This window comes from Cygnus atratus, chromosome 6 (genome assembly GCF_013377495.2).
Source record: "Cygnus atratus isolate AKBS03 ecotype Queensland, Australia chromosome 6, CAtr_DNAZoo_HiC_assembly, whole genome shotgun sequence".
Classification (NCBI taxonomy): domain Eukaryota; kingdom Metazoa; phylum Chordata; class Aves; order Anseriformes; family Anatidae; genus Cygnus; species Cygnus atratus.
In genome coordinates this window covers 18347698-18419786 of record NC_066367.1, presented here as the reverse complement: position 1 = coordinate 18419786, position 72089 = coordinate 18347698, and positions in this window count along the sequence as shown.

The following is a 72089-nucleotide window of genomic DNA, read 5'->3' as shown; positions in this document are numbered from 1 at the left end:
TATCCCTGCATGGAGTGCAAAGCTGGCCTCACTAAGAGCTCAAAAAGACATTGTCTGATACACACTTTATAGGACACAGGGGCTTAAATCAGCTCTCTGGCACACTGCTTACATGAATTTCCCCCTTAGGAAAAGGCCATATCAATATTTGCTGACATGAGGAACAGAAGCAGAGCTGACCGTGTGCAGAAACGACTCACCTGGGTCTGGGCCTCCCTGGTCATGCCGCCCAGCCACGCTCCCCACACCTCAACCTCCTTACAGCAAAAGAGGAGAAGGGACTGCTCCCCTTCCAGGAGGCCAGCTAGGGGAAGCTGGGAGCTCCCACCTCTGCCTGCTAGGTGTTGACAGGCACCAGCTACCAGCAGCCCTACTGGAGAAGGGACTGGGACAGTGAGGGCAAGAGAGCTGAGGGCACAGTGAGGGCAAGAACTGGCAGGGCAGGCAGCCCTCTCTCCTTATCAGGTGCATAGGGTGTGGACAGGGGAATTTCATCGCCAGGAGCAGTTCCACGGTGGGGCCTCTGCCAGGAAGAAGCTCCCTGACCTCCCAGCAACAGCTGCAGGCTCCCTCACCCAAGCACCTCACAGCCAAGCACAGAGGAGGTGAGGGCAGAGACAAGGGTGGAGCAGGTCAGATGAGGCTACTGGCAAAGGGTTCAACTTTGGGTGATGGGGAAACCAGGGCTTCTAGTTCAGGCTCTGTCGACATGTTCAGAAGTTGCTTATAAGTATGCAGTTATCTCTTGAGCCCAATCCTACCTATATTTAATCACATAAATCAAATAAACTAAAGGGGTGGTCTGAGGAGTTTGTAGGATCAGGTGTTGAAACTGCCGGGTGGGACCATTCTTATTTGGCCAGCTGTACCTGGTTCAACAGTAACCTACCTCCCTTTTGTTTCCTCTGTCAGCTTTTCCATCTCCCCAGTTTAGTATCTCACATTTTTTGCATACATAAAAGTTTGCCAGATACAATTTTTGCAACTGTTTCTATGCTTTCGTTTCAGCCCACAATTATCCTATCTGCATATCAATTCGAGAGTCAAGAAGAACACAACCCTTAAGGAGCTAAAAAGTAATAAATGTAAATTATTTCAAAAACTCACTTTACTACTTTTTGCACAACTTACTGGGGGCACTACATTACTTTTTCAGTACAGTATCATACCATAACAGGTCATACTATTTCAGGCAGAAAAGTTATTGGCACCTCACTTAGCAGAGGTATAGGAAAAAACAGAATTTGTATGAAAAATTTCTAAAATTTCTACAAACCACAGAAAGCAACATTGGTGACTTATACCCAATATGCTAAATGCACTGTGTCCCTGGGTGGCTGTTTTTCACTAGGGAAATGAGTTCTCACTGCTTGGGATTGATGTGGCCATACTCAGAATTGAGTAATTGGATGCGATTTCACCATTTCCCTAGTGCCAACAACAAACATCTCCATAATGCTTTTCATCAGAATAGCTATTGCTTTCTAGCCCAAGGAGAAATACATTTCAGTGCCAATTGAGCTAATGCCCAACAGAATCCTTCTACGTAAAGCCACAGACAAAGTATGTTGGTGGAAGTTCAAGTCAGATTATTTGCAGTGAGATTCACAACTAAATTACACCAAATAAGCACACTGTTCTGTGGATTCCGTATTGTGCTAGTACCATGTACTATGGTTTTACAGTCCTATTCACAGAGCTGCTTCACTTAAACTTCAATGTTATGACTTGGAAGCCTCCCTGAATCATGCAGTACCCATTCAAAACATACTCCTGCTTCTACTACTGTATTAAACAAGTTTGTATCTGGAAAGGAATATTCACTTCCCTTTTAACATCTGGACATTTTCTGCTCAAAGAGTAAACTTGTGTGGGGTCACAAAGTAAATGGGAAGGAAATTGTATTGCTCTTTCTTCTTCATTCCATCACTTATTAAATTCCACGAGGTAATCAATAAGCTAGAAAACAGCAAAAGCTGAACACAAAAGACACAGTACTTTAAATAAATATTTTTATAGCACACAACAACAGAGCTGACTAACCTTGAAGTGGTCATAAGCTCGGCCTGACATCCGGAAGGTGGAGTGCTGTTTTCAGACTTACGTCAAACTCCTTTGACTTGCTTTGGTGTTAAATTTGGTTTTAAAACTACAGGAGAATTGTGTATCTCTGAAGCCCTGGTGCATCCTGTTTTTTGCTGCTGGCAGAAATTTCCATGATAATAGTTTCTCTCATTTAATTTCCTGTTTCAAGCAAAAAGTAAAAAGCACAATCAACCAAAATGCCAAAATCTAACTATTAATAAGCACAATCCTTCAGGAGTGGATAGTGCTTTTGATTGTGAATTCAAACTGAATCCAGGTCACTGATGTTTCCCATGCTAATATAAACCAGGCTAGATCAAAAAGAAACTTACTAAAATTCTGAGAAACCTTTCTCAATTTAAGATTGGGTTTTCTGAAAATAAATAAATAAATAAAGTTTAAAAGGTGGGAAAGACTGTCTACCTGTCTAGCAGTAACACTCTTGGTTGTTCAAAACATCTGCTCAGGAATCTGGAGTATGCCTAAAATTGTATGGCTAGCAGAAATCAAAAACTTTTAACAACGGAAAACTGTGAAGGAGCCACAGTGTGTGTGCAGTACAGTGGAAGCATAACACAAAATGTGTTGTCAATGTGTTTATGTACGTGGGACAACCTGCAGGCCTAGGATATTCTTCTAGCAGAAGGCATGGCAAGTGGGAAGTTCTTAACCATATCAAGGTTCTTAAGGTATAATACAGATACAGTATTTACTAGGTGGGTTGCCCTACTGAACTTAAACATAAACCAACACTCTTCTTGGGGAGAAGTACAGATGCAGAACTTTTCTTCATACAATAACTGTCACATGATACATTTCCTGTTAACAGGTTTAAAGCCCACACACATTTGCATTTGTAAATGAAATATCCTTTACAGAGCTGAGAAGACTGGCAGTGGCAGGCAATTCAGTAATGAACAGAAAACCTTGAAGAGAAAAACAACAGTAACAGAAAGAATTTATTGAAGTACTCACAAACATTTTATTAACAATAATACAGTTCTTACGTTGTCACAACATTAATGATAAGCATCCAGCACTGTAGTTCCCAAAGGGAGAGCAAGGATTTGAGTGTTTGAGGACCATGAAACATGGTCTTTGAACTACTAATTTCTCCCAATGGGACTACATGCCAGCTCACTGTAGCCAGAAGTCGGCCTCCCATCAAACCATGCAGCTAAATCCAGAGCCCAGGTCTACAGATATCTACCATTTCTAGGTCTGGGCATCATATTAGGACAACACTTGTCATGGGGTGAAGGGAGAGAGCACACAAGTGCTTCATCTAGATATAACCTTTAATGTCTGATTCATCTGACAACCTGAAACATGAAATTATGTGAATGGTTGCTTTTGCCTCTCTATTACTTAGAGGGAGAAAGACTGCCAAGCAATGAAAAAGATGGATCTATTTTGCAACAAGAAAAGTTCATGACTCACCTTGCTGGAGAGCAGCTGGTGCTCAGGATACTATAGGGTTTCCAGTAAAGGATGTGGATTAGGCCTTCCAGCAGCTAAAAAAACAACAACAACAACAAAATAATAATAAAAAAAAACATGACTCCATGAAGTTTTCTTTGGTCTTCAAAAGAATTTTGCCTTGCACAAAACTGTTCTCAGAAATATGGTAAGGCCTGTTCTCCCACCTGGCCATATACAGTCCCACCGGCTATCAGTAAGCAACAACAGTAAATACTGTTAGGTATAGAATTATTTTCTAAATATTCTTTACAAGACATATAAAGAAGATGTTTCTAATGCAACCGAAAAATCACCTTTTATTAAGCAACAAACTAATTTTCAAAATTCTTTGGAGAATCTGCAAGTCTTCGTATGACAATATTTTAGTTAAATTTGTGGAGGATCTGTTATAATCTGCAACAGAATCCTGACAAACGAAAACAAATTCTAGGAAACTGATATCAGTATAGATATATTTCATGGAGGTAAAACAATTCTAAAAATAAAAGAGAAAAATGCATTATAATAGAGAGACAAACATAAATCCCCAGTCTGGAAGCTATACCAGATCACGTAACAACCATCCATTGCATTCCTTGCTCCATAAAGGAGTCCATTTTCCCAGATTTGTAGATTTTCCAAGGTAGAAAGTGACTAACATGAAAAATTAGGGAAAAACTTTTTTTCTCTTCCAGAGAAAGTATCTTGATCCCAAATAATTCATGGCCTAAGCACTGACTAGGGATGGCAGCAGAACCTTGAAGACTGAGTGTAAAAAGGAATACGGGGGCAACAGAAGTGAGATGGGATTGATGCTTGTCTATAAAAAGCCTTTATAAGACAACCTTGGGGTTGATGAATTGTTTCTCCATATGTGACATATTAGGGACTGCTGACAGAAGCAACTCTTGGCAGCGTGGCGATGGTGAAGTGATGTTGGGAGCCAGAGACAGCATTGGAAAGCAAGAAATTAATTTCTCTCCCAATACACTGGTGGGATCTGCTCTGCTCTGTACTTTTGGCTAAATGTACCAGTGAGCACATGAGTCACACTCTTCACTTTATAAATTTTTGTCTGGTTGATTGATATGAGAACACCAAGGTACTTCACTGAAAAGAGATCTCAAAGTCATATATTAAAAAGATTCACCATGAATCTTCATCTTTTTTGTTACACAATGTTCACTGTCTTTGTTCTTGATTGCTTTGAATATCCATTTTGTCATTCAGTAAATGTTTCCTTTTGTGCTCAAAACAAACAGCCTTTCTCTATCACCACTGAGAGAAGATGGCATTTAAAGGTATAGGCATTAATTAGGCAATCTTAGACTGAATGTATAATGAAAGAAACATTTTACTTCTCAGCAGAGGTATTTCGGAACACTAGGAAAATTTTGTGAATTTGTAATGGTTGTTTGGACAATACTTATCTGAAAACATTTATTGGTCATTGGGCGTAACTATTGCAATTCTTAACAGCGTTAACATTGCAGAGTTAGCCCTCTGCCTAAATACAGATCTGGTCAGTGTAAAAGAAAAAGCATGGCAAAAGCAGATGGAAAATCTTAGAAGGATGGATGTACAATAAAATTGGAAAACGTGAGGAAGAGTTTGAACTGGACACTCAACAAGAGGTGGAACAGACTTACTGCAATTTCATTCTGTGCATTTGGCATGCGAGATGGAGCGGTGAAAGCTTATACTTTGGCATGAAAATAAATTAATAAATACTATGATCTATTTAAGATACAGTTACTGTTATTTACTACTCCGATTCTCTTCATAGGTAACAACAATTCTCTGATTATCAGTTAAGATAATATTTTACTACTTTTCCCATTTCTCTACATTTGGTTGCTTGCCTAGTCTTTAGCAGATAGAGTGTAGTTAAAGCACCATTAGTCCAGGGTAAAATTGCCAATTAAAAGGAAAAAGGATTTTGTTATTGGGCACATGGGAAGGGCAAGAAAACACACGTATCACCGAAGTATGCCCTCAAGCCAGAACCGTGTTAGTAAGGTATCCACCTCACCCCCCTTACACGCTACCAAGCCCCAGGCCCTGCTTAGATTTAGCCAAGAGGCAGTGACCTTTCCGATGTGCCAGAATTAGACTAGCAGTTACTGCAGAATAACAGTGCTGCTATCCTCCACCATTACTGTTGTGGATTTTAAACTGATTCAGAAATTCTATTGCAGAATATTCAAATCCAAAATATATAAATAAGCTTGAAATCAAGACCTTAGTGTACTCAAATAAGTTTTAGAACCTATGTTTCTCTGTAACGCGCTGCATACATATTACAATCTTTCAAGCCTGCAGAAAGGAAATCACAGAACAGGAATGAAGCAGATGTTTACCATACCATGGCTTTTATGATTTCATACATGAAACGTGCCTGACTGCTGAAGACTGTTTTCCTATTCCAGAGCATGACAGGCAGATACCATGTCTTCCATGTCACTGTACATTTAGTTTCTTGGGAGCAAACTTGCATCACTGTATAATTAGACAGTTATATTTAAGTGCACCTGCTGTGTCAATGACTCTTCTCCGTGCCTCAACATGTCAAACCTGAAATTAGCCTGTGCCTTCTAGAAATGTCTGTAGTAAAGGATGAGGAAATGCTTTTCTCTAGGGTCAAATCCTGCAGGCATTGCACCTGAAGCAGTGAACTTGCATTTAGATGTTCTGACCCAATAATGCATTGACACAGTGCTTTATAGCCTCCAGCAGGGCATATATTGCATTCCTTTCTGCACCAGGCCAAGAAAATGGTGCCATGCTCATATTGGCAAAGCAAACTGCAAATGCTCTGCAGGCAGGCATGCTCTCTTTACCTTTCAGTTCTCTCATCTACAACAAAAACCTTTGAAAAGCAGGTTGGACAGCAAAGAAAACAATGGCAATTCTGTGCTTGCTGTTATATTGTCTTTGTCATTTTGAGGAATGGGGGTAATGGTTTTAAAAGCTGCACTGGCAAAATGTAGTGAATAAACATGTCAAAAAGGATGATAAGGTTTGCTCTTTCCAAGTATCAGTTCAGCTTTGCATAAACCCAGAAAAGTAAACCCATTAAAAATAAACAGTAACAGCCTCTTTGACATACCAGCAAAAGAACAGAAGCAATGACAAACAGTGGGAATTTATATCTATGCTATAACTCTTCTGTTGAATCAGATGGCAGAACTTTACCTAGCATATTTACTTTTGTTTTAACATATTAAACAACATATGGCATTCCTGAATTACAGCATAAAGCTGAAAATGCTGAGTGTCCTTAATTCCCATTGACTTCCCAGTGGAATGTAAGGGCCCAGCACTTTTGCAGGGTGCGAGTGCAGCGTGTTCCTATGCCTGCGTCTGTTCCTAGCTCTCCTGTAGCAGGATCTCCTAATGTGTATTCCAGATGGCTTCTGTTTGAAGTGTCATTCCTCCCAAACCCGACTGCTAATAAACTCCTTATAGATTACAATGTGGAGGTCAGGAATTTCTGCTTCAGTCTACAGCAAGGAAATCTGTAGGGATTTTAATTTGTGTATCGGTAGTTGCAGTATTATTACATAGACCCACTGAATTAACTGTTTCTGTGGGACATCAGTGAGCTGCACTTTACCGAACAGAATCCTTAAGGATTAGAAAAGCCATGCATTCAACTCTGTGTATTTATTGCCAGTGAGATGACTGAAATTCACCAGCAGCAACTAGTTCACTAGCAGCAAAACGAACACACCAGAAAGATACAATACAATTTTCATCTCCTATCTGCTGCAAGAAGTAGTCTCAAATTCAAGTACAAATGAAACCACCTGACTGTGTTGGCTCACTTTCAACACGCCAGTCTCCCTGACTTTGCCAAAGAAATGTTCTGAGTCTCACACTGTGAACGACAGAATATATGACTCCAGTGGCCCATAAAAAGAAGCAGAGAAAATGTAAAGCCAGCAGACAATGTCATCTACCGGCAACAACTGTATGACTTGATAAATCTTTTCTGTTGTTTCTGATCCAAAGGTAGAGCTGTGAGACTAGAAATATTTGTAACTGCATACATGTGGTGCAGTTCAAATATGCTTTCAAATATTCTGTTTTCCTAATGAAAAATTGGAGGGCTAATTTCACACCTGACATACAGGTATGACTCAACAGAAGTCAATGGAACTGCATCATTTGCTGCAGGGATAAATGTGACCGAGAGTTCTTGTTTCATTTTAACTTATCAAGAGACACCCAGTACTAAAATTAGCTTACAGTAGAAGTCACGTGGTCATCTGAATCAATATCTTCCCACTAGTTCTGTGAAGACGCCTCTGGCTGTGAACCATAGCCATCTGTGGGCAATAATCCTGTCTATCTAATAAATATCAGACAAAGTCATAAATTATGTGAGGCTGCACTGTACTTTAGAATAAAGGAAAAATGACAGATGGCAGAAAGCCCACGAAGTCACTGCAGGGGTGAATATAAGTGTGCAAAATGTAGTGATGGAGCTGCTGGGAGACAGGTACATAGTGTCTTCAAAAATATTTTGCAAAGAGCTAACAAATGAATAAACTGTAAAACATGCAGGTAAAGAACCATCCCATCTTTGCTACCATCTCACAGAAAAGGAAATGCATGTCTATCTTCATGCCCATGTCTATCTTCATGCCCTTATAACCATTAAGCCTTTGCCCTGCCTTGTAAAAAGTGGGAAGCCACATAGTTTGAAAGAAGTTTTGGAGAGAAATAGTGTTCAGGAACTATGCAATGGCCCCATATGCTTTCTCTGCCTGGAAAGTGAAAGCAGCCCAAAATAAAGCTGGATGAAAATATGAATGGAAAACAGCTGTTAAGAACAGCAGTAAAACTGGGTTTGGAGGAGGTGCTCTTCTGTGGTTCTTCCCAAGCACCACAGCAATCAAACTGGCATATATAATATCAGATTCTGAAACTATTAGAAAGCTAGATGACAGTTAATTAAACTGGCAAAGAACTTTAGATATTGGAACCTGACCTTCCTACCTTAAATCTGTCTATACTTTAAAAAATGGAAAATACTTTTCAATCTAAAATTAAACCGTCTTCTGCCAGCAAACTAGCCAGATGCTGTTATTAATCTGGTAATTTTATTTATGGGGTCCAGACTAAATCAAAAGTATTCACATAGACAATGTCATCTCTGGATACGTTAGTTAAAGTTGCTGCTCAAAAATGGCTAATTTCAAGCCTTACAAGTCTTCATGAAATACCTTTGTTACTTGGTACTTGACAGAACTTAAACAGAAAAAGCAAATCTCATTGTCATTGCCCCTGTTTGTTTTTAAGTAACTGCAGTGTTTGTATGCACAAGGTTCATAGAGTTCCCAAGAAAAAACAGTTTATAACTTTTTTTTTCCTACAAACCACCACAGTAGGTCTCCAACTGAACAAATAAATCCTTCTGTCCTGCATATCTTCCACAATATGCATTAAAAGAAGAGCAAACATCCTGAAGATTTCCCAGACCTACTGCATATCTTGGGATCAAAGAAATGGGATGGGACCTCTTCCATTTTAATCAGATTTTCATCTGCTTCTAACTCCTCTGCTTACATGTTTTTCTATGCCCCTAAAGATTTTCCTCTAATCTCTAGGCCTAGGTTAGAGCAATTTTTTTCCTCCACTTAAGCACATCCAGATTAGTAGGATTTAAAGTCGTTCTTTCAAATGTGGAATATTAACCACTTTTTAAAATTGTATTTGTTCAATTTTAACTTCCAATCGCTTGGTTAAAGAACACTGGCAAATATGTCAAAAGGAATTTAATCTTGATAGAGCCTTCATTTTTTCCCTATGACTACTGTAGTCACTACTGGTGGATTTTGTATATCACTGTCATCCCACACTTCTCGCTACAGAGCACATTCCCACTTACTCTACTCATGATACTAAACCAAAGCTATTGGAGGCCTCATCGGCAATGAAATGCAAATCCCAACATACTCTAATGCTTACATGTTTATCCCATGAATTCATAAAGCTCTGAGTTATCTTTAGAAATCTGACAGTAATACTTACATGTAACAACATTAAATATGGGATAATCTCTGCAGGACTGGGGTCTCATTTACACTACTGGCCCAAATTACATGTGAAAACGCAGTGTCTGCTTTCCAATAGCACTTACAATCAGTTATTTGGTAACTGAAATTTTTCAAAATCCTCCTGAAAGACTGAAATATCAACGGGTACCAAGACTGAAGAATGAATTATTTTTGTTCCTTAAAAGAAAAATAAAAATAGGGGAGTTTTATCAGCCTTTAAGTAGTAAACAAAATGCATTGGAATATTCACATCAATTTCACTGTCTGGAATAGTAATCACCACCCAGAAAATTAGGACAAAATTTCTGATTGAACCACAAATTAACATCACTGCATTCCAGAGCTGAGCAATTACACTTCAGATCCCACTTAACAAAATCTGAGACATTCGTTAAAGGACAGGTGATGGTTTAAGGCAGTCACAAATCTCCTCCTAGGGCACCAGGATCACATGGTATGTTTAAAGTCATCTGGAGACTGTAAAGGGAAAAGTTGTACCCATCTGCCCCCTATTCACACCAGCCAGCAGGTGGAAGCCAGCCCAAAGTACACACAGGTACATATTGAAAGACGTGGTCATGGCTGCTGCTGCGTCCTCCTACTTGTGAGGGGATAAAGGAGGCAAAAATTTTCCAAGCAAAGCTTTGGAAACTCCCAGAGTTGAGACTTTTACATTGAACAATGCATTAAGAATATCTGGGAGGGAAAATCCTGTGCTGGCAGATGGGAGGACTAGATGATCTACAATGGTTTGTTCCATTTTTAAATTCTATCATCAGACTTGTCCTCAAGCACAAACCCTCTAGGAGTTTCTTGGGGGCGGTGTATCCCTCCACAACCCCTACTGCGGGCTCTGGCTTAAAAGCCACAATAGAGTCCTTAGAATCTAACAACAAGAGCTATTCTAGGCGCTGGTTAGGAAAATGGGATTTAAAGGAAGTTTCTACTATTGTGCAAAATTAGGGCAAAAAATCTCCTTTCAGATAAGCAACAAAGTATATCAATTCCAACAGTTTGCTCTCCTGCTGTTGTATCCATCGTAAAGAAAGACGGTCTTTCTGTGGTGAATAAAGGTGATAGTCTAATCAATTAAGATTCCATAGAGAAAATGGAACAATTCAGCTGTCTGCCCCACCCTCTTCCCAGGTTGAAACAGGACCTTTCCACTTTACTCTGCATGTCACTTTTGTTAAAATGACAGGCTCCTCACAGAAAACACCAAACATACATGTAGAGAGAGAGAAGAATTCCCATTTTGAGATCCACCATACAAGTGAAGGTTTTTGAGCTATGAATTTGATTGCTATATGCACTGGACAATTACTTATATAGCATGATATGTATCATTTCTGTATATGTAGTTATAACTGTATTACATTCTGGTTATGATTATATTTATTTTGATTATATTGATATAAAGAAAAGGCATTTGTGAAATTGATATAAAGCATGCACTGCACAGAAGTACTTGTAATACAAATCACTGACCTATCATCCATGACAGTGTTCAGTTGAATATGGTGAATATCTCCACAAAGCACAATCTGTTTTGGCTGATCCTGAATAGTGGCAGAATGTTCTTTTACAGTAGATGAAAACAGGCCTTTCAGTTGAAGTCAGAAAGTTGATTCCCTTCAGCCATAAACATGCAACACGTTAGCTATTCATTTAGCTAATTTATCATGAAGACATCTTCGAGATTTCCACCTCCTTTACTGAAGGATGAAGAAACCCAAAATTGTTCACATGTGGTGGCAGCCTTAAGTCTAACATCACAACGACATTAACTTCATGTTGGTGTAAATTTCATACAACATCTTTAGTACGTAATGACAAGCACAATGTCAGAGCATAGCTACATTTTCTTTTTATCTGAGTCAGAAATAATGTAACATTTACAAAATATAGAAAAAATATAAAGGCATAAAAATTTAGATTTAGGTTAGCACTGAACTCCTAATACTTAGAAATTATTGTAACACATTTTCTCTTGTACTTGTTTATGGAGGTTTGGCTGAATAAACAAAAGAGGAGATAAAAAAGACAATAAATTAAACAAATGGGTGCCAATATGAGATGCAGAGAAAATGCAGGGACAACAGCAAAGAAAAGATATCCCCTAAAAATAAACTATAAGATATTACAATATAGACAAAATACACGTACTCTATCACAAAAACAGCATTGGCATAATACACCAATTTTATTCAACTTACCTCAAGTGTGAACTACAGTGTGATTCATAGAATCTGTTGTTTTAGTATGAGCTTATGCTGATAATGTTTTCTAAGTAATGAACTTGCAACACATTGTTTTACCAAAATATTTCCTTTAAAAAACAAGCAATTAGCAAGCAAAACAGGTGTTTTGGGAGGGTATTTGAAAATATGATTTACTTTATCTGATCTTTCCCCATTCCAGCATTTACAACCACAAAGGCTGTCTCTGTCAGCAGTACTTACAACTATGAGAACTAGAAGTCACTAGATTTTAAATTTAAAGATTACTGACAACCTGACACAGACAGTTATATTCTACAAATACTCCTGTAGTATTAAAACACAGGAAAATAAAACTTTGTATTAAGAATTTCCTTTCCTTTTCTTACTTTTTTTTTTTTTTTTTTTTAAATCTTCATTTCACGTAATTATCCTGAAGATTTTCTTCAAGGGAAGGGGAATGAATATGTACAAAGAAGGGTTGTCTCCCTCCCAGAGGTTTAAACTAAGCCACCTCAGAAAGACCTGACCAACACGTAGAAGTGGAAATTCTCAAATTATTGCTTTATTTATCTAGACAAGGTTGGGCTAGTGTTGACACAACAGTTTCGGATGTTTCTAACTTTGACGATTATCAGGAAGTGCGTACATAGTCCCCTCAAAGCAGTTCCTGCCCACTTCTGCTCTTTGCAGCAGTGCTCTTTTTTATAGATCACTTGGGATTTATCTAAGAGAAGAGCTAAAAGGAATCCAGACGTGTTCTAAACATATGGGAAGAAAGGCAGACCTTGAGTACCCCGACACTTACATCTTCCTGACATAAGGCAGACATCCCTACTGTAATTTCAATAAAATGCTATGATCTTAAAATATAGTGCAGCCATGCATGTTAATAGGACTCAGTAGTCCTGCATAGTAAACCTATGCAGCAGACAGTCTCTGCATTCATACTGCAGGATATGGCTTACCAGAACTGATGAATACCCTATGGATGTTAGCTTGCCTCTGACCTCAAATGAATCACAGAGATCTCTGATCCTAGGCGACATGAAAACCCACAAAACCAATTGTTAAATTACCATTTCTCTCAGGAAATACCTGCAAAATAAAAAATAGGTTAGAGTTTCCAGAACCAGTAGCACAAATAAGCTAGCAAGGATTGAAGATAAAGGGTGAATTGTATGCCTCATGAGGAATAGGCCCAATGTGCCCTTCAGGTGTTAAGAGTCACGGAGCAGTGGTATGAGAGTAAAGAAACAGATAGGGGAAATAGTCAAGAGAGAAAATAGTATGAAAACCTTAATAAGCGCCGTACCATGCCACAAATTGCTCTTTTATTCTCTCTCCCCATTTGGCAGTCTATTACTGGACTCATGAGATACAAGGACAATTCAAAGCCTCGCACAACCTTGTTTTGGATTTCAGTCCAATTTTTGAGAATTGTGTAACAAATGGATGATCATCTGGTCTAGATGTTCACGAAAGCACTGGCTCCCGCTTTATTCATATTTGTTGCACTGGCCATCCCTTCTCCAGTACTTTTGACACACTTCCTCTCTGGTTACTTTGCATCCCTTCCAGCAGTTCAGGTAGCTAGGTTCAATTTGCCAACTACTCTGGATTCTCTGAGTCTGATAAAACATCATTTCAAGCGCTAAGAACTCTGCTAACCACCTCGGTTTGCTACCACCATGTGAGACAAAACAGTGATGCTTGGGGAAGGTACAGAGGGGTGACTAGCCAGTGCTGTAAATAGACGTGGAGAACAGAAAGATCACTCACCAAGCCACAGATACTGACACAGATACTACACAGATAAAATACTGAGTATTGATTTATGCCTTATGTGACTTGATGATCACCACAACAACTCATAGATCTCAAATGAAAGCCTGCTTAGCAAGCTTAACATGTTGGAATTGGTAGAATATTTTTATTTTACTGATGAATGGTTGTTTGATACAACTAATAGTATTTGCCTACAAAGAAAATTAACGTGTCGAAACCTAACTCTGTAAGTGTTGATATGAATTTTACTGCATCTGTAAGGAAGAAGTGAAAGCTATCAGTCCAATATAAAGCTTGGTTATAAAGAAATTAAATCTATGAGGTACTGTCAATGTGAGTTGCAAACATACACCATGCTAAAAAAGAAAAAGAGAAAAAAAAACAGCAACTAATCAGAATCATAGTGATTATACTGTGGGTTTTGTTCTGGAAAGCATTGCCCTTTGAACTCTAAGCCACTGTCCACACTATTCTATTCCAGCTGATCATATAAATTGCTTGCATTGATCCTTAAACCCTCTTGTAGCTGAGATTTGGTAGCATTAGTTACAAACATGGTACCAATTTGAAAAGATTGAAGAAATAACAGAAAAAGAAGTTTTTAAAATTCTCACAGTTTTCAAATGCTATATTTAGCAATCTTTTCCTGTGCCTGTCACAGCCATTCTCTTCAGATCTATATTATAAATAAAACCTTGTATAAGTACACATTTGTCCTGCCATGAGAAAATTCTGAAATTACAAAGCTACAGGGGAAAAAAAAAAAAAAAAAAAAGCCTTTCTTGTCATGCTACTCCAGAACTCAGATTTGGCATTAGTTAAAAACTAACTGCAAATTCACCATAAACAGCATATGATTCACAAAGTTTTCTTCATGAAAAATTATCAGACTGTTATTAAGGATACTTAATGTCTCAGATTCTGATAGCTTTAATCAGAAACTTAATGCTTTGACCACTCTTTATATCAACAAGTATTTTATAGGCCTAGCCTGAAGAGTTTGCTGTCTAGACCAACATAGCATAAACTGACAAAGCACCACAACTTCAGGAACAAAAATCAACAAGAAGATTAAATACTGACCACCAGACCAGTGTTCTGAGCACCTAAGTAGGTGATTGGGTCCCACTTCAGCAATATATTTTAAGCCTGTGGTTAAGGTTCAATTCAAATCAAAACGTCGTTGTGCCTACAGCTCGGTATGTGTCCCCGTGTGTTTTTTTAATTATTATATATTTTTTAATAAAGCTAGACATTTAAAAACAGTATAATGCTATTAGAGATTTTGGCAATTTGTTTCATGAACAGTTGGCCATAGTAGACTTCTGAATGAGTTCAGAGAATGCTATCCGAATTTCTAAAATAAAGCTTCTTAAATTGTTGTCATTGCATAGATTGAAGTGCAACCAAGCAAAGAGACAACATAATTACATTTGAATATTGAATAGTCAATTAAAATATAAAAATACATATATATATAGACTAAAACATGTGTATTTGAAAATATATATAAAATTGAAAATATTTTTCCAGCGTGATTCCTGCTAATGATACTCCAAGTCAAATAGAGTGCAGTGACAGAACAGACTAATGACTTTGGTGATTTAGTGAATTATCTTCTGCAAAATCAGGTACGACATATGTTGGTGTAATGTAGTCCATCACTTTGCAGAAGGTGGTCTTCACCCTGCCTTACAAAGAAGAGCTGTCAGTCTCACTAGTGCTTCCTTCAGACCCTACATGTGAAACAAAGCAATATTTTTTTATTTTTATTTTTTTTAAACTTACATTGGGTTAATGGATTGGGTCTGTAGCAAGAGTAAATAAAAGGGGACTTTAAATAATTCCAATTGTTAAAGTAGAAATCAAACTCAGGCCACAAAAAAAGAAAGTACAGTGTTGGCATGAACACTGCTATATTTTTATGGAATATTTCATTTCACTGTTGTGCAGATTGGGTATCAATATAGACACTGATCTAGAGATATAAAATATATATTTTTTCATATGCGCACATCAAGCACATATATTTGTGTGTGTGTACACACATATGGTATAGTCTATTTAATGAAAAAGAAGTATGAAACACTATAGTGCCTTTTCTTACTGTTACAGTTAGTAAAGGCATTAGCCAGATGTTGAAACACAGACATCAAACAACAGTGACCATTACAGTCTTCAATCACCCCATTTAGAATTTACAATAAGCTAAGCAGAAAACCATTATTTCCACCTTCGGTATAAAGTTTTCCTCAGGCTGCAAACAGAGTTCTGCAATGGACTGACACACCATCTGTTCTAACTTCAGAACCCTTTTCCGTGAAACTTCCAGCAAGGGGAACAAGCCATTGATTACACCCACAAATATAAGGACATCATTAGTTAGTATCAATAGTAAGATTAAAATCCCAGAGGGCTCTCATCAAAACCAAGACAGAAAAGACAAGACTTACATTATAATAACAAACCATATTATAAGGCATAAAATTAACAAACATTATGAATTAATCATACTCAGACAATTACAATCCATATGGCTAGTTAAATTCAATCTGCTACCTGTAGTGACATAGTCTGGATACCGTACATTCAATGCCAGTGCATTTCTCCCAGGATGTAATTACTTAATTTTGTGAATGAGAAAATGATGTGTAAAAGACAATGTTTCCATTATTCAATGCCCCAAGTCAGATAAAATGCATGAATGCTTATCAAACTTCACAACGCGTTTTAACCCTATTTCATCACATTTATATTACCTTTAGGTGTGTATAAACACATTAATTTCAGTCTCTCAAAGACGGTGGCCTTGAGATTCTGGTTCAGTCCCCTCCTTTGTTAACACATAGCATGTCTTATCATGTGATATTATACATTCTGAAACCCTGGATGTTGATTCCTCCTCAAAAAAAGACCATGTCAGCTTTCTTATAATATTTATATTTAAGGAATTCCAAACTAATACTTGGTCTTTCCCTATCCCAGTCTTGAGGCCCAACCTTTTCTCTTAGAATATCCAGAAGATTCTCCTTAAACACTTTACATTCGACATAAGCAAATCAGCTGTGTAATACAACAATGCAATTCATCGTTTTGCCCTAAAGAAACATGAACAACAACAACAAAAAAACCCCAGGAACATTCAGGTAACATAACATACACATGAAAAAGGAGCTGAAAAAAAAAACATGAAAAAAGATCCAGTAGGATCTTTTTCTGATACCTCAGAACCTTCTGAAGCTGTCTTCCATCTAGTTATTCAGACTGGGTCGCTAAGATGAGGAAAGATGATATTCACAAAGGTAATTTGTCTACCAGAGATTTGGTTCTGAAAGGAGGGTAGGACATCACCTTTCTCTTACCACATAGTGACTTTCCCTGATACCCAAAAAAGACTGATACTATCGCACATTCCTGGTCATTTGCTGCTGCTTTAATGCTGGACAACCATGTGCTTATTTGGGGTTGCTTTTACTGGCCCTCAAGTAAAATGCTAAATGATTATTAAAAATAAGTAAAATTAATTAACCATGGTGAGTAAATGACAACTGAAATGAAACACTTTACGAAACAGCAAGAATTTAGCAGGGAATTAATAGGTTAAAACAATGACACACTCATAGGTCAAGAAATTATCATGTGCTCCTGTATTCACTACCAAAACCCAGCACACCTATATAATCTCCAGGTTTACTTCAATCTTTTCATTTCATGGACAGAATTACAACCAACACATTTAAATACTTTGAGATACTGGTCATAGTAGTCCAACTTACATTGCACCCATCATTGAACATGCAAAAGAAAAAATGCAATGACTGGTTGAAATTAAACAGACATTTGTTATCTCCAGCATTTTCTTATTTCATATCATAAGACTGATGCAATGAGATACAAAATAAGTTACACACAAAGCATTCCTGTCTGTTTTTCCAGTTGACAAGTAAGAAATTGAACATTTTCACTTTCCTGTTCCCTGACTGGTGGGTATTATTTAGAAAATACATATTTTTCCTTGGGTCCATAATCTCATTTATCTTCATTATTTCTGACTTGTGACACCTACTACATTATGCGATTCCAGAGAGGACAGGTGATGTCCCTTATAGACAGTATGATGTGCCCTGAATATATTTACAAGCTTTCCTGTGCTGTCATGAGCGCATTAAACCCTGAGACAGGACAGAAGGTTTTAGAGCACAAATGGAGCCTTCTCAGTGGCCAAGAGCAAAGACTTGGCGCTGATGACTATGACCAGTAAATGACACTTTTATTTGATAATATATACTTCATTAAAGAAACCAAAGGACACTTTAGTCAATCTACAGTGATTATTAATGCACATTTTGCATGGTTAAAATCATCCAGCTTTCAGACACATGCCTTATAATATGTTGTGAGGAGCGCTATACTCACCATGAAATCCTCTGCTTGTCATGTCTTACTGCTTAATTAAAATAATGTAATCAAAAAACTCACAGAACAAATGTTGACTGAAAAAATTATGCTAATCTATATGTATCTACTATTCACATATTACTTTGAGCAGAATAAGTTGACTAATGTGTTAATAAAATGAAACATACCCAGCTATCTTGTCAAATGCTATTTTTATCTCAGCATTTACATACATTTGTCATGAAGGGGGTACATTCTGAGTAAAAGGGATAAACACTGTTATGATTAAACATGTCTGACATGATGTTCTCATCTGAGCATTAGGCAATGCCACATGCATAGGAAACTTGCACTCATACAGTCATAAGGCCAGCGGCCTTATGTCAAAATCAAACTTACAGTGAGCAGGACAGCTTGAATTAGTCAGGAGATGCATCTGATCATACTTGCTCTGAATTTGGCCCCTAGCACTCGGGTGAAAAGATGTGGCACAAAGCTTTACCAAATACAGATTGGTAGGTCCAAACACTGCATCTCACAGAGATCAGAAGAACGCTGCTATAAGAAATGGAGAAACTGAGCAGAATCTTCTTACTCTCCACAGCTGCTCTCAGGAAGCAAGAGGGACCCAGTCCCCTCACACAGGCAGACATGCTTGATACTCTGCACCAGGAAAGAATTTAGAAGTATTACACTTACTAAAATTGATAGTTAAGGAAGAGGGGAAGAACAGAAAAACTAGTAAGGAGAGGGACTGGAGAAGTGGTGCCATTTGTCCCTTTGGAAAAGGCCAGATAAACCTATATAATTATGCACCCCAGCTTTCTTGGAAAGGACATGTCTTTTAGCAGCCTTCTTTCCTCTACTCTCTGAAGGCGCTGGAAAGAGATAATCAAGACCTGAGCTCATGCAGGAGTGTACACTAATGACTTGTCTGCTTTCTTTCTTACTGCTGCTGCCGTTCAAGTACAATACCAAGAGTATTTCTCACATTCTTGCTACTGAATATGCTGGGAATTCTCTATAGTCCATTTCAAATGGATAGTGCCCTGCCCCCAAAATTCTTTAGTGTGCTTGTTTAACAGCAGCATTAGCAGAGAAAGTTAAAAGTTAGTTTCCTCCAGCACCCATTTAGATACAATGTGTAGAGACAGATTAACTTTCTCACAAGTCTCTTTGAATGCGTAACTCCTCTGATGTCAACATTATTTCACACAGAAGTCTGAAATCACCACTGTGTAAGCTCTGCAGGGTGGAAAGAAAACATGAGCATATGAGACAGAGCTGTACTGCCACCATCCTCTGTGTTGTTGATTATGAGAATTTGTGCCTAATTGTCAATCAATCAAAAGTGTCAACAGCTTAATGACAATATCATATCAATTAACAAGATATCTATGAGCAATACGGATGGTTTATAGTAATCTTTGTACTTTGACATTTTCAGACTTAAAAATCTACAGGAAACAAATAATTAATACTAGCAATAAAAAAGAGAAGATTAAGAAAACCTCATTAGTAGTTCACAGATCAATAGGCATTTTCTTGTCTTAGATTAAAAGACCATAAATGTCTTAGAATTTGATAAGCACCAAAGACTGATTTTATACTAAGCCAATTTTTAAAAAAGGGAACTGTGTGTGTTTTTCTAGAAGAATGATACAATGAAAAGAGACGGCACTAAAATCTGAATTTAGCATATACAGATAAGAACATTTGTGGTAAATCTGCCTTGGAATATTCAGACAAAAATCCTCTAATAAAACAGTAATACTTTAATACTATAACCCATCTTTTACCTAGTGGCATTCATATTTATTAGACAATTCAAATATTTGAGATATTCAAGGAGGAAGACATTTTCCAGATTTAAGTTAAAGAAAAATTTTGCCTCTCCCATACATTATCACAAAGCTCAAATTCTTAATACTATAAGATGCCTCACAGCTCTTTGAAATCTGTTTTACAATAGAATATGCCATTAGACTTTAATGTCTTATTTGTTTCAAGAGTTTCTAGCAAGCTGCCCCCAAGAAAGTTTCTTGATCTTCGGGTCTAGCCTTCGTCTATTTCTTGTTAGTGGTCTTAAAGACCTAATGCTATAATTCAGAAAAAAGGGGAAAAAAGATTTTTTTATATACCCACCAAAAAAGGGCTTTCGTTTTTTTCTGAAACATCTCTTTTTTTCTAGATTTGTTACTATGAAAATCTGCCATTTTCAATTCAGTAGTTTCACCTAAAAATCAGAAAAAGGTTATTGTGCCATAGGATAGCACAAAAGTAAGCCTGAAAATCACTATTCCTCATCTACCTTTATTCCTTGGCCAAATACCATCCTGCAGTGTCTTAACATAAACTGCCGCAACAGAAAACATATCCACAGAAATGCAACTGAGTTCATAAAAGCATCCCCATGCTCCAGTTTGGCATAAACCTTTATAGATACTTCAGACTAGTGTTTGTAAAAATGACAAAGACCCCACTGCAGTGATGAGGGCCCAGAATACCACGACAGATTTTTTGTGGCGTGTTCTAAACATGGTTCATTTTGATTCACAGAGATTTGTGAAGACGTTACAGGTACTTCGGTTGCTACATATGTTAGAAGGATAACCCTGTCAGTAGATAAACTCTAATGGCACATTTCATCTTTTCTGACTGGTGGCAAAAGGAATCTTACTTATTCACTGTGAGGTAACAAATAAGCAGTGTACCATTTCCTAGAATAGTCTAGGGTTTATGCATTTTTCTGCAAGAGAGGGCTTTTTTTGTGTCTTTTAAGGCACTTAATTGTTTTGCCTTCTCTTCTCAAAAGTGAACAGTCACAGCTCTCTCAGCCTCTCATCATATGTCAGATGCTCCAAGCCCTTAATCACCTGAAGCCCTTTACTGGGCTTGCTGCAGTATGTCAACATCTGTCATGTACTGAGGAGCCCAGAACAAGACCATGGTGGTCTTTCTGCCTTCATCTCACTTCATTTACTGGTGTCTTATGCCTCTTGCATACTTCTAGTGCTATAAGCTTTACTTCACCATAAAATTATTTGCTTTTATATCTGACCAAAGGTTCTCTGCTAAAACTATACCTGCATTTTTATTTAATGGATGTGAGCCTTCATATATCACAACTTATCACAGCAATTTTTAATCTCATGGGGGCAGAGAAATACAAAATAGTCCAGCAAGAGGGTTGTTTAATTTTGTTTGAGAATTTTAGAAATAAAAACAATTAGCAGAACAAGGTAAATCATCATCTGTCAAAGCAGTTCTAATATTGTAATGACTTATATCAAGCCCAGTAAAACAAGGACATCAATTATTACATTGCCTTAAATTCAGAAGTGATCCAACTCCCTTCTTACAGTAATGCAACATACATAATCTCATCAGCAACAACAGATATATAAATTAAGAGTATACAATTAGTCAATCAGACAATTCCTGAATTAATTATGTAAAGAAAAATCAGCAGACAAGGGCAGGACTGTATATAACACCACTCTTCCCTTTTTGCTAACAATCCACTTTATATAATTCAGTCTGATTTAAAATTCAAAACAAAGAATATGATCACTCTAGGACAGGGCCAGTGATGAATTTAATCAGCATTTTGGTCTCTGAATTATTTGTGTTTATATAAGACATCACTCTTGTGTCCTCTAGTTTCACTTACTGTGTGTATCATGGTTCTTTCCTCTGATCCGTCCCACTTGTCTAGCATATTTCAATACATTATATGTAATAGCCATAGCTTCATTGCCTAGCGCTGTCTACTTAGCTCTGAAGATCCTCAGGAGCCCGTTCTGTGACCGCATGCTACATTTGCAGCAGCTCTAGGTAGGTCATAAACTCATAAGGAATATCAATCCTCATGCTTCACGATATATACTGTATGCCTTTGGGATGCTGCAAAGGGACTCCACAATTTACCATCAATGACCAATGACAACATTTTCCAAAACTGGACAAGTGCTATCTTGTATGTAAATTTTCAAACTTCCTCTAAATATTCATCTCCAGGACACTAAAGACAGAAGAGTGTCCTTTTGGTCTGACCTGTAGTCTATCCTGAATCAGCATTTCCCTTCTTTTCACATCACTACTTTGGTAAGTATTCCATGATTCTTCCATAAGCTGCTGATCCTAGGATAGAATCAGTGGCACACTTATAGTTTGGTAATCTCTACAAAAAAAAAAATCAGTTAAACAGGCCATCTGTATATGACATAAATACTTGTTAATTAAGAAACGTGAAAGTGTTGCAATTGCCATCCATCAATCACACATTTCCTGAATGCTACAGTCATTGGCTTTACATAGATTTTCTTACATTGCATAAATAAAATTAAGAGAAATGAGAAAACTCTAAACATTTCTACCTATACAGCACATGGATTCTGTGCGCTCCTGTCTCACTCTGCTGGTTGCTTAGCTTGAGAAACACAGCAAAAAAGGACAAAAAACTATTGAGATGTCAGTCACTACAACTCCAAACAAATCATTTATCTGCCACAGCCTACTCTTTCCTATGGTTTGTTACTTTAGATGGTAAATTTGGAGTAACAACTATGATTGACAATGTGCCAGCAGTAAGCAGTGAAAGAACTGAAATGCAGCTCATTGTCTTCAGAATTGCTCTAGTAAGAGTGACTTCACACAAGCACAGTCAACATTTCAGAAGTTTCTGCAAAACACTACTTTGATCAGTTGAAAAATACGACTTCAGCCAAAGAAGCCTAGTATACACTCTTAGGGAAGTCTAGCACTTAATTGAACTTAATATGTATGCACCCACAAAAAGAAAAAAATGAAAACTGAAGTAACTACTGAATGACAAAAAATCACTAGGGAAGGGTGAGTGACTGACACCTTTGATATTCTGGCTCATCTGGCCCAGCAGGAAACATGACAACTTCCTGAGGAAGAGCCCTACACACTCTAGCAGTTTGAAGCCGAAGAAAGCAAAGCAGCAGTTCCCAGAGCAGGCATAGTGCCAAAATAGATGGTTTCCTCAGAGAAACAATAATTACTCTGGTTGAATTTGCAAGTTTTTTTTTTTTTTATTTTCTTCCCCCAGGGTTGTTGTTTCCCGGAGTAAGGTGGGTAAGACTGAGCATTTGCTCACGCTTTTTGCTGGGTTAAAGTCCAGAATGATGAACATTTGCAATACACGGCTCTTAGTTATGCCCTGATTAACAAGATGTCCATTTCTGTTTTGATCTGCCATTTTCTTTAATATTGACTTTGAGAAAAAGAAAAGGGCACTAAAATGAGATTTTTTCATGCTGAACTGGTGAGCACTGGCACATATACATACATTCTACATTCTCACTTTAACAAAAATCAGAGTGAATATAAGCTACGTATAGATTCACATGGGGAAAAATGCACTGTAACTATTCTTTAAAGTTATGTTTTCCATGATTTCCATTGACTTTTCAGAAGATCACAGACGAAGAAAAACATAATTCCTTAAAAAGTAAGGATTTGAGTCAAGAACCTAAGCATCCCTAACTCTGCATGGTTCCTATTTACACCAACTTAAGATCTGACTGTATATTGAAATTCTGTTTCCATTTTAAAAAAAATCTGAACTCCCCAGGTAGGTGCAGAAACTATTCAAGGGGCTTCATTCAATCAGGTATGAGTGAAAAAGACTCCTCACTGCCTATCACCACAAGAGAAGAGAACCTGAAACATGAATAAAAGGAGATCTTGTTTCAGAAGCTACAGATGAACAGTACAAAAGTGTCTAAGCAAAAAGTGCCTAGTCATCTAGTCTGTCATATCTCTAACAAGAGAATATTAAAAACAAAAAAATAACCAGGTACTTTTGCCTTGATGGCTCTGCATCCATTTGGAGACCTGAGCTCCTTTAAAACCTTTCCCTTCTCCCCACATTCCACTTCAATAGGAGGACATTGCTTCATAGCTCTCAACAAAGTGGAAGGCCAACCATCAAAAATCAGGCCTCCTTGTTTTGATCTACTTAAAAGCACTGACTTCAAGATAAGTGAGAGCATGTTCTGGATCACATTTCCTTCAGTAATTAGGGTTGATACCATTTTTAGCAAAGGTGAGATGATCCAGATAAATTAACGTAAATGTAAGATGTTTTTGTTTGGTTAGAATGGTAGAGCATCTCAAGTCAGAAGATGGAAACTATGTTATCAGGTAAATAAAAGTTTTATCAGACTTCTGACTTCTTTTCTTTAGCTAGAGCACAAGTAGCCTCACCTTTTTAAATAGCACAAGATGGAGCAGATGATATCTCATGCTGGTAGTTTTCCTCTGTATTTTGCAGTTGACCTGAGTAAGAATTACTTTCAAGATCCACAAAAGGGCATTCAATATCATGAACAGAATTACAAAATATTTCACATATGTAAAATGAAGATGTTCTAAGTGCAATCTGATTCTATATTCAGTTGCGATCACTAAATATGAACCAAAATTAGAGAAGGGAGAGCAGGAAAGGGCTTGGCAAGAACACCATCATTTTGATTGTGGTGCTGCATGAGATAATTCCCACCATGCACGCACCTTTGAGCCTTGTACAAAAACTAGATGTTTCTTTCCTTAATTCCATCTGTAGTCCTGTTTCCCCACTTTCCAACTGCAAAGCTGCCTTATGCAGGAACAGCATAGGACAGCATTCTCTCCAAATACAAGAAATTAGGAATTCCTCATCTTTTCTTACATGTAAATACTCCTGAAAAATTCTCACCAATTTCCCTGTTCTAAAAGCCATTAATTTGCCCCACCGACCTTTTCCTGCCTCAATCAAGGCAGACTTCCTACCCACTGATATTTTTCACCTGCTTGAAGAAATCCCTTCTCCTATTTATCAATCTGTGTTCTTTCATCTCCCATGCTAGCAGGCACCAGTGGGTCTCCTTGCTAGCCCTAAATCTCCCAGGCTCATTAGTCCTTTTCTCCACCCTTGATCTTCATCTTCTGCACCTTTGTGATTATCTTCCATGTACTTTCTGATATCTGTGACTTTCTGAAAACCTTTTCCCTTAGCACTGCAGTACTTCTGCTTTCTTCTGTGACCATCTCCACATGATCCTCTAACCCTGCGGTATTTCTTGTTATTGCTGTAAACTGCTCACCTTGTACTTTGCTTGCAGGTCTGCCAACCCTTGGCTTCTGAGGAATCAGGCTATTTCCTTTGTCCTTTCCTGATCAAGATGCTCTATCTTTCTGCCTTCCGATCCATGAGTCATCCTCCTTTGTTTGTTCTTGTACACCTCTCCGACACATTGATCCCAGAGCTTTACAAAGATATAATTGATCATATCTTCCCCTTACCATTTGGTGAAACCTAAGTGACCAAAACTTTCCTGTATTTTCTCATCCTTTGTTTGAATCTTGTGCAAAGAAGTTATTTTTCCTTTATTTCTAAAATTATGAAGTTACATTTGGAGAGCGATAGCTTAATGTAATGCTATCTCCTCCTATAAAGTAAGAGGATCAGCATTTAAAAGAAATTACCCACCACAGCTTCCTATTCAAGCTCACCAAAAATTTATCAATAATGAAGAAAGAAACATATTCTGCCAGAGTAACTCTCATCTCATGTTTATACATTTATGGTTGCAGCTATTTGAAAAGTCATTTCTACTGCCATGGAGAACAAACCTCACCGTAAGCTTTGGAGACAGACATTTTTGCTATACACAAAGTAGTGCTGCAACATAAGCACTACTGATGCAGCATTGCCTGCTCTGCATTTCAAGCAAATTACAACTCTGAACTTAGGGCTAAAGTGATGAATTAATATCCACACCTGCTCAATACCTTAATCTCTTTCTTTAGACAAGAAAGGCTAGCAATGGGGCTTCTGAACCACAAACACCTATGCACAACCACCTGACTATGCCCCATTAACTTTGTTTTTAAACTCTGTAACAGGACTGCAATAGTTTATACAGGAAATTCTTCAAGCTGACAATATTAACATGATGGAAACACTAACAAGATACAGCAATTCCATGTTTATGGCTAAAATAACTTCTGCTGAGCTATGTGAAGAAACAATAACAAGGACACCCATTCTCAGACCACCTCTTCCACCACTTACAGAAGCCAACTAGAGACTCTTCATTGACTTGAAGCAGGTCCTAATTAGTTGGGAACAGCATGTGCCTGCTCCAGCACTCAGGGGATGAAATGGTTTGTTAGCAGAGCACATGGTTTTGATTAGTGGTCTAATGAACTAACGCCTCAAATCAACAGGAAATGCAGCATCTGGTCAGCATTTCATTGCTTCCTTAGGTCTCAGCCACACCTTAGTACCCCCTCCAGCTTTCTTGTACTATATCCCAGTACACAAGAATGTTGAGGGAAGCAGTTATTTAGAAGAAAAAATAGAGATTAATATTTTAATTACTACAAGTGAGACATACAGAAAGAAGGTTGCTGAGTTCTATAGTCTAAGGAAAAAGATTCCCGGACTTTTGCCAACTGAGGCAAAAATATGAGGTTTTATCTTGTTTTAACTGTCCAGTATTTCTTCAGCATTTCTTTAAATAACTGACAAGCTTTAATGATGTAAAATACATTTCATTCATAAACCTATTTGTATCCAGTAGCACTCTTTATTGACCTTTACATACTAGAATATATAGAGGCAGTTGTATCTGTGGCAAATAATTTTACCTGACCCTTATAGAACCCCCCCGGCCCTGATCCCTACCCAACATCCTAATTAAGGATTCCATATTTCCACACAGCTTGTCAGTTTGATTATTTAAGTACTTATTCAGTGTACTAAGGATCATAATCACCCCTTCAAAGCATGCAGCTCTATATAAGGCCTCCAATGTCTGAAATACATAAGGATCATCACCATCATAATAGCATGGCAGCTGTGCTTCCTATAAGCCAGAAAAGTTGGTCCTGTATACAACAGACACACCTCAGCTACTGTGTGCCATCTGCCTAGTTAGCGGTTAGACAGTCACAGCAGATAGAAACAGCTGCTCCTGACAATATGAAAAACATCAGTACTTTCTTAAAGGCTTTGGCAATGTGGATAAACAATTCCAGTGAAAAGAATATTTTAAATTGCTGCAAATTTTCGATGCAACTGCTATTATGCATCACACCACAACAAAGTGATTATGCTCAGTAGAATGGATTTTGCTCAGCAACTGTAAGAGTTTTCTTTTTTTTGTTGTTGGTGTTTTTTTTGTTTTGTTTTTGTTTTTTAAACTGATTTACAGAATACCAGTTAACAAGGCTAAGAAACCATTGTCCTGGATAAGGAGGTTTCATGCTTTTTTTCTATTTTATTCTTTCAAGTAAAACAATTTTTTCCTTTCAAAGGTTTATTGTGGACTACTTCCTGTACTCTTTATTTAGGTCATTTATGCAAAGACTGTATTTCTGAGAAACCTCAATAGTGTTTGTCTGGCCTACAGCAAAATTATTATTTATAATAAAGCAAAGCATTGTCACACTGAACTCCTTACCATCATAGGGATGTATGGTGTCTAGAAACAGAGAGGGAGGCAATCCTTGCTCTTGGCAGCTATGCATTGCCAAAGGGTGAATTTCACTGTGAGTAAACATGTTAAGATGCAATAAATGGAAGGATGACAGGCTATATAGGATGGATGAATGGATATGTGCTACGTAAACAATTCATATTGACACAGTTCTCTTCTTCTCCCTTGTTACTTCTCATGTAGAAACGGGAAAGCTCTAGGTGTCTAAATCTGGAATAAAGCTGCCCATTCACACTGGGGGCTCAGTGCCTGCTCTGGCTGTCAGAGCTATCCCTTGCCTGAAGCTGGTTGCAGGCAGGAGGAGTGGAAGATACAAGAGCTCTCTCTCACCTGCCTAACCATGCATAAGGGAGCAGACATCTCATGGTGTCCCCCACCACCTCCTTCCCGTCTGGGTGGTCACGGTCTGAAGATGGAGCAGCAAATTACTGTAAATAGGCCCCAGCAGTGCTGAAATCGGGCATGGAAAGAGTTAGCTGCACAGACTCCACCTCAGAAATTGATAGGGAAATAAAACATAGGTTAAAAAAAAAGAAAAAGAATGATGTAATGCTGTCTGGAAACATAACACAATTGCTATTTTATATTTTGTACGTATTAAACTTTCAAGCTATCTGTAATAAATGTGAGGTTTTATATTAATTGTGAGCAGATCAGTAATTGGAGGCAAATTAATGAGAAACCTGCTGTCACATTACAGCATACTTTTTTAATGGATTTCTTTAAACATTTGGACAAAACATCTATATATTTTAAAGGGTAATTCTTTAACTGGTAAATGTAATTATCTGACTCTAAAGCAAAAAATATAAAAGGACAAAAATGGATTGAATCAAAATATTCTGTCATTGCCATACATAAGCTACCAGAATATCTTTTCAACAAATGAAATTATTCTTTATTTTATGCTTTTAAAAATGCATTAGTGTAATTGCTCTGTAACAAATTACCTTCTGTGCTATAAGCGTGGCTGCAACATCCCTTGCATGTACATCAATTGTGCATGTTGTCATGATGTTCTGATGATCACCAGGGGTGAGTTCCCCTAACAGCATGTTTATAAGGGCATTCAGTTGAGCAATCTGCAAAATAATTATATTTCAATGGAGATATTATACTGTGGGAAAAAAAACAAAAACTATTATATGTCAAGTGCTAAATGGAGCAGTTATAGAACCAAGACACATTTATTGGTGCTTTTAATCAAAGCAAATAACTTTTGCAAACTAATAATGGTGTTGTTTTCTTACAATTTTAATTTGACTTTTTAATAACAAAAATACACTTTTCAGCTGGTGCCCAGAACTTAATCTCAGAACTGGTAAATACTAGTCTGAAAGTGCACTTGTACTGCATCCTCACAAGCATGCTAAAGCTACTAGATCTTTAAAGCATTACATGCATACTTAAGAATACCAATTCCAAAATAGTCACAATGAAAGCCATGTTTACTACAGCAAATGCAGAGATTAAAAAAAAAAACAAACCAAAAACATTATTTGGAGCCTGATTGCAGGGACACAATGCCTGCTTTTTGTGTCAGAGGAACAGGAAAAGCAAGTTAACCAAACCATCCAATGAATCCCTGAACAATCTCCTTCACCAGACTGCATTGTAGTTCCCTATACTAACAGGAATGGTGACACTGAAAAGGTGTCCCAGAGTGCCTGCTTTCATGGCACTGGAAACCACAGGCAGTCCCTGTGGATCAGTTTTATTCCCAAGGCATCCAGACATCTTAGTAGAAAAGTGACGCTTCTGACTAATAACAGTAAAGATTTTTTTTTTAAATTATATTTTTGACTGGAACAGTCCTTCTAAAGTCTACTTGCTACTAAAGTAACAACAAGCACAAATCTGCCTTTTTTTTTTTATTAAACAGTTCCAAGACATACCTTTCTGACAGGGCCTTCCAAACATATCAAGACCATGATTTTGCAAAGCTGACTCATACAGAATCCCAACTTTGCCAGTGGAGGAAAGTTCACACTGATGCAAGAAACAGGACTTAAACACACATCCATAGTAGACAGAACAGCAGCAAATGGACTAATTTTCTTAACCACTAAGATGTCACAGATCCAACTTATACAAAAAAACTTGCCTTCGCCTAAAATTACCCTTATTTATTTATTTATGCATTTCTATAGGAAGTTCACATACCTACTTGTGGTTGCAGCCTTTCAGATGATTTCAAACCATTCCTCTGGACTCTCAAAGGAAACTTCAACATCCTCAGGTCTCCAAAATTCAATATCTGTCAAAACACTTCGGTTGAATTGTCAAATAAACACTGATTTTGTAGTTTATCCTATGTGATGCTGCAACATCTGTGATTTTCTTTTGCTGGAAAGTTAAACAGAGTTTCTTCTAAATGCCTTAGCCAATTTTCTATCCAATGTAAATACTATTTTCCTTAAAATCATAGAGATACAATGTATAGGAAAGCCATTACAAAATGTTATGAACATCACAGACTTTGTCTTGTTGCTTCTGAAGATCAGTCTTGCCAAACCTGCTTTCAAAAAAACAAGACACAGAGACCTTAAGCCTCTGCAGGCCAGATGACAGCATTTCAGTGCCCCAGAGACAGACCAACCTACATCCTATTTCCAGGCTCCAAGTTTGAGTTAGTTACACTGTGGAAGTCCTCTACCTTGTCAAATACACCATGATCTGCTAGTGCTTATCTGCTTTCTTCATTATCCTTGCAAAGCAGCCTGTGAAACTCACATGAATTTACAGAGAGCAGGATGAAAATCACTGGGTTTTGGTATGCTTGTCTTGAATCATTCCTTCCTCCCTCCCTAAACTCTGACTACAGAGGTATAAAAGTTTACGAACCTGAGAGACAGAAATTGATCGAAGTTTCACCTAGACTGGAACTCATATCCTCAAGGGAGAAAACAGCTACAGAACCAAAAAAGGGGTAAAATCCCTAAAATTTTGCTTTCTCTCAGTACATTCACTACATGGGTAACACGGCTTATACATTTTGCAATGTACAGCAGTGACTGGATTTATAGCCTGTGTTCCTTACCAGTATGAAAAGAATGATTGTGGTGGCCTACATCCAAAGACACAGCAGTGGATCACTGTTCATATTACTCAGTGATTGCATATAATTTGGCATCACTGAAACAATCGCAGCTCTGAAAAGGTTGAGCTCTGGGCTATTACGAAGACTAAATTAACTCTCATCACTTGAGTGAATGATCCATTCACGCCAAGGTCAAAATCACTAGCTGAGCAGCATGGCAAAGATGACACTACAGCTGACTGACCTGCAGTTGTATATGGATAAGACTTGAATTTTCTTATTTTTTTAGACAACCTGAATTTTACTGAAAACATTAAATTAGCTATTTATTATGAAAAATAAAAAACCCAAAATGTAAAATCCAACCTATCCACCTTTTTCTGCTACTTTGTGTCCTGGTTTCAGGTAGGACAGAGTTAATTTTCCTCCTAGTAGCTGGCAGGGTGCTATGTTTTGGATTAGAATGAGAAGAGCGCTGATAACATGCTGATGTTTTAATTGTTGTAGAGCAGTGCTTACACCAAGCCAAGGACTTTTCAGCTTCTCACTCTGTCCTGCTAGCGAGCAGGCTAGGGATGCAGCAGGAGCTGGGAGGGGACAGACCCAGGACAGCTGACCCAAACTGGCCAAAGGGGTATTCCATACCATCTGACGTCATGCTGAACAATATATCGGGGTGGCTAGCCGGGGTGGGGGGGGGGGGCCGGCTGCTCGGGGATAGGCTGGGCATCGGTCAGCAGGTGGTGAGCAATTGCATTGTGCATCACTTATTTCGTACACATTATTACTATTAATACTATTATTACTATTATTATTGTTATTATTTTCCCTGTCTTAATAAACTGTCTTTATCTCAACTCACAGACTTCACTTTCCCGTTTCTCTCCCCCATCCCGGAGAGGGAGCGGGGAGGGTGAGCGAACGGCTGTGTGGTGTTTGGCTGCCAGCCGGGCTACACCACAACACTTTGCTACTTGGCTTCAGACAAACGTATGACAGCTGTGTGTGAGTGACTGACTGAAGTTGCTGGGGCAGGAGTCCGGGATCAAAATGAGGTGAGACTTTAGTAGGTTTCCTCTCAGGATCTCTAAAACTCAGTCTACAGATCAGATGCTTGAGCGCACTGTTGAGAAAGGAGAATAGGGAAGAAAGGAAGGCTATCAGGTGCTTAAGAGAAATAGAGAGTAGGCTCTCCCAAAGAATATAAAGTTCCTTTTGTGGAAGAGGAAAGGCTTTCTTTTTTATTCATTCTTCTCTCCTCTTCTATCCCCAATTTCAAGTGAATAAATACAAAATCTCCATGTGGTAGGATAATCCGATACTGTTTTTTTCTGAACAGCAAGTAATAGTTAAATCAGAAAACCTCTTGGAGATTTTTTTTTTAATAGCCACCTGTAAAGGTCAAAACTTTAAATTCGTCATTAATATTAATCTCCACATCCAGCTGCAGTGTCCTAAGTTAAGTTTTCATCCTCCATGGCTCACGTTTCTAGGAAGCCTTTGTTTCAGATTGCACATCACTGTGTAATTGTGGAGCATCATTATTATTGGTGTCACTGGCTGAATTACAGGAAGACAATGTGGTATGTAATGGGATATATAGTCCCAGAGACACAGGTCCCATTGTGGAGGAGTGGGAAATAAAAATTAATCACTCCACTTTCCTGTACAGGCTGTGGGGTATCCACAGCATGAGCAGAGCTACCTGATCGCTGTGACCTCTGCCTCATGCAACTCCACAGTAATAACGCAAGCAAATCAACTGCTATTTTTAATCCAACATTATGTTGTGCCTTGCTTTTCCCAACAGAAAGCTTACCTTAAGTGTCATTTTTTCCCCGATAGAAATAATATTTGACTAATTATTTTGATTTCCCAAACTATTCCTGCTCCTCCCAGGAGGCAAGGCTGCATGTCAGGCCGCTGCAAAGCAATTCAGCCTAAACCTCAGTACCCACTCCTAAACCTGGGTGGATTTGGTTACATTGCGTCCTCACACTTGCTAAGTTATTTTATTTCAAGTGTGTGAGGATACTTTAAATTAGAAAGATGAGTCTTTACATTCTGAGATAACTAACCTAGCTTTGACAAATTAGCTTCCCATCATCTTTGCATACAAATACACTTGAGTGAGCCTCAGGGAGAGAGAGAAAGAACAACACTTCATACAACTGGTAAACGGTCCAGGGATAATGGGATTCACAACGAAGACGTACATTTTCCTTCAAGTTCCCCTAGTTCTGGCTTTGACCTCAGGATTGGTGGAGCTTCTCCTATTAGAAGCCACAGATAGTGTGGTCCAGACAGAGGGTCCGTGGTTTCTAAAATTATTTGCCTCATACCTTTCTAATTCAGCAGAATATTAGGCAGGAAAACACACTGCTCAGTAATCAGAACTGTTCTTCACAAAACAGAGGGCTTTGAAAAGTATATATAATTGCCAGATTCATATTCTCATCAAATGCAAGGTCAGAAACATTGTCAAATAACTTCACTACTTTGCAATCTGTTGATAGCCATTGAAGAAAGCTGAAGTTAGAATAATTTTCATTTGGTTAAACACAACAATTAAAGAACACAATAATCTAGGATGAAAAGTTTTCCTACTTTGAGTGACTTCCCTTAAAAATGATTTTCAGTAAAGCTACCTCAAAGAGGAAGCAGAACAAGACTCACAGATTCCAAATGCGTTGCTGAGTCTTTCTGATAAATCCTGAGTAAAGAAATTTAATACAGCACTTCTTAGAAATACACTTGGAAATATTACAGTTTTAATGTTAGAAGTATCCTTAGAAATATCACCATTGTAATGACAAATGAAACCACAACTGAACAGGGTCATTACTCTACTTTCTATTACTGCAAACTTTCTATACAACCTTAATGTCTACACAGGTGTTTGAGATCACCAGAGGAAAGATGCTGTAAAATTGAAAGTATTTTCATTGTTTTAAAGTCCTCTGTGTTTCCAAAGCGTGTATGAGCCTTAAGTACTGATGTGCAAAATGGCTCTCGGAACTAGAACAATTCTTATTTCACTGAAGTAAGTTAAACCATTTCAGTACATATGTGCAGCTGGCCAGTCTTCAAAATAAGAAAAAGTTGCTTCTATCTTTCTGTTTTAAGTCTGAAGTGTGTATATAACAAAATCATTCTGTTGGTAAATGGTTCACCAGTAAGGACATATTTTCTCCAGATGAACTCATATTATTTTAAGCCACAGTATCGGCCATCTTTCAATTCTGCAAAACATTCTTCAAAACATTCTTGGTCTGTCAATTCTTAAGTATGAAGTTCCTTGAAAATTACACATTTTCTTGATAAGTTACTAACGTTATCTACAGGATCTGAAATGAACTCATTGCACTGGTGACAAAAGAATTGTAATTAGAAATAGAGTACCTGTTTCCAAGAAAGGATAGTCCAAAGTTAAGAGCTCTGGCTCAAGACTTGAAAGACTTGCTCTCTCACAAAAGTTCTGCAGGTGACCTTTGATGAGTCACAGAACCTCTTTTTGGTTCTTTGCTGTGAAATGGAGATAATACCACATTCCTGTCCACAGGGTACGTAAATATATTTCTTACTTTTATAAAGATTAAGAGATATCCAGATATACAGCAGGAACACTTTTCTTGCAGAAACCAAAATCTATAAAGAGTTTATGTAAAATTCAACACACAGCTTTTGTTCAAACACTTGGGGCTGAAAGGGAGTTGCATTCGAACAAAGTCATATGATAGACTCACATTCAGTATTCTCCTGCAAGTAGATCTTGGCCACTGTGTCTCCCCAGCAACTGGAAAGTGCTCTGACTACTGAGACATTCTTAAATTTCACTTTTGATGTTACCCCACACTGTATATAATATTTAAATACTTAAGCTGATCCTTGTGCAATAAGTCAAAGAGAAATTTTCGTCCTAAAGATGATTTAATTTTAGCCCAATCTGCAGCAATCTTTCTTTTTGTCTTTGGCCGCAGGTATCTTGGTGTGACAAAGCGAGAGAAAGATGACAAGAGAAACAAAAAGCTATACTGTATTAATTATTTTTTATTATAAGGAGAATGAATTTATAGGTAGGAAGAAAAGAATTGCCTGTGGATCTGGTCTGGGGACTTCTATGTAAAAAGAGTCTGTAGACAAAGAATCCTGAAGAAGCTGCATGTAACAGTACAAGAATACACAATACATAAGCAGTGGTGAGTATATTATATATATTATACAATAAATGTTCATTCTGCACTTCTTTTTCTGGCAGCTACTGAGCTTGCTCAAAAGCACAAAGTCTACCTCATGAGCTATTGGCCTTCTCATTAGCCAAAGAAATATCTCAGAATTATTTTAGTACTTGTAAATCACTGTGTTGAAGTCATCACTATACTGAATTCATCACCAAACTTTCACTGACCTCAACAGTGTCTGAATTCAGTGACACCAAGAACTATAGATAGGTATTGCATTTTTCTCCCTATTGCATTAGGTAGAAAAAAAGTAATCATTTGATCTATTGGCCTTTTAGTTTCCAGATGATTCTCTACCTTAATTATGAGAACAGAGAAGCATGTCTATAATAAAACAATAGTGATAAAAACCTATTTCAATGTATTTTATTAATATAAGCAATTGCTTTGAGATCATCTTCAAATTTCAAAGTACTTTGCTGATGAACATAATTATTCTCAATGTCAGAGGAGAGGGATGTTGAACACAACGTGACACACCAGCAGTACAGCACTACAGCTGGTGAACAGAATTCAGGTTCCTGATCCCAGAAATGACCATGCAGTTCCATTCTTCTGCAAACTGGTGACATCCACAGAGAAAAACTGGAGTGTTTTCTAGTTGAACCAACGGTATTAGAAGCAAACTAGCAACTGGTATTACCCTATATATATTACCTTTAAAATGCATTAAATTTTGGATCTATGCATATAAATTGCAATGTTTGTTTTCGGTTAGAGGTAGTAGAGCTACTGTGGACTAGTCATTATGATGCTGAGTTTCTGAAATTACTGAGACTAGCTGATGGTGTCATTCTGTTGTTACTTAGAGAAAAGGTGAAGATGTCATACAGACATAATGTAATGATATTGAATTTAGAATTTGTTTACCATAGAATACTTGAATTTGCACAAATATCCATCATTATGTTTTTAGGCTACACAGAAAGAATGGAAAACAGATTAGCATGAAGCAGATTACTCTCCAAAACACTTTCTGCCCAAGAACAATTACCTAAATATACGTTATACTGCAAGCCTTAAATTATGGTGATACCTGCTCACATATACAAATAATGATGAAAGCTGAAGTTGGACTTTTTCTTTCATCCACCCAGACTGCAAAGCCAGAACACAAACACTATTGTGTTCCTAACTGCTGGGTTCTGAGTTTTAAGGTTTAATTTCTTAAACTTCCAACATTTTCAGACTCTTAACCATTAATTCAAAAGCAACAGGCACATCCCAGGTACACAGTGCTTTGACAGGTCTTAATTTCTTATGCAGCAGATAGATAGCTGTGAACACAACGACAGAAGGAATGAAGAAAAAGAAGGAAGCAGGCTAGTGAATGCATCTTGGAGATGGGCTTCTGAATCTCATGTGAAAGCCAGCTGGGTAACTTCCTGGTTACTGAAGAAAAACTGAATTCAGAAGGATATTTTCAGAAGTACTTTGCGATTTGGGAGTTCAATCCTGTAATACTTGTTTCCCCAATTTTTGAACTCCTTTGAGTTCAAAAACCCTCTAATGAAGGGAATTTAACAAGCTGCAGGCTCCTACATAATGCAGAGTACTCAGAACAGGAGAGATTATTTCAAGTAGCAAAACACCGTTCATTAGGGAAATGATCACATTTGCAAATCTTCTGAGCTCCATCTCCATGTGTTCATTTATTTGTTTCTATGGAGTTTTCATCCAATCTTTAATACTTGTCTATAAAATTAAAAAAATAAACAAACAGCTTCTATAACGTTCTAAGCGAAGCCTGAGGCAACTGAAAATTAAAGGAAGGTTTCAAACTCATCAGCAGGTGAATATTTATAAATATGTATGGTATACAAATGCAACAATATCAGTTTCAACGTTTGAAACCTACTGATGCTGAAATTTGAGAGGATTTATATTCTTTGTTCTTAGTGCTAGAATTATACATTTCCAAAACTATGAATCAGTTTATTTTCTACACAATACCTTTTCAGTAGCATTAACTGATGAGAAGGTTGAAAGTAGTAAGAAAGAAAAGAAGGTTGAAAGTAGTAAGAAAGAACTACATTTCAAGCTTGAGATAAGCAGGTATTTCTTTCTTACAGTCATAAAATGCATTCCTGCTTTCTTTGAGGACAGATATGTCTCAAGAACCTCAAAGAGAATTCAGTGAAGGTAAGAATTTGACACTCCATGAAACTGAAAGCAAAAGTATACATGATTTCCCTGCTTTAGTATAATCAATGATTCCAAACTAAACAGGATCTTTTAATGGAATTGCTCATCTGGCAATATTAATGCAAAAAATAGATCTCTCACTTGAACATCTCTGGAAAATCACCTGGAATACATATTCAGTAAATAGTGTTGCAGTATTGCTACTTTAAATAATTTACTGTGTGGTTTACATCTACACCAATATAAAGTGACTTTATTCCTAAGAAATTACTCCTCTATGTAACCACCATAGTGGACAACTGAACAAGATGTATAACTAAAATTATAAATCACTTCTGCATGTAAATCAGTGGATTAGTGTGTAAAAACCTACCTGACATTTTAGAAACATTTAGTTTTTGTCATTTGATTTCAAACTTAGATCAACTTGCATTTAGACAAACTAAACAATAGTTTGTTCATTAAAAATAAAAGTTAAAAAATAAAAAAATCAGCAAGATCTCTTGCTTCCTAATCTTGTCAGGCACTGTTTCATCCGAGCAGAGGGAGCGTTTCCTATTATTCCACAACAATACCTTCACCTCTGAGGTAACTGTGCACTCATGGACATTAAAATAAATTTTGTCCTCTCCTGGAGACTGAATGGCTTGTGTACAGCTGCAATTACCTCTGAGGAAAAGCTGGTGAAAAGAGAAATCTGTGATGATCACTGAAAAGGACTCCTGTCATTCCAAACAAATACAAGTGAAGCTGGAAGCCAGATTAGCGACTTAATCATAAACTCTAAGTCAATAGACAGGATTCTGTTATAATCCATCCAAGTACAGGTTTTCATAGTCCTTATGTTATAAAATAGGAGTGCTGCAAAGGTTATTCTTCCAGGGGATTATTAAATGGCCATTTTGAAACCTCCTTTCTCTAGGCTAAAGAAAATATAAAGGAAAACAAAAGAGAGTTGTGTAATTTCCTGCAAGACACTATGAGAAACTTGGACCCACCAGGAACCATGTTATCCATTTGAATCCATAATAATGTGCATTTAGGTTTGGAACTTCTCCAACTTCAAATTGATTTGCAAAATTTCATAAAAATTAGTTAAAAAAACACTTCGTTTCCTCCTTGACGACCTCTGAAACACATTTCAGCCTTGGGCACTTTTTACAGCCATGCACAACAATTCAGAATAGAAAAAATGACAGATCCCATACTCCAGCAGTGCCGATAAATACCATTGCAATAATGTTATCATTCACTGTCAGGTACTGAAAGGGTACAAATCAAGGCAGGCAGTATGACACTGTGGGTGCACATGGTACCGTGTGAGATTTTTTCTTCTGCCTACTCTTCATTGCTTATTTGTGCAGACACCACTAATGCATTACCATCCAGAAGAGGCTTATCATAATGAACTACTGGTGCTTATGTTGCAAGGTGAGTTAAACCAAGTCTGAAGTCTAAGCTTATAACATTGTACAGTTCACAGATGGAATAATCTCTGTTTCTTAGACTACTTGAGAACACAGTTCACAGGTTGAGAATACTTGAGCAAAAGCCTGAACTACATATTTCAAAGTTCCTTCTGCAACCATTCACTCTACATATGTACAAAGATTGAGGCACACCCAGAGTCTGTCCCGTGTCCAAGTCTCTTCTACTTAGGAGATATGCTCATACCTCTGTGGTGTTTCCTGATGCTGTCCATTCAACAACTGAGCTGCAGGCCTGGGAACCAAGCCAGGCTCTTTTCTGTGGCAACACATGGCAGTAGCATGCCTGGAAAACTGAATGCTGCCAGTCCCTCAAAATCTTATTCTCTTACTGCACAATCCTCAGAAAGCCTACACTTTTTTTTTTTCTCCTTTTTTGAGGGGGGTATCACAGCTTATGTTCATATTACTTTGTTTCTGATAAGCCATATTCCTGTGGATATAGTACTATAAGCATCTAAGACACCTCATCTAAAGTTTGCTTAGCTAGATTTGCACTGTCATAAAGGCATTGATCGTATTTATTTCTTTGAAACATGCTTCGAGATCAGTGGACGAAAAACATATTCAGACCATTAACTTGATTCCATTGGTTTGTCCAATCAAAATGACCAACTCTGCCCTGAAAACTGAATTTGAGAGCTTAGTCCCTCCCACAAAATTTTTGCACTCAAGTCAGCGTTACTATAGAAGAGCTGTAGTTGCAAGCATACATTTATGAACGTGTGGGAATCCTTCAAACATCAGGCCATCTCTCCAGGGCTCCATGAAGGCACCTCTGGGTCAATGCTACTGCCTGTGACTCAGCAGAATGTCTGTCCTATAACCACTGCAATGGGAAGCTGGGTTCTACACCTGCTGACCCCGTGAAATCACCCATAAAACCAGAAAATCATAAGATTCAGAAAGTAATGCATTTGCAGTTAAAAAAGTATAATTAATCAGAAACACATATATCCACCATCATTTTACGATCTGTTCTATTTTTCCTATTATCCAGCTAAAAACCTAAAGGATTTTAGATACTCAAAGCATTTTACATATTCAAACTTACCCTGGATGTCTACTCAAATTCAAACATCCCCTTCTTCTCCAAGGAATTCCTAACGTTCCTAGAGTCTTTATCTGGATACTGAAGAATATTTGAACCCCCTTAACTCACTTTTAGAAGCGTTGATGTCCTTTGGACAAGGGGAGGCAGTGCCTTTTCCTGTTTGATAGGTGTTTGATAGAAATGTGTTGACAAGCTTTGCTTAATTTGCGTTACTGTTAATAATTTGCTTAATTATTAACAAATTATATACAACACATGAAGTAAACAATATTTCTTGCTGTTGGGAGGGGTCAGGAAGGGATTCAATTCTCAGTACTTAACTTCATCTAATCTCTAAATCCTGGTTTCATACACACAGACAAACCATACTTTGTACAAACAAACAATCATGCATAACTCATACTAATTTCTTGATTTGGATGTAGCAGTACCGAGAAAACTTTGACATGAGCATAGATCTAATTGGGTTTTGAAGTATAGCGTGACATAGGCCAAATGGAACTTGACAGTTCTCCTTGTCACTGACCCTTAGAGTGAAATAAGCATGAAACAAATTCATATAAGCAAATAATTTTGCCAGGAAGAGCAACCAAGCCTTACATCTGAGAACGTTGTGTTAAGAAAACATCTAAACACATATTACTTGTCTGCAAAAGGAATAACTGTACTGACCTTCGTCTCTTTTCCTGCTGTGCCTTCCCCTAAAGTGCCTGTGGAGGTCAGTAATGCATAAAGTTGATAGAGGCCTGTGAATACCAGGTCCGTGGAATTTACTGATGATGGAATTTTTCCTCTGCAAATGAATGAAGAAGGTCTGCTTACTGTCAACACTTCACAAGAAACTGCTGGAGTAGTCAGCCATACCACTATAAAGAAACGTATAAGCAAATACATATTTAGACATACACATATACATTCTTTTTCACACAAACACTTTTAAAATCATGAAGCCTGCAAATTAATTTGAAAGGAAGTCTAAGTAGAGGTCTGCCCTGGACAGCTTGCTGTCCGGCCAAACAGGAGTATTTCAAATACCATAAGGGAGAAGAGGGAGACAGGCTTACAGATTTATGAACATTAAGTGACATGGTTTAAGAAAATCTATGTCTTGGGGTTCCAAGTAATTTTTTGTCTATTTGTTCACCTCTTTATTTAGAGGTTAATTGCTCTATATAACCCTATATAAATGAAGTTTGGGGAGCTACTTGAGTTTGACAAGATATTTGAGGGAAAGGCTATTAGCCTAATTTGATAGTTATTCCTCTTTTGAACATTTTCTTCTCTCCTCATTCATGTAGATAGTTGTTGTAATCAGTGTTACACATTTAGGTAGCATGGTTTTGATTCTGTCCTTCTGTAAATTAGCAGACGTAGGCCACATCGCTTGGAGTAAAATATTGAAATGGTACTGATTAAATAGTACATCCTGACCACTAAAGAAGAAAAGCAATCTGACTTCTATCCACTTTGCTGTTTAACTGTACAGTGAACGTGCCCATTGCTAAGCAAACTAGTCAAACAAGCTTTTTCCAGAGAGATAACAGAGCAAAACAATTTGTATATTTGGCCCTAGAGCACAGATGTAAGGCAGCACCAAAACCTGAGAACTGTAGCCATAATACAAATAAATATCATTTTTTGCTGGTTTTGTTATAAATAAAGTATTAAGCAACACTTTTGTCCTCAAAGTGTACATATGTAATTTTATTTCCTGAGTCTGGTATAAGAAAGCACAAATAGTGAGCAGTAAAAATCTATGCACACCCTTAACAAGCAGCTGTTGTTCCCAGTTACTTTTGGTCATGAATAGGTGCTCATTAGGCATACAAATGCATAAACTCTTTGTGTGTGGAAAAGGATAAAAGTCAGTTTACAGAAGGTAGAGTCTATACATGGATGTTAAGAGATTTAGTCAAAATCTATGCCAGGATGTTTAAGCCTATATTCATCAGAAGAAAAAAAGAAAAAAAAAAAAAAAAAGAAAAAAAAAACCAAACTTTCTTACCTCAATTTACCTTGGTAAGTTGATGTAGAAGTAAAAACACTTTAACATCTTGTTCTTTTCTGCCTGGACTGATCACCATATTCTGTTTTGTAGTGACAGGCTGTGACCAACTCCCTCTGAATTCTGAGGGAACTATTTGCACACATCTGGCAGCAGAAGAGACAGACTCCTGGATTACCAGCTACTTGTATCATGAAGACATTTATTCTTCTTATTCAGCATTCTTGTTTTCTGTAGGAGGGTGTTAATACATTCAGGAGAATTTGACTTGCTCATAATGGTTTTTTTCAAGGACAAGAAGTGGTAATATTTTTTCAGGTAAGCAGGACTTGGGATTCGTTTTTGGGAATCACAAGATTCATGATGCTGCAAGATGAGATCTTTTTGTATAAAGAGTTTCCACCTATATCTCTGTTTCTATTATAGCTCTTGCAAACCTAAGCAAGGTGAAACTCACAATGAAAACTTGAAGGCTTCATATTGAAATCAGATACCCTTACTAAATTCCACATTCTTTCATGTAACTATTACAAACATAAATATTTATGCAATATATATTAATACACACACACAGAGAAGGCAGTAAGAGAAGCAAAGTAAAGCTTCTCTTCCAACTTCTTCATAGAATGTTTACCATTGAGGTTCAAAATTCCAGTTTTTCAAAAGGTCGAGGAGGAAAAATAAGAAGATTTGAAAATGATAACATCAGTAGAGAAAGACCATCAAGCAGAATATTGATGTGTTTGCCCAGCATCTGTTTTTTCTTTATTTTGTCTGCTTTTCAATCATTTTTGCTTACATGTGCATAAATAATTTAGAATGGTACTTTAAAATGCACTAATATTCAAATGAGAAAATAGAGGGCTTTTTAAAAGCATGCAGTAACCACAAGAAAGTAAAAAGAAATTAAATGGAATAAATTTCCACGGCTCTTTTTCCCTCTTATATCAACCATCTAAGGGGTCTCTAAATTCAGATAAATTGAACAATAATAAACATTTGAAACTCTCTATCCTTTTCTCTTTGGGGATGTTCTCTCTCTTTTTCCTTACATGAAGGCAAATAAAGAGAGGAGGCCTTACTTTTCAATGGACACTGTATGACACAGTCTTTAGAAAAATGGCATACTTCAGTCATCTATATAATCAGTTATGCACACGTTAGAAAGATGTAGCTGGAAGCATTTGCAGTTCAACCTATAACTTTGCAACGTCTCCATTAGTTTGCACAGAGAGGTTTTGTTTTTCATCATCTGCCAGTACCTTGATACACACTGTGAGAATGTTCATGCTTTGTCCAGAAATTTGTTGTCTTCGCTCCACCTTTTCCATCTTTTTTGTCAGTAATCTTTGTCCCAGTGGGAAAGCTGGTAGGGGAGGTACCTCATCATGTTTGAGGATCATGAAGGATCATTGTATGACCATGAAGGATCACTGTATAGTCCTAGAACAAACAACCCATACTGAAGTATTTGGTCAGAGGAGCAAGCTGGTTTTCCTTCCTGCAAGCACACAATGTTTCGATCACAAAAAGTAGTACATGACTTTTGTTGGAGGCTCCTTCAGAGCCTTTACCATAGCTACTTCCCTTCCACAGAAAGTGATGATGACCTGCAAATATGTTTCTGTGTCTATACAGAAATGAGAAATTTACTGTGCATATCTGACACACACATAGCATATAAGGCAATTACAGAAAATTCCCTTCTGGTTGTTAAGAGAATCCAAGAGAGAGAAAGAGGCTAAAGGCTTGGCTGCAGGCTTGATAAATTGTTCCTGCCAAGCACATGCAGCTTACAGGCCCACTGGCTGAGCACCTTCATGCTACAAGAACTGCATAGCTAGCCCTCCCACTGAAGAAATATATGAAAGGATGCAGGGATAGATGGTCTTCATCACCTTTTGTCTGGTAGTTCCTTTTAGTATTTACAGAAGGTCTAAATGGTAATGCCAAATAGCAACAAGGAGAGAGTAGTACCTATAGCATGCTAGTCACATGCTTGCTCAGTCTTACATTCCCATCTTAGGGTGGAGCAAGTCATCACTAGTCAGCTCCACAGGGTACGTTTATGGAGAAAGGTTTCTCCTTCAAATGCAGAAACAGTGCCTGTGAACATCCCTTCCACTGAGCACAGCTGACGTAGATTCCTTCCATATTCCAGATTCACCATCTGTTGTATAAGTAGCATCTGTATGTGTGTTTAACACAATGAAGGTAGGTAGAGGCCTCTAGAAGCCTGAATCAAGATCTGAACCACAGACAAAAATAAAATAAAATAAAAATAAAAATAAAATAAAAGCAAAACAAAAACAAAATAAAAATAAAAATACCGCACACCACAAACCATAAAAACTCAAAACATAAAAAAATACACACCACGCTCACAGTGTCCCATCTTCCCCTCTTTTGATGTTTTTAGCAGTCACTTAGCCCAATATCTCCAAAACCTCCAGTGACAACTTGAAGGACAAGGGGAAAATAGATAAAAACAGACTTCTAACATTGGTCTCAAGTCCATGATCAGCCTGCGGTTAGAATATACTTCAGAATAATTTCAATATTTCATCACTAGCATTTTGAAAGAATACAGAAGGATTCTTCATTTAGGTTCTTGATCATGGCAGAGAAACAAATGCATTTTTTACTAATCCATGTGTTGCTAACTTTCAGATGAGACTTGTGAACATTCCTCAAGGCAGAGGTCATGAGAACAGACATTTAAAATCCAAAATTCTCAGATGAGCTACCCTCTCTTTAAAATATATTTCAAGCAGTGACAGACTTTTTGTTATGCTTTTCATTCTCACATTGTAGAACACTCGGGAATATACATCAGTAAATGTTTATGCAGTTTGTATTTTGACTGTATACTGGGATTAGTACTCCAAACTACTGACATTGATCAACACATAATGATAGTCCATAAACAATGGTAATTCCTAACTTATCCATATCCTGGAAAGGAACTTGAGGATGAAACCTAAGAATGACTTTGTTTTTAAAATTGTTTCAAAAGCTATCCTGCTTAACCTGAAAGATACAATATAATTATTGAATTAAGGTTCATTAGGGATTAAGCAGGTAATCCACGGAGATTATTCCATAATTCTTCTGTAGCTACCATTTATTAAATATGTTCCATATCTCATGAATCTTTTTTTTTTTAAGTACTATTTTATTTCCTTTAAATTTACCTAGAAGTTTATTAGTTCAGTCTGTACAGCATACATTTAAAACATTCCCAATGGAGAAGCATAACACATTTGAAATCTATATTTGATCTGACAACAACAGCACCATGTTTGAATTAGAAACAGATTAGACATAATTGAAGATAAAGAGGACACAAGCATCACTCCCATTTTGGTGGAATGGGCTTTAAATTATCAGATTCATCCAGAATACATTACTGAGAAACATTGAATTGTTATCTTTAGACAGCCTTTTCTAAGAGTTTACAATTTCTCAGTTCAGTGAAGCTTGCCACCAGCTTGTTATCAGAACAAAAAACGAAAAATCATTTGGTTCAGAGCACAGAACTGATCTCACCTCCAAAAGTACACGTTTTCTTCTGATAACAGACACTTCATTGGACTGCAGAGGTACCACTTCATGGTTACAGTGAAGGCAATCTTTTTAAGATTCTTCCACTTTTCAGGTAATTCCTAACAACATTACAAGTAGATATTGTTTGTCATTTTGCAGAGCCATCGACCCTCCCCACATAGAAACACACATACACATGCTTTCATTCCCTGCTCTTTTTTTTTTTAAGCAGTAGTTGACTTTGTGACATTCTTTTGCCATGTCTTTTTGTGGTGACAAATGTGGACTCATTATCCATGGTAATTTGCAAAATGCAATTTATACAAAAGATTAAAGTTTAAAATTTCTGATATTTTCTAGTTAGAACATATTTATCTATATTAAATTTGGAAATAAACCTCAGAAATAAAAAGAACACCACAGTGACGCAACTCACTATAAAATAGTTTTAATAAGTATGTTATTAATTTAAACCTCCCCTCAGAAAAAGAGTTCAAAAACGCACACAGTGACAACTGAATGTATCGGTAGGTCCTGAGCTCAGTGTTAAGTGCTTTCAGAAACCTGCCTAGCTTTTAGCAATTGCATACTTGGTCTCAGCCTGGTCCCCCCAAAAGTCATGTACCCAGCTTTTAGACATCCCAAAGACTCATCTACTCTACAAGAAATACATGTTGCTGACAAAATAGTCAGCAGCGAGTGCCATTGAATATAGATAAGGACTTGATGACAGCTTGCCTAATTAGACACTGTAGTTTAAAGGCCACCACACACAGATAAAGGTGTTTTTGTTGTAATTTTGGAAAACTTTTATTGGGCTTTTGCAAACATTTGAGTTTACTTTGAATCTCAGTCTACATAATCCCACAATTCTGTGATACAGTTGAACTTCATTACCTCCTTGCAAGTCATATTGCTCAAAAAGGTTTCCTATCATTATTTGAAGCAAGTTTTGACACAGCTAACTAAAGGCTTAATAAACACAAGCAATCCTTTGACAATGCATTCATAAATAAGAATACAATGAAATATCTGTCGATGAACTGTACTTTAAAAAGGATATTTCCATGGTAAACTTTACTTTTCAGCTGCATTAGGAGGCAAAAAAAGATTAAAATTTAAAAGTAAGGAAATTATTTGGAAAAAGTTCCCCATTTTCATATGCAGTGTAAGTCTTTATACTTCCTGAAAATCATGCCAGGAGAAAAAAAAAAAAACACACCTACACAAACACCTTTAGTCATTTGGAAAAAATCAGGTTGAAAGCAAAGATCTGATTCATAGAGAACTAGTGTTTTACATATTAAAACCATCAAATTTTGTAATGGTGCCATTTGTACTGCTTTAACTTTTGGTCCGTCAACATTTCCCTAATTAAAGGTATATTAGGGAGTATGGCTCAAATTTCAAGAAGATCACCTTCAATTTTTATGTACCATCTGAAACCATTCCTGCACACGTATGTGCAAACAGGCACATACACAACAGTGCGCAGCAAGGGCTATCTGCTTCCCAAGGAGAGGTGAGCCAGGAACAGGAGGGACCCCAGCATGGGCAAAGCCCTCACCAGCCAAGGGCATAGTCCCACTACATGAAGGTCTATCCAGGAGACAACCTACTTAGAGCATAGGTCCAAGTCCATCCAGGAGGCAGCACCAGAAACAGGCTTGAAAGCAGGCACACGTACTGTATAGCTCATGCAGAGACTGAAGTCCCAGGGTTGAGCTTAAGAGGAGCCCCTGCGTGTGGGGTGGAGCCCCCAGGTGGGGATGGATGTAACCATTAAGGGCTTATTAGTGCACTCTTGATGGTTTGCACACAACCTAAGCTGCTAATTACCTGACCCACCTGTGCAAACAAGGAATACCCCGATCCTACAACATTTAGACTTCTCAGTAGTTTTTTTAGAGAATCAAGATTTATCCTGTCTCTGGTTATGCAAAAAAAAAAAAAAAAAGCAGCAACAACAACAAAACAACAACAACAACAAAAAACAACTACAAGCTATTCATTTCAACAGAGACAGAATTGAGAACTCTTAATACTTTGAGGCCTTATTTATGAAAACTAAAACCGAAAGCACCCTGCAAGTTTCTTAGCTAAAATCAGATAGAAAACAAAATTTCATGTAACCAGAAATGTTCGTTTTACAAAAATTATTATTGTCCTGGTGGGGAAGTAGAGGGAACTGACCTTACAACAGTTTTGCTTGAAAAAATATGTATATATGAATCCACAGCAGTGCACTGCCCTGGGTTTCATGCATTCATTTGGAAGGTGAGAAACGCCCAAGGCCAAAGTTCCGCTCTAAAACAGACACTGTGGATTATGTTCATGATCTCTTACATCCCACCTTGAATCCTCTGACCAAGAATCTTTGCCTATTTGAGCAATGTCATCCCTCAGTGTCACCCAACTCTGCTCTTAGTCCCAACGACTGGAGAGAAGCTGGGGTTATGTTTATGCTTTGAATTTCAGGTTTAATTGCCATGCAAGCACAACCACAAAAACAAAAGTAAAAATTCCCAAATGTACCTTCTAATACACATCTATGCAACGTGGAAATCCTATTCAGTGGAAGGCAGAACACACAAGCTAGTGAGCCTATCTGGCGTTAAAATCTGCTATTAATAAAGGAGATACAAAGTTTAAAAATGTCTTAAACTGTCTTTAGCTTATGACTACTTGTGTGAAAACACCACTTCCCACTGAAAAATCATTTTTTTCTCCTAAACATTTTAATTGATTCCTAGGAGGACAATGATTGGACAGCATTGATAAACGCTTCTCATTAAATCTCTTGAATGAAACTTGAGAACATCAAGAAAAAATTATGATGTCCTTACTGTAGACCCACATAAATCAACAGAATAATTCTGTATTTAAATATATATACATATATATATATAGTAAAAAAGTGTCCAAAGTAAACATCTCCACAGGGGATAAAGAGATTTAAAAAAAGATAAAAGCTCATTTAGGGTTATTTTTGTTACAGCTCTTATTCAAGTATGTTGCAAAGCTTTATATGTGTTATGTCAGATCCTTACCTCCAGATCTGCAGAAAAGCCTTGCCTCCAAGTTCTGGCACCTACTATCCGTAAGTTCTGAAAAGGTCAGTTTCAAGACTTTAAACACATCATCTTTGGAGTCCTGGTCTTCCGTGGCCATTAGATGTCCCATCATTTCACTTAAAGCTGTTCACCTTCCTCTTTACACTTTCTTATTCAAACCTCTCTTGGTTTCATGCATGAGTCTCTCCATTCCGTAACACTAATAATATGTAACGTGAGCAAATGTCAAGTTAATTAGCACAGAGCACCTGAAAACTTAAGGCAAACCATACACATCAATTATATTAATGAACAAGTAAATGCAATCAAATCAAACATAGAAGCATTGTGTTAGTGCTTAGTTGGTGGGCTCCTTTTTCCCCCTTTTTAAACAAGATGAGAAATACATTTCACAGACTTGATGAGATGCACTTGAGAAATATCATGAACTCATTTACACTTGCCCATCTCTTCACTTGCTGTATCTACTGCACATGATTCAATTAATAATCCTGGTCAGGTTCTCAGTGTTGCAGAATTGGGGCAGAGGGGTGCTGTCTGGCTGCAGGAAATAGTTCAGATCTGAGGTGATGGGTACAGCACTGCGATCCATGTCAACCTTTTAGAAGAGTCCAAGATTAACACCCATTTCAAAGAGCTTTTCTCCCAGAGAGCAGATCTTCAGCATACCTTATGCAGCCAAATTGCTGTCTAGACACTCTCATGCTCTAAACACTCCTGATCTAGCTTTCCAGCATGGTGAAAATACTGCCATTTTGAAGTGCATTTTAGAAATAAATTTATACCAAAAATGAGATATAAACATTGGAAGTTCTTAATATAGTATTATAAGCCAAACCCATGACAAATAGTGAGTCCGCATCCATCAAAGAAGAAATCATCATTTCTAAGATCACAGATTCATCTAGGTTGGAAGAGACCTCCAAGATCACCGAGTCCAACCTCTGACCTAACACTAACAAGTCCTCCACTAAACCATGTCACTAAGCTCTACATCTAATTTTGAGCATCTTAAAAACATGAACATTTTTTTGAGCTTGATGTTTATCCAGAAGAAATTTAAGCCCAAAGAAGCCTTTTATCCCAAGGATGCATCCAAGGTAGCAGGAAAGACCCATGTCTGCAAAGACTCTCTGTTGTCTGATAGCTAAAAGGGCTTGAATTGGCTTCAAGAGATCCTTCAATCCTCCCTTCTGAATTAAAATACAAAATATTTATATACATAAACACATATACAGATATATTTGTATATATGTGTATGTGTTTATGTATGTATGCAAATGAATCAGAAACCAGAGAAACTTGCCTAAGGGAATTACCTGAGCTGTTTTCCTTAAAAAATTCAGCTCTATTTTTTTTTATATTAAATTCACCAATGGTATTTAAAAGGCTTGTGGTCAACTTGGTTTGAAAGAACTACTAAAAAATCTGATTTTTAGATTCACTAACTTCTTCAGAATATTTTGCTAATATTGGCTCTAAAGAAAGAAAAAAACAATAAACAGTAGGTCTTAAACAAATCACCAAAATAATATAGTTATTAATATTTCCTTAATAGGTAGGAGAAAGAAGAAAACTCAGCAAAAAGTGAAATATCTGTTCTTTAGAATACTTTACATCTTGTGAAAACATTTTGGAAGCGCATTATTTTCATGGAAATCCTGCTCCCCTCTACCAAGAATTCTGCTCTACTCATCCATAGAGCAGAAACTGCTTCATGCATCCAGTTTTGTCATCTATCCTTAAGTAGCACTATTTGTTCAAGTCACTTTGATGCTCCAGAACATAAACAGCGACCAAGTTCCCTTTCTTCATAGCCACTTATTTCTTCCAGGGTATCCATCTGATCTATATCATGCTAAATGAACACCTCAAATTGAAAAGGCAGTGGAGACAAAAATTAAATCAAAGAAAGATGTCCTAATAGCCAAGCCACGTGCCACGACCCAAGGTACTATACTGATGGCAATCACAAGTATAACTTGTCAGTTAGTAGCAAGTTCCCTGTGTGCTCCTTGGAACAAGTTAATGCGAAATGACTGCTTGGATTCATATTTCTCAAGTATTGTAATTTCTATTTCACGCATCATACTAACATCAAAAATTCAAAGTACTTACTGTCATCAGCTAGACACAAAACATTGCACTTGCTATTACTCACATTCTCCAACATGTTGATTTAAATTACAACACTTGCTAGCGAGATGGGTTGTGACTCAGATTCTTATGGCTGTCAGTGTTACTTTCTAGTAGACCTCAAAAAATTGGAATCTTGATTCCATGCATCTTCACCAAGAGTTTCCTTTATCCCATTAACAGATTTTTAATGCCACAGGGAGATGATGAAAGTACTTCTACTGACTGGGCTGTTATGGCTAGTAGAGAGTTCAATGGGACTCAGAAACGCCACCTTTTCTAAATCTGGGTTTGAAGATATTGCTTTGCAGGCAAAGGTAATGGACTCAGTAAAGACCAGAGTAAAAACTGTGGGCTGTTCCTGCTTCTAAAGGTACAGGGAAAGCACACTTTACAAATACAAACTGTTCCAAATACCATAATCTCCATTTCCACAGACTGCAGCACTTGGTGGAGGAAGAAGAAATAGGAAACTCAGAAGTTATAGAGTACAGATCATGCAAACTTGGCTCTCTATGTCTGAGAACACAGTTTAGGACATTCATTTCCTCCATTTGCTCTTTGGTCCTAGATAAAAAAAAGAGCCAGTCCAGGGGTGAGTGACAGGCTCATAAAGAACAGGGTAAGTCCTCCTGTCCACTCAACAGGTAGTGCTGCTTTCTGATATCCCCAAACCTTCATATCCCTGCTGCCAAGTACTGTAGAATAAGTAGCCATGAATTTCAGAGAAAAATCAAGCTGGCAAAAGCCAGAAGGATTTCAGGAACAGAGGTTCTGGACCATTTTGTTTGCTCCAGCCCTCTTCTATTTTTTCCTTTACTATCTCCTGGACCCCTTTCTCCAACTACTCCTTTTTATACTCCACTCTGTCCTCTCAGTACCCCTTCTCAACTGTTATTTTACCCTTTCTTTGTTTCTTTTCACTGTCATGCAGTGTAACCAATTTATAATTAATCTGGTTTTCCCTAGAGTCTGTTTAACTGTGATATTTTGATACATTTATTTATTTAAATTTGTTTCTATCTTATAAAAAAAAAAAGTGTTTGAAGAATTGGATAAAGATTTTTGCATGTCCGACTAGTCTGGCAAAAACAGTCTTGCAAAAAAACTTGCATTAACATTACATCTCTAGAAAAAGTGTTTACTTAATTCACAAACCACTTCTGTCTCCTGTCTATGGACACGGTCTTCTAACAGTCCCCTAATATAAGCTCAGTGGTACTTGCAGATGTGGAAGCAGAAACAGCACCAGGTATCCTGATGAGAAACGAGACACCAAGAGACCAAACATTCAACTAATAATCAAACGGAAACAAAAAGTTCTTGAGAAAGATACAGCCTGGAATATAGCTGTAGAAGAAAACATTTGATGCCAAATCCTCAGTAACACATACACTGTAAAGCCACACAGTGCCTGTGGACAATACACAAGCAAAAATGGAAGGTAAATCTATGAACTAGCCTTGCAGATCATCCAGCTGCAGACTTCTGTGTGTACTGCCAAGGTGAACTCAATTGGGCAAGTGAATCAGAAGGAGTTAAAAAAAAAAAAAAAGTTAGCCAATATCATTTAAAGAATGTGTGCTGGTTGCTGAAAGAAATTACTAGACACATCCATAATACAAGAAGAGAGACAGAAGTCAAGGAGGGCAGAAAATGACAGCTCACAGTGAATAGATGGGAAAAGCCTCACCACTTCTCTTGAGATGTTAGCCTTCTTGGCATAAACCAGTGGATAGGGGTGACTCAGGTGGGAAAACAACTACATTCAAATGCTTAGATGGAAGGTCAACTTAAAAAAAAAAAAGTAGCAAAAGTAACAATACCTGAAAAGGGTCCAAAGGATTTGACAGATCTGTTTACAGATGGTGGAATATCATGGATGTCTTTGATTAGTCCCTCTGTAGTATCACAGAAATTGCTACTGACATTGAGTCCAAAGAAGGTTTAAAAGTTGTTTCACTGCCATTAAGAACAAGCTGCACTTCAAATAAAGGAGTAGATTTAAATGTTGTCTCACTGCTTTCAGCCAGATACTGAAGAGAACACTTGATAACTTTGAACAGCCCATCTACAATCATGTGGTCTCTGTATTCAGTGTATGGTTTCCATTCATCAGAAAGAGGATCTGCCTGGAGCAAATACTGATTGTCCTGGAAAGAGTAATTTAGAGAATCGGTAACAGGGGTTTAGAATTGCTCTTCCCAGTGTGGATTTCTTATCCTAGCTAACTGATCAGTTGAAGAATAAAGAAACTCTCACTTTGATGAAGAAAAGCATTCCCATTATTTACAACATAATTACCTTTTCATTGTAACTTTTACAAGTACATCTGGAACTAATTACTGAAAACTCTTTTCCTTTGGAGTTAGATTTGCATCAGCAAGTGCAAATACTTGAAAAGAGTTTTAGCTTTTACTTTTTTTTTTTTTTTTTTTTTAAGTATTTATGTCTATTTATGGACAATTGCTACTCCCAGTATAAAACATTTACTGTATCTAGTATCATGTGGACTGTCTGGTGGGTCTACTGTTTCTTAAATCATACTCCATAGTTTGAACATTCGTTTTATTGGACCGAAGGAATGATTTCTGTAATCTTTCTTCACACACACACAAAGGTATGTTTTTGTTTGTTTTTCTTGTCAATGCAACAGCCAATTCCACATTATGCATGAATATTCAGATTATCTCATCCACATTTTAAACAAGGTCACCCTGTCTGCTCAATACAATCCCAGAGATCATCACTCTGCCAAGTCAGAGGCAGGCATCCGTTGTTTATCGAAACTCTCCAATTCATGTATAGAATCATAGAATGGTTTGGGTTGGAAGGAACCTTAAAGATCATCTAATTCCAACCCCCCTGCCACAGACAGGGACACCTCCCATTAGACCAGGTTGCTCCAAGCCCCATCCAACCTGGCCTTGAACACTTCCAGGAATGGGGCATCCACAGCTTCTCTGGGAAACCTGTTCCAGTGCTTCACCACCCTGTGAGCGAAGAATTTCTTCTGAATGTCTAATATATACCTACCCTCTTTTAGTTTAAAAACATTACTCATTGTCCTGTCATCACAGTCCCTGACCGAGATCCCTCTCCTGCTTTCCTGTAGGCCTCCTTTAGCTACTGGAAGGCTGCAGTGAGGTCTCCCTTTCTCTTCTCAAGGCTGAACAACCCCAACTCCCTCAGCTTGCCTTCATAGGCAAGGTGCTCTAGCTCTTTGATCATCCTTGTAGCCCTCCTCTGGACTCATTCTAATAGGTCCTTGAATTCTACTTCTCTTTGCAGTATGGTCTTCCACAGCTTGTGGCATATCTTTGCAATTACAATTAAATTTGCAATAAAAACAGAGCAGGAAAAACTTACTTTTTCTAAAGTTATCAAAAATATTTTCGAATAGATTCCTTCCTTCTTTGTTCAGTTTATTTAGTCAAGAAACCTTGAAAAATCAGTTGTACTGAAACAGAGTTTACTGGTTATGCATTGATATTTTCCCTTAGGTGTTAAAAAAAAAAGGGGGGGGAAATCAAATGTACTCAAACTACTAGCTTTAAAAACATCAAGTGCCAGGTTCTCAGTCAGTGAAATCAACCATGTTAATATTAAATCAGTGGAGTCTGTATCCTATTTATGTATTAGTAGAGAATCTGGCTTTCAAAATAAACAAAATGTACCAGGATAGCCTGGAAAACTAAAGATTACTGGGTGTCCATAAGACAGATGATTGTGCAAAAGCAGGACACTTTTCTCTACACTGCAGCTCCTCCTCTGTCCTTCTGACATAGCTTCTATGTGGAACAGATTTTAGTTCACAGGCAATGAAGCCAAACTGGTAAAGTTCTGAGTGTGGAGATTACCCTGTTTTGAAATAGAATAATACCAGTTTTTTCCTTTTATCTAACAACCTGTTTAGACCCCAAGAAAGTGTATTTTATTGGCTGTGTATATGCAGGCCAGAACTATCTTACCTAAAATCAATCCAACATAATATCTTCGATTAAAAAGGAACTTACCAACTTTTACAGAAAAATCCAACATGTATCTGCAGGGTTCCTGAGATGCTGTTTTCATTGGCAAGAAGTCATCCAATTAGGAAATTACTTTCTTTGTTTCTACAGCAGAGGATGAAACACTCCCAGTCAGTACTCACTACAGTAATGACCATAGTTTTGTCAGCATACATCTCTGGGAACAGGACTAAAATCACCAACAGACTTTATTCCAGTCCCTGAAAACCATTCCGTTCGGCCTACTAAGAGAAGTTTCATCATCTGTTACTAGTCTTGTAAAGCACTTATGCTTGATTTCAGAAAGTTCCTGATGGGAAGGATTAGTTCTGTCCCTGCATTTACAAATTAATGCATTAGGAGTCACCCTTCTGTATTCAAAGAAAAACATACACTCAATAAGACTACAATGTACAACTAGCTACAAACTACAGAGTAACAACCATCCAGAGGACAAGATAATTGGAAAAATAGTTGAACACAGTTTGGTTTTGGTTTAGTGTAGCTGAAGATTTGAAGAGATTATTATGGTTATGTCAATTTTCTAGTATGTATTTATATTCGCATACATCTGTCAAAAAGAATCTTCCTTATTTACCTTGTAAAGTGTCTCTCGGAATACAAGAGCACTGCAACCGCTTTGTGTTAGAAAGATGTTTTAAAATCTCAAGATATTTCACCTCTTGCAGAAAGCTGCAGAATCACAAAAATGTTGTTATTCAGAAAAAGGCAATCAGACACTAAAAAGCTTGTTCAAGTTATTATATCATGAGTAAATCTTATAGTATTTACTGAAGCAGAATTTTCATCAGCCTCCCAAAAGCAAGAGCTTCAAGTCTTTACCGTCAGTATGCTTCAGTTCTACTCACTTCCTTTAGGTCCCACATACAAGATACAGCCTCTAATGTTTCTCAGGGAACAGGCATTGTAGTACAACTACATGATCCTGTAACATTTTTTTTTGCACCCTGAATTAAAAACATATGAAAACTGATACATAACTTGCATTTACCTCTACAGAAAAAGAACTTTTAATGTAAAACAAGGTAATTGCTAAAATAATTAAAATAAATCCTTAATATCATACAGTGAGATTTACTAATGTGTTACTTTCTGATTAAACTTACTTCATACAGTCCAAATGCCAGAGAATGATTACACAGAGGTCCAATGTATAGAGAAGTATATTTTGTGATCTTTAGAAGTATACATACTGTGTCTAGCAGAGGTACATTTCTTCATCATATCAATCTATCCATTCCACTGCTCTCTCACATTTTGCAAAATAGGATTTGTTTCCACTATCTGCAATATTCTACAGAGACAAAAGAGATTTCACCTCAATGTCATTTTAAGTACACAGTACAGCTATAACTTCAGAAAGTGCCTGAAGTGTTTTAAGCCCCATTGTACAATGTTTTACAGTAATACTTAAAGATGATTGATGTGCTTAAACTGTGTTCTGTGCCTGAGAAGCCTCTTGTAACTCCTGAGACCATTTTAAACTGCCTGCAGTCGCTGGCATGTTTTTTATGAAGTGCATCACATCCCTTCCTTAACTTAAATAAACAGAAACATTTATGGTGATAGACTGCCAGTTTTACCATCGCATAAGCTGCACATAAAACCAAATTTGCTTTTTGTAACTAAAGGAGTAAGCAGCTTCAGATCCAAAACACTGTCTCCAGGCAAAATTCCTAGAGACCCCATAGAATGTTATACTGGGTGGCAGAGGAGTTTCAGGTGCTCCAGGGAGATGCTTTCATTTCTCCCCTCTGTGAAACATCCATCACTCTAGAAAGAATGAGGCCTTCTGCTGGCTGCAGGCAAGTCCAGTTATTGCAGAAAAATCCCAGTGGCTTTTCTGACAGGCCCCAGAAAGGAAAACATATTTCTGAAGCCTGGAGAGTTGCAGGGTGTTCCTTGGGTGAAACTGCAATGATAAATGTATGGATGACACTAAAACAGAGTGGGCTGCAAACACAAATAGGGACATTGTTGTGTAGTCACAAGGTCCTGGAAGAGGAGATGCCTATGAGACCTCATTTGTTTTGTCACCATGCAGCTCTGCGACTCTTTAAGATCACCCTGGAACCTAGTTTCTGTTGTAATTACCAAGATAGCCAATTACTCTTCTTTTAGATTTTTCTTACAGTGAACATGCTTCTTCACATTTGTGATTCATGCTCATGGAGCAGTTTATAAAAATGAAAAAGCATCCTATGAGAACTTTATGAGCACATTTCCACATTTGTTACTCATGTCAAAATATACCTGTAATTGCTTATATAAAGATCTGCAGATCTGAATTTTTAGAGACAGGAAATAGAGCCAAAGTGTAGCTGGCTACATCAGCTTTCTTTTATGTCTAGGCAATCTCTGCTGTAATTATTTTCCATTGGGATTCTAAGGAACTGGATACGGCCTAACAAATTTTTGTACAATTCCATTTATCCTTTAAGTGTTTTGCTTTCACTGAATTTCATCAGAAGGTAATTTGGTTGTGAAAAAAATTAAGAATTCTGAGCATCTGCATACTCATTTTAAAGTGGAGGTTTAACATAATTTGAATTTCAATGAAATAAAATGAGAAAGTGTTCAGATTTCAAGTATTTTTAAATTTCTCATGAACATTTCAGCAGCCTACAGAATTTGTGTTTTGGTTCACAAGAGCATCTGCCTTTTAAAATCTCCCTGTTTTCTGCTACTATTGTTACTCTGTCACGTTCCTTATTATAGCATCTCCTTTTCCAAATCCTAATGCAGGGAAAATTAATCTGCAATACTCAAAAGTACCAGTGTCTTATTTCCACATAGGCAATAGGTATCATTAGAAACTTGATCAGTAGAGAGAGAATTTAAAATATTCAACTTCCAAATCCTGCATATTGTCCAGAAAAACTGGCAAAATGCCACAGTAAATCTCTTCCAAATCAGCCAGATCATGAAATTATCACTAAATATGCTTGTAATCAAGCTAGGAATACCATGAAAACCTGCCTCTCTTTCAGGACCTTTCAATAATTCTGATTTTGGTTTTGTTTCGAAGCAAGAAGTGCCAAACCTGACAATGCGTGAAAATGAGCCATGTTCCAAGAGCCAGTTCAGCATTTCAAAAAGATCAGCAAAAATTCACTGGAGGTTTATACTGAATTCTGTTCAGCTTTATCAATTTTGCTAATTTCATTGTGTGGGGGAATATGTTGCCTGACTTTCTGATTACTTTAGATAAAGAATTAATAGCCAGACAAAATTTCATTTTTTACCTTAGTAATTGCTAGCTTGCAAGTGAAGACACTGTTCTTAGCTTTTTTATGTTTCTTTCAAGGAGAAAACTTTGCTCCTCTTGTTATATAATAAATAATAAATATACCTAATAAATAATAAATACATACATAATAAATATCCTAATAGGTACAAGTATGTACCTGCAGAACAATAATACTACTAAAAACACTGCACAGCATAAAACAAAAGAAGCCCTTGGAACTAGACTCCTTTGAAAATATGGCATATAACAGAGAAAATCAGTAGGTATAATCCAGAAAATAGGCAAAGAAAATTACTATGTTCCAGAGACTGTATATAAAACTGTAAAGAAGACAAAAATATAGAATGGAAAATACCTAATTAATTACTTAAAACTTTTGTCAAACACAAATTCAAATAAAACATAACTCTCTGGGCAAAAAAGTGGTAATAAATTATATTAATTAATAAGAAAATCGAGAGTACTAAAATTAAGAAATGATAAAATTAAAATAAAGAAAATTATTAATAAAATAAAATAATTGAAATGAAATGAATAAAAGAGGAGATTTTCCCTATTTTTTGTCTTTGATTCTCTTTATAGCAGGTAATTTCTGCCTCAAACACTGATGGAAGAACAGCAAAATTGGGATAAAAGCTGGAACGGATGGCAAGCCTCTCCAGCAAATTACTAAATATATGTAAATCTGAAGAAAATTCTTTGAGCAATAAAAAAAGAACTGCTACTTAATTATAAACCATATTACTCTAAAACCTGATTTTTCTTCCCATGGAGATTGCTTTACAAATAATATTTTGTTAAAATTACTTCTTACTATCTTTCTAATTAATTGTGTTTCTGTTTTTGTTTTTTCTTTTCTTTTTTGGAAAAATTTTCCTCACATGGAATCTTATTTTACAGTTATGTCCATTGGCTTTTCATATGCAAGATTAACGGATTGTGTGAAATGCTATGGCATGAAGGGTGGGGAAGATTACTAAGAACTGAATGATGGGAATGATAATAAAGCTAATAAAAAAGCTATTAAAATACAATATAGGAAAACAAAAATAATAGAAAAATCTAGCTACTTTTAGTGTGACTAAAAAATGAACATAGAATAATTTGCACAAACCGTTTTAGACCTATTCCAAACTGCAGAACACTGGACTAGTGACCTGTATATGTGAGGAAACACTTTGAAGTAGCATTGTTAGGCAGTGCTGTGGCCCCACAAGCAGGGATAGATGCTTTTTTAGGCATTATCTTCACTAGCTGTTTTGCTACAACAGTGGGTCAAAAAGCCAGTGGCAAAAAGCTCTGAGGAAACTATTCTGGCAGAGAAGAGGAAGACATCTGTACTAAAGCACTGTATAGTTATAGTTTCTCCACATACCCAAATAATTTCAGAGATCTTGATGGACCGAGACAAGAAAAATCATTCCTCCTCTGATCTGGTTGCACCATTCAGTTAAGATCACTTGGTAAAATGCTATCAGGAGGAAATCCAAGAAATACTTAACTGTTGTGCACCTTCCTATTGAGTCTGTGACAATCCAGTTTGTCACACAGGAGTACTCACAGGCCGCAAGAAGTCTTCTTACTTTGCACATGTTGTTGCTATTCTCATGACACTGTGAGAAATTGCACTGAAGCAACCACTTCTTCAGATGTCCGTAAACACACTCTGCAACAGACAAATTGCAGATGCTTCGTGGACAAATTCAGGAAATGCAACCAAAAATTTTATAGTGTGATTTTACGTATTTTTTCCCAATAACGTATGCTGTATTTGAATATGTATTACATGCAGCAGCCTCTGTTTATGACAGCTTGTGGTTAAATATCCCATAAAAAGTAACTCACTTCTTCTATTCTGAACTCACTATAGTCCCGCTGACAGCCCAAATTACAGTATTTTATTATATTGCATCTTTACTGTCTATTTTATTTATCTCTGTTGTGCCTTCAAGATTTTGGCATCTATTCAAAACCTTTACCTGTGTCCTCCTGCTGTTTGTCCTTCTGGTAAACTGTTCTGTTTCTTCTGTAGTTTTTTTGGCTTTCTACGCAGAGCAATAGCTCTTACTTTAATATGCTACAAAGTTTATTAGTTTAGAGAGTTTATGAAGATTCTCAATGACACCAAATTGTACTTCTGAATTCCTCAACAGCTGCAAATATAGCCTGTGCATTCAGTTACCAGTTTTGACAACCTGTGAAACACTGTTTGTAAATATGCTCTTTATAGTATAAAGACAGCTTAATTTTAAGTGAAATGTCACAGTAAATATGTATGTTGACTATAACCAATTCACAATTCAACTGTTTGTGCATTGTCCATTTGCTATTCATTAGAACTTCACATCTTGGCCCTTTATATGTCTCATCACAGGTTCTGATAAGATATCATCCATAAAAACTAACTTTTCATGGTATATCTAAGTTTGCTCTGTGATGTAACAGCTACATTAACTTAATTGTTTCTGAATTTCCTTGAAGGAGGACATTGTTCCTAGATCTAAAAAGCTTTAACAATTAATGTCTTCATTTGGCAACATGTCCTATTGCATAGCTCCTAAAAGTAAGTACTTTGATTAAGTAAAAAAGTCTTCAATTAACTTTGGTTTACCTCTAGAGTCTGAGATCACAGCCCAATCTCACCACAGAAATAAAATAACATACTTGCATTCATTTCAATGGTTGCACAGATGTGAATGATTTTTGAGCTTCATTTGGTGATATTTAACTTTGTCATTCTTCATATCCATTACAAAACCTTGTCTTCCTTTTAATGTTTCTGAAGAGATTTTTTATCAACAACAACTTGTTTAGTTGCTTGCCTCTCTGGAAGGCGATTTCCAAAGAGTAGCTTTTTGAGAAAAGAGCTTTTACCCACTCCTGTTTGGATGAGATTTTATAAGGCTCATAAGCACCTGAGTTGTGTAAAAGCAAAAGGAATGTGGGTGGTAATGGCCCTATGTTTCTTCTGAAGCTTCCCACTATGTTTGAAATCTTAAGTATCAGAAGTGAATTGGACCTTGAAACTACATCACATATCAGATAAAGTCCTATGTTTTGTTGTTCTTCTTTTTATGGGACTAGTGAGTTATTTTGCTGAACTTACATGCTGGAAAAAATACAGTGCTTGTAGAGAACTAGCTTCTCCTTGTGCTGGTAAAAGCTCATGACCTGCTGAAAGTATGCTGATTACTTTCCTCAGAATCACCCTTTAACATGGAGAGAGCGCTTCCCATGTTCCTGTCAGCCATATTCTATTGTCAACTTTCTTCCTCAACCACAGTACACTGTCCATTTTCTCCTATGTTTTTTTTTCCCCACCACAGTTCCCCCTTTGTTCTGTCTGTTCTACATTACATGTGGTATGTTTGTATATGTATACAAACTCCTTCTCCTACCTCTTGATTTTATGATACATCTGCTTTTATGTTTGTTGTACTTCTTAGGATGTATTTCTACAGTGTTGATGGTAAACCTGTCCTGTCTCAGCAGAAGGCTGCTCCTTACAGCAATTATACCTGATGACTTCCTTTCCATTTTCCTTCAGCTTCTCATGAAATTGTATTTCCTGAAACCCTGTGAATTCCCCCTTACATAACTCAATGTATTCAACCATCTCTTTTCCATCCAACTTGTTTTCCATCATCTTTTTCATTTTGCTAGATATTTGGCTCATTTACTCATGTATTATCTACTCCGCTACTTTATATTTTTCCCCACTATTTTGATTGTCATTTTCTTCAAGATTTCCCGGGTTTATTTGAGATCAAGGTATACAACTCCCACTGATTTTAATAACTCCCACTGACTTTTATGTGAGTTTTGTGGCCAAATCCCTAGCAACTCAGAAAACACAGGGCCTGGTGGCTATCATTTATACTTTGTAATTTCTTTCAACAGGAGTTTAGAATCACCTTTTTAAAAGAATAACCCTTTTAAAGCTTTTTCTGTTTTTGCGATCTGACATTACTCTGACTTTTAATAGCTGAGGGACGAAAGAAGACATTTTCTTGGAAGTTAGAGTCTTTGAGTTCTGCACATCCACACTCAGAACAAATTAAGAAAGATTAGTAATTTCCCCTTGAGTCATGGCCAAATTTTGCCCTTGCTTTTTAACATTGCAGTCTATGGTGGTCTTCTCACTTCTATTGCAGATGAGCACACGTCTTGAATAATGAATGACTCTGCCATCAAAAATATGCAAATCTTGTTCTTCATTTCAATATTTGGACATATCAATTTCAATTTCCTAAATCCTCTCTTCTAAGTTGAGCTATTAATGATGCTAAGACAATTATCTAAGTCTACCAGACTGCCTATTGTTCATTCAACAGAAACTCCTATTTTTTCTGGAATGTCAAACTATTTCTGTAATTTTCACATATCAGTTCCTTATTCTTCCACAGAGTTTGTGTGTCTAAGTAGTATCCTTGGTGTGTACAGATAAAGGACAAGAAGACTTTGTCTAAGAAAGCAATATTTTCTAAAAGACCACCTGATATAACTAAGAACAACAGGTGAGCCTTTAGGTTTAATCCCTTCATCTGTAGGTTAATCCCGTGTTCTTTCCAACAAGACTACAATCCACTAGCAGACTTTGGCCACCTAAAACCATGTCTTTTTCTTCCACTTTACTCCTGCATCTCCAAAAGCAGTTTCTCCAAACCTGAGTATTTTTGTACCTATGTTTCTTTCCAGAAATCAAGCCATTTCTCACGTAGCTACAAGTGCTAGCGCAATTGCAGACAATAGGGTTTTGCTGCCCAGCAGTTTACAACATATGAACATTAGAAATACCTAGCACGAATGGCAACTTGATATCTTTATTCAAGGCCAGACTGTGAATATCCTTTATATGATTTCACGGGAAAAAAATAATGGAAGGATTTTAAATCATAATATACTGGCAGCCAACATGGCTGATGTGATCCTGAATAGACTCTGTAGAGCAAAAGACCAAGGTGTTGGCAGAGCCCTGAGTCACCCATCCAGGATCAGTGATGAAGCTGGCCATGAAGAAAGAATTCAGATTCCAGAAAGTTCCAGGCACTTGGATGCACAAATGATTTTGCATCTCCTGTATCAGAGAGGTGACCTACACAGTTTCACTTACTGTGAGCAAACAGGATTACATCCACTATCTACCATTGCTTCTTAGTCAAAAAAGCTATGATAGTGGAGTCAGGGTCCCTATATGTAAAGCAACTTTCAACCACAATGATATAATATATGTCTTTAAAATGCTGCAAGAATGTTGTATAAACAGATTTTCAGCTATTCACATTGATTTTCATTGGGAGTGAGGGGATATATCTCATTTAGTCCATATTTTGCAGATTTTATTTCACCACTTCACTATTTTCCTTCACTCGGAGAAATTTACTCCATGTGAAAGAAAGCTTTACTGTAAAAGTTGAGAACATCATGCAGCAGCAAAAGACTTAGGCACTGAAGGAGGAATATTTGCCAAAATTATGCATTTCCCAACATTTTATGTTCAATTCCCTGAAGGCTGAAAGTTGCATATACACCAAATATAACAACAAACATACAAACAAAAGCTATACAGGTAGAAAAAAGGGAAAAAAAAAAAGAGAAAAAACACAAGACTGTAGGTGTGGAAACACGTTGGCTACAGCATAATTTATTTTCATTCTGCAACCCTTATTCGTGCTATGTTGAATGTTAGCATCCAATCCTGAAAATTGCTCCACGCAGCTAAGTTTTTATTGGAGGTTTGCCTGGAGCAGTTTTCAGGATCAGGGCCTGACTCATCAGGTGGTCCTACCAACATGAATTACATTAGTTCAAAGCACAATTCTAGTACAAATTAATCACAGCATGTACTCAAATATTTATCAAATGTTTCTTAACCTAGTAATTAGGTTAGCAATTCTCAGACTATCGAATTTTAAGATACGAAATAGATTAAATGTTTTACCTTAAAATCGGATTCCAATCCTTCCGACTCTTGAAATGCAGGATTTAATATTGTTCCTAAGTGGTGATCATTCACCTGCCAAGTGAATCTCACATAGAGAGAGAGAGATTCCCACATTACAAATGTATGGAAAGTTCTACCTCAGAATTCAATTACAAATATCAATACTTGCTATTCAGAGCAACAGCTCCAAATTAAAGCTCTTTAATTTTATATTATAATTGAAAGTGTAACCAAATTATTGCATACTCTGTCACTTTTGGCACCACTGACACATACGGGAACTAACCCTGTAGCTGCTGCTCACATTAACACTAATGCAAGTAATCCCATTCAAATTAAGGACGTGTAAATAAAGATTACTCATGTAAGTAAAAATTACAAGATAGGGTGGATAAAGCTCCTGAAATTGAATGATACAATCCAATTAGTTTCTTTCTCTTAGGTATGTGGTTACACATGCCTGGCTGGAACTAAAAGTACAACTGAGAATGTAAGACCCTAAAAAACAGATACTGCATAAGGTGCAGTCAGCAGCCCTGATACCAGTTGTTGAGTTTATGAAAAAAGCAGTTCCCAAGAGCTCCCTGCATCCCTCACAGTTCGTGTTTTCCTACATGTTTATAGTGTTTAAGAGGCTCCTGACTGAAGCATAGGGCTCGACCTTCTTAACTATTACTTAAGCAAATACACCCTGCTATCATGAGCAGTTCCTTTAGAGAGAGTGAGATAGAAATAAACATTTGCAGGATCACACCTAGAATTCTCTTCTCTATTTTTCTACCTCAGTTTTACATCTTCACCACACCACTATTCAGTCACAGCCCAGATGACTTAACAAGAAAAGGCATTATAACCAAGAGACTAGCATATCACCATTCTTCTTACAAAAGGCTCAATAAATATGCTATGAATATAAACTAGCTAGATTCAGACTACATTTTTCCAACACATCCAGCACCTTCAAACATTTGTGTGCTTAAAATCTTCTCACGCACAATTCCACAACTGGTACTGGTCCATCCTAACTACACTCCTTCCGACATACAGCCAGGAATGGAACTAGCATGGCTGAGCTGGTGAAGAGAGCAATTCACTTGTACAGACCCAGAGTTTACTTCCCAGTTAGCTTCCCGTGATTTCCAGTCACCCTGAACCATAAGTCATGCCTTCATCTGCCTCCGTGGCAGCTGGACTCTTTGCCAGCCCTCCTTACAGCCTGGTTCTTTGAAGTACACTCAGTCCTTCAAATGGCAAGGTAAAGGCAATTTGTAAGGTTAACTGAAAAGTTTTGTGAATTAACTTTCTAATTCATGTCATCACTCTCAAAAGGGTAAGTATTTTTATACAATTTGTTTAAAAAATAAACAAGCCATATATAGATTGAGCATGTCTCTTCTGTACAAGAGTAATAACCACATTTCACCAAAAATTGAATAAGTCTATCGTGTAAATGAAGGACTCCCTAAGCACACATTAGCAAGAGAGACTGTAGCAATCTATCATTTCAATGATTCCTGAACAACAGGATCTGTAAGTAATTTTGATAGAACAGACTTTGACAGCTTCATAGGAATTATTACAAGTTGCATAGGCAAAAATCTACAGAAATCAAAGTAGGCTGCAGGCTGTTGTGTCAGTTCACATGTGATCAAGCATTGAAACTAGCCTTGCTAAAAATTAGTGAAAGGATTCACTGGAACAAAAAGATGAAGTGACGGTACAGGGATGACTGAGGTGTCACATATGTTAACCACATTGAGAAAACCAGTCTTGTTGTTACATAAAATGTAAATAAAAACAAAATATTTCTTTTCATCTTTCAGAAAAAGCTAAGCTAAGCACTGTACTCCTCATCATATAATTACTATTATAAACAGTATGTACATGCATACGTAAGCTTGAATGACTCCAGTCAGCCAAACTGTATAAGAACAGAAAAGTCTGGATCTTTTACCCATCACTTCTGTCATTTGTCCTTGTATGTCACCTTACACTGAGATAGTCAGAAGCAATTTGCCAAGCAGGACAATATTAGGAAACTGCACCAGCCTTCTTCCTGAGGAACAATTCTAGTTTTTAGAAAATATTTCTCCGTTTTAAAAAACTCTCAGACAAGACACTTACAATGAAATACTTCAAAGACTGTTAAGAGCAGACAGTAAAATATGGTCTTCTCCCCTTAACTTCTCTGCAAAAGAACTAAAAAGTTGCTGTCTGTGAAAGTGAATTAGTAGAATTTATCTGCCAATCCCTACTTGTGAATAGTCAGAGATGAAATAAATTAGAAATAAATTAGAATAGTTCAGAAGTTCTTGTCCACAGTAGTTTAACCTTTCATGTCAGTATTTCTTTTACTACTGACATTAGTGCATCCTATAAATAGAAAGCTGTTTACATATTTACAATTTTGCACAGGTGAAAAAAATAAGCAGAAAGTTAAAAAGGAAGAGTTGAAAGGAAAAACAGTTTGTATGTCAATATCCTAGCAAAAGGCCAGTTTTGTACTTGCAACATGCTGTCTAAATTTTGGCATCTTGATGTTGAATAAATATTTCACTTATGTTTCCTCTCCTCTGCTCAGGGATCACTCCACGTGCAATGAACAAAAGCAATTCAGACTGACACAGACCATTTCATCAGAACCTCATCATGCCTGACAGAAGCCAGTAAATGACACTTCTCACTCGTACCAAGTTCAACTGCAGCTTTGCCAGGAAGTTCAGGGGAGTTAGAAGTGTCTCAATTCCCAGCACTGTTGCAAAGTATGAGTAAGGTTTACAACTTCAACAGATTGATGATTCTATGATTCAATGTTACAGGAGACCTAGGCCACAAGAAGGAGTTCTGAATGTACACAGGAAACCAAAAACAACAGATCCCAAAGCACCTTGATAATGATTGATTTAGATGAACTGTAACACCTTTTTTCTACATTTTTTTTTTTCAAACTCTGATCTTCCTTGGTGCTATTAGTCACTAACATCAAATAACTTTCCTAAGTAAAGCAAACTGAAAATATGCCTTTGTAAAATATGATTATGATAAAATGTGATACATTGCAAGTAAGAATTGTCTCTACAGAAAGAGCTCTATGGAAATGTCATAACATTTGTATTTACCAACCTGTTGTAATCCAGTAGGCTGGATTTACTTTCCTGTGTTTGCCTTCTGGCTCCTATGAAACTCTTCATTCGTACACTGGTCACCTTCTCTTTTTTCTTTTTCTTTTCTTCAAGAAATAGGTATATTTGCTGAAAGATGCATATTGAGACAACCCAAAAATAAGTGCCCACATAATAAACAGCCTTCTATCCAGAGCTCATAGCTGAACACAGAAGTTGTGTCTATTAAAATCAGCCTACACAGGCAGAGACAGCTTCACACACTTGCGTATATTAAATGTTCATCTTTTCTGATAACTCTGAAATCAATTTCAGTGCACTAAAGCTATTTTTGAAAACAGACTGTAGCAACAATATGACTATGGCTAATTTTGATTAATCAAATTCCAACTGTGGAAACTTTTTTCAAAAGTAGAGTTCTACTTTCCAACTACTGCTAATTACACCACAAAATGCCCTTGCTTTCCTTGTCTCAGCTGAGCGCACACACTGGTTTTCTGACAAATCAGGCATCATAGTCTGCACTATGTTCCTAACACTGTACTTTCTTTTTAAACATAACATGTAAAAATTGTATTTAGCTTTGTATATAGTTTAAATATCAGAATAATTACACTATCTCAATATACAACAATATTTAAAACATTTCATTTAACAGAGAAAATGCCAGTGCAGAGGGAAAGCCCCACTGTTTGCAGCTTCCCCATTTTCTAGGGCTCTAACAAATTGTCTTAAGTACAAAAAACAAGCTTGTGAATACAAGCACTTTGTTGAATTTTTTCCATTTCTTCTTCTAGGTCTATTTTGAAAATCTCCACATAAGCCTATTTCAATTTAAATATATATATAGATATTCCCATGAATTTATATTATGCTTAAATATTTCAAAATATAAGATACCAGTTAATCATTTAGGTGTACAAATCAGCCTGTCATAGAGATGATATCCCTGTAAAATAAACATGTAAAATTTGTTTTGTGCTTCAGAGCTTGATATACAATAATTAATACCCACCTTGTCCTAGAAACGCACGAAATCCAGAGTAACATAAATAACTGTGCAGGAAAATTGACCAGATACGTATTTAAATTTCTATGACAGTCAGGGCACATATTTAGTGGTGTCAAGCAATCTGTGGTAGACCAGGCTGCAACCAAAAAAATTTTTTAGATCTGGAAAGGAAGCAGAAGCAGCAGCATTTGGGGCTCTGTAGAGGGTCTCTTGTATTAAAAAAAATATGGATTTGCATCAACCTGAAAGTATTTTGTTTCATTCTACAGATTTTTATCCTTCTTCTTTTTCCAAATAAATTAAAAATGCCATGCCAAAAAATTGACAACCTCAGAGAACCTTTTGTTTTTAAATTCTCAAACCAGATCAATTCAGCTTTTCCAAAAAAATAACTTGCCAAATACTCAGTATCAGATGTTCTGACTTTTTAAAATGTGTTTAATTTTTCCTGAGAAAATTGTTTTCCAACTTTGAGAGAAAGTTAGCAATGTTTTCAAATTTTCAAAGATCCTTTTCATGATGAGTACACTATGAACAGTAAAAAACATTATCCAGTTCAATGCTCTATCCTAAGAACTTTTTCTTCGACATCATGTAAGATGTAGTAAATATTTACATCCTCACACTTCACTCTACTCCCCTGTATAATGATATGCTGCCACACCTGCACTGTCTTCATCTAAAGACTGATTCATTAGTGATTTTAAGACACACTGAGAGGCTTACTTAGCAGAATACCAGAAACAGCTTTTGCAAAGAGCATCATAAATGAAGTGTTGTTATAATCAAATTCAACTTTTCCAGAAGGTACAATTACATTCATATGTATTTCTTCTTAAACATTAGAAAGAATGACGCTGAAAGTTTTTAATCAGCAAAAAGGCACTATTATCCACATTTAAGTGCAGCAGGGATATTTAACAATGAGTCTATTTTTAACATCTGGTATTTGTGATCTGGAAACCATGTATAAGGATAGGATTAAACTGATTCTTACCAGACAACAGAAAAATGAGGGTTAAAATCTGCATCTCCGCTTTGTTCCCACTCTCCTGTGCCAAGGTGCAACAAAGAGGCCTAGCTCCAGGTGATTCCATTTGCCATATGCGCTGCATTTCCTGCACATGCTAGGAATTGAGAACAGCATTTCCAGGTTTGCAGCTAGTCTGATTTTCTTGCTTTTTGTCAGTTTAAGCCTGCCCCCTCCTGTTGTTTAGACATTTTATTTAATTTGTGTCTTTCAATATTTTTATGCCAAGGACAATTAAAAACATACCTCCAAAAAAGCACAGGAGGAATGGAATCATTCTCTGAGAGACTTACAGCCAAATTCAGCCCTTTGGAGAATCTGCTCATGGAAGCGTGAAATTTTCACAGATGTCTGCATAGTGCAAGGTTAGCATGACTGACTTGTTCTGCTGCCTTTGCTATTCAAAATATTTTGGTGCATGGCTCTGGGTGCGGGGCGAGCTTTTTCACAGTGTTTCAAAATATAAATCAGCATAGACATTTTCAAAGGGAGTAAATAGTAAAAATGCTGACCCCATATGCTGAGCTTTAGCATTTCTGAGTGGTCTCACTGACTTAGAAGTCCCTTCTTCATTCAGATGTGAAAGGCACAGCATTTGGTATGGGCTCAATTTTATGGCTTGATTTTAGGAGGTACAGCTTTTCTGAGGCAACTCAGACTGATGAACCTGTACTGAGCTCAGCCATGGAGGAGCGACAACGAACACAGGAAGCAGAGGTGCTGCAGGGTCATACAGCAGCCGTGCTCTACAGGGCTTCAACACCAGCGATGCTTTCACGGGAAGGAAAAGAACAAGGAAACAAGACAAGGCTAAATTTCCATTGGGGATTCACTCTTGGACAACGGCTATTATTGTAGCTACCGTGTAGTATATCTTCCAGTACAAGAACACCCTACATGCAAAGGGCAGTTCCTCAAGAAGTAGTCAGACTTGTCATGGATCAAGCATTATTTACCCAGGTCTGCAGAGGCAAAGACGTGGATCACTGGCAGTAATTGTATTCCAGCCATGATTTCCTCTTGGGATTTGGCATGATGATGGTCTGAGCACTGCCATAAAAAAAAAAAAAATTTAAAAAATAAATCCAATGCTACAGGCTAATCAATTCTCAGATTAATTTGGAAACTAAGAGCCTACAAAAAGCAACCAGCATTGGTAAATATTTTGTATCTATCTGTTACTAGTCACATGAAGCACATTTTCCCCTCTCCAAATGTCATTACTCAAATCTCCCCAAAATATCCAAAACATTTTTAGCTAAATTCCACGCATAGGCCTGCTTTTAGGAATCAAGTTATGCGTCTACAAAAACACGAATCAGGGTCAACAGTGCTAATCCAAAAAATACCGCTTCTCAAAAGAAACAAAACCTAACGTCACAATCCAGGTCTATTTCATTTCCACATTTGGTCAGTAAGACAGTTTTCTGACCACATTTGTGTAATTAAATAATACTGAATCTCATAAATACAAGAGTTCTCATCTCACAGGAATTGACGGCAAAGTTGCTAGCTGAAGTTTGGAATTGATCACACTTCTATTTAGATCTAACACGTACAACATGCTAAGGCTTCTTCCCCTCTCCCCTGCCATCCCCCCTCCCCATAGAAAAAAATCTGGCAAAGTACATCTGTTTCACAGTAAAAATAAAATATTAATACTACCCAGTAATTGAGCAGCTTCCCAGCCTTTGGGCAAACTTTGGTGAAGTACACAGACTCTCTGGTTTGTACTTGCTGATTCTGCCAGCTTCCTCTTACGCAATTTACATGAGAATATGTGCATTTCCTTGTAAGTCAGGTTGTGAGGTGTTTTCCAAACAGCTTTCCAGAGTAATAAATATCATCTGATTGTAAAGCTATACCCTGCACTACAAGTTAGGTTTTGAGTGTCTGCTTAGCAAAGAAAGTACAGTAACTAAATGTTATAATTGCACAAAATGGAACCTGGATACAATTCCAGCAGGTTACACAGAATGCTGATCACTGGGAAAAAGAAAGTCTTTCAGATAGCGTATTAGTAACCCACTAATTGGAACGCTGGAAAAATTAATAAACTGCAAATTGCTTTTCGTACTGAACACACTGATGCCCAAAAGAAGAAGAAGAACTTTGCTGTTATAGAATTTTACTCTGGTGCAGGAAATACACCTTCTGGAATTCCAGCTGGAAAGCAGAAAATAAACAGTATTTTCTCTTTTTCCTGGGAGAGCTGTTTAAATTATCAAGGTAGGGACTCCGTAGGATGCCATTTAACATAGAAGTTGTGTCAATCATACCTGCTTTTGGAGTGAAATTGTCCTCAACTGCCTTGATTTCAGCCACTCACGGCTCCCCTTTTAACACTTCCCAACCATTCTTTCAGATTATCAGCACAGTTCAAAAGAACACAGGCTGCGTGCACGACTCCTGCACTTGAGAACAGGCTAAGCAAATGCAATATATTTATACTGCCAGGGCACTGGACAAGGGCCTTTGTGTAAATGAAACACAGGTCTTGAAGTTATGGCCTAAGGAAGACTTAAACAGTACAAATGCCTTTGAGTTACCCTCCACGTGTATCATCAACCTACTGACCAAACTCCCAACATCTTGTCACCACTCATAGGATTCAGAGTTAACTCTGCAGCTGGCTGCCCGAGGGGACAGTTGTTCCAAACTCCTAGGCGAGAATCTGGAAGTGACTATGACATAGAAACAGATTCCAGGAAAAAAAGGTTCGCTCTTTCAGCTGAATGGATGAAAATCGCTTCTCAAAACTAGGACCACGGATAACACAAAAAATTGCCCAAAGAAAGAAAGAAAGAGCAGCATTCTCCCTTAAGCATGGGAGCAGGTACAATAGCAAACAAAAAGCAAAATATTCTGTGGGGGATATTCTGGGATACAGAGAGTTAATTGTTCAACAAGAAATTCTATCACTGTTCAGAGATGATCTACGTAGTTGAGGCTATAATGTAATATGCTGCTTTTGAAGGAAGTTGTCAGTGTCTGATGGGTTTTTATTACAATTGCTCACTATAAAACGCACTATTTAATTACTAGCATGAAAGTGATTCTAGCATAAAGGAAGAAGGGGAAATGAGACCTCTCCACCTTTTTAACAGTTAATGCACTTGTGCACATAAAATACAATGCTTTTTCATGTGTATTTTTAATGATGCATTGCATTTTCTTAGATCTATGGGATATATTTTCTATGTTGATCTCCTTAGATATGATGGCATATCTAAAGCAATATACAATGACAATATATAATTTAAATAAATCTAAAATTGTTAAGATACTGGTCAAGAAGAGATTAGTGATTTTGTGTGCAACTTAACAGTCCATTAAATGACATGGCTAAGTGCTCTGCTTCTAAAATACATTATCTTTCCTAAGACATTTCAAGTTGAACTCCTAAGATAAGACATCTATTTCCTAAATGATGAATTAACA